This window comes from Artibeus jamaicensis, unplaced genomic scaffold (assembly GCF_021234435.1).
Source record: "Artibeus jamaicensis isolate MK-2021 breed Jamaican fruit bat unplaced genomic scaffold, CSHL_Jam_final scaffold_369, whole genome shotgun sequence".
Lineage (NCBI taxonomy): Eukaryota > Metazoa > Chordata > Mammalia > Chiroptera > Phyllostomidae > Artibeus > Artibeus jamaicensis.
This window is the reverse complement of record NW_026522042.1, coordinates 16,362,057-16,434,145: the sequence shown is the minus strand read 5'-3', so window position 1 is coordinate 16,434,145 and position 72,089 is coordinate 16,362,057.

The window sequence follows — 72,089 nt, the reverse complement described above, 5'->3', positions numbered from 1 at the left end:
AAAGACCAGTTAAGTAATTACCTAAGAGGACACAGTATGGTTAGTCATGGAGAGAACAATACAATCAAGAATACAATATTATTAGTAAATTAGAGTCTTCAGAAGACAAACCTGGGAAAGACAGATAGTAAGATCAAACAGCTATGGACAACAGTTGGCAGAATCAATGCAATGTGTTCTAGAAAAAAATTATGGATTTTAACATCTTAGTATTTACTAATACTCTTCTTAAAGTAAATAATACTCATTTATATACAATGATGCAAACATAGAGGCAGATACTCAGCAATGTCAGGAATTCAATTGTTTGGGAACAATTTAGTTCATGTATTTGGTGGTACTCATATTAGTTACATATCATATAATCATTAACACCTAAGATGAGTGTGTGAAATATTTTAAATATATTAGCATTTATAAATATACACAGATTTTGTTTACAAAACACAAATTTCTTCCAATGCAATTTTAATCAGTAAATATAGCACACGTTAGATACTTTTGCCCATGGTGGGAAGAAATTATTTTGGAAAAATTTAAAAATACTTAGTAAAAATATTTTCTATTTAGTTTCTTAGAGAATTCTCTATTTAAAACATTATAAATATCTTCTTGGGAGAAGTGTCTGCTCAGGTTCTCTGCCCATTTTTTAAATTGGATTGCTGGTTTGGTGTTGAGTTATATGAGTTCTTTATGTATTTTGGATATTAACCCCCTTGTCATGGCTCTTGGTTGCCAATATTTCCTTCCATTTGATTGTTGTTGGTTTTTGTTTGATTTTTTAATGGTTTCTTTCATTATGCAGAAACTTTTTAGTTTGGTATAGTCATATTCATACATTTTTGCCTTTACTTCCTTTTCCTTGAGGTCAAATTCATAAAATCTTGAGAATATCATGCTAAGTGAACTAAATCAAGCAGAAAAACTTGGAAACATAAAATCTCACTCTTATGTTGGATATAAAAACAAAAGCAGCAAGTGAACAAACAAGAAAAACAAACAAGCAAAAAGTCACAGACACAGGCAACAGTCTGGTAGTTATCAGAGGGAAAGGGGTAGGGGCGTAATAAAGGATAAAGGGGGTCAAGTACATGGTGACTGTGGGTGGTGGGCACACAGCGCAATGTACAGATTATGTATTACAGGAAAGTACACTTGACGCCTATATAATCCTATTAACCAATGTCACCCTAATAAACACAATAAAAAATACTACTAATGATTTGAAGATTAGCCTAAAAGGGGCACCCCAATAGGTCATTTTCCACTGTCAGTAGCTTTCTGGTCAGTGAATGGCTTAACTTCTTTTGTGTATGTTCATTTACTAATCACCACTTATAAAAATCTAAAATTATTTTATTTTCATATTGTTTATAACTGCCTTCAAGTTGTAGCTTCACAGGTATATACTTGGATTACTTTTATATAGAGTCTTAGATGTTTGGGCAAAATGGTGTGTGGAATGACCAAGTCAAAGGTGGTCAAAGCTGACGAGCTCAGGGGTAGAAGCTGACACTCAGAGAGTCCATCTGCAGGGAATAGTGATCACCTGAGGCAACCAGTTTGGGGAAATTCGCCTATAATCCAGAAAGAAAGTGAGTCAGTCATAGGAGTGGACCCACAGAAAAATGCTTGTAAAGAGAACAGCAGACCACACTAAGGTAAAAGACACAGGAACACTACTTTGGAGCCTCCTGAGGCCTAAAAGAACTTAAGAACCCCATCCTGAGGGTCTCCCCCTGAGGGTCACCATGAGGCTTGGCTGAGCAATTTTGCCTGAGTGAGACTGACAACAGGATAGAGATTTTCGTTTTTGCTAAATTCCTCAAATATCCTCACCTTGAGTTATGAGTAAGGCTATTCTTCAAAATGAGAAGTGCCCCCCACACACATCTGGAAAACACAGACAAAAAAGAAGAGAGTGACTGTACTTTCTTTTGGCTGTAGCCTTAATAAAACCCATGTACCCGATTGTACAGGAAGGGGAGGTGGTGTTCCCTGATATCCACCTCTCTCAGCTGGTAGGAGCTCAGGCATTAGCTTAAGGGTTGCAGTAGGTGATGGACTTCAGCATAGCTAAGGATCTTCAGATAGTGTAGGTAAGGATTTTTTTGCCTGTGTTATTTTTCTAGGGTGAGATATTATTTATAACTTTCTTTAGACCTTCAAAGATGTCTGTAACTAAAAAATAGTTATATATAGGAAAGAAAATCTAGGCCTCTTTGTTTGGATCAATGAGCGTTTTCTATAGATCTAGTATCTTGACTTTGCGTTAAATTTTTAGGATTTCTCTGAATTTCTCTTAGTCTATTCTGTAAATTAGCTTTGTGTTGCTCAGATCCCTCCCAGCTTAACATCACTACTTTCATCTTAAAGGAAAAGTAGGATTGTCTCTGTCTGATGCAATAAATATATAGTGTTGAAAAAATGTGGAAAATAAAAACAAAACTTTCAAATTCTTATTGTACCTATGCTGTTCCTTGGAAGATTATGAATGATCTTTTTGGTTAGTTTTCTTTATTTACAAAATACTGGCAATTCAGCATAGGTGTGAAGTGTTGCAGGACTCACAGAGAAGGGCATGTGTGTCATCTTTCAATAAATGTGCATTGTTCAGACTAGTGAGACATATTTCTGCAGGAGAAAAAATATACTTGCTCTTTGTAGCTAAGAGTTCATTCACACTACAACTTAGATATACAAAAGAAAAAACATAAGTTCTTTGTTTTCATAAGTGATATAATAAAATAATTTTTCAAGACCTCAATCCTTCTGATGGCACAGAAAATAAATGCTTACACACACAAACAAAAATGAACATCAATTACCAATAATAACAGCTTGGTCATCTTTGGTTAAATTCAAATCATCCGTGGCACACTGATTAGTCACTGCAACTGCAAAGCCACTCGGAAGTGCCAGTTTTTGCCTGCCACACATGTGCGTGTGTCTCATGGACTACTTTGGCAGTGTGGATAATCTTGTGAATCCCTTCTCAGAATAGCACTTTGTGAAATAAATAAAACAAAGTATAAGGGATTATGGAATAAAATTGTTATGCTGAAAATGGTTAACAAAACATTAATACTTGGTATAGTAATAGTTGGTTTTATTAATGAAGTAAATAACAGAAACTTGCAGAAAATATAATTACTCTACCTTTGAAGTATTAACAACCATAAAAGAGAATTTTAGATATTTGCAAAAATTGATAGGAAAATATCTGTGATTTCTATTGCAGAGAGTGACAAATGCAAATATACTACTGTATTTTATTGCTTAACATTACAAATGGGTGAAAAGGCTACATTTCAGATAAAAGTGATTGAAAATTCTTATTTATTTTTTTATATTCAAGTTAATGGATCTCCTAACATGCTCACATTAAGATCCCCTATGTAAGGTCTGTTTGCCATGCTTTTAGTTTTATTCCAATGATAGTTTTCTAGAAGGCAATATTTAATATCCTAAAATGAAGATGTTAAACTTGTCTTCTTGTCCATCTTTGCTCCAAAGTAGCAATCTTGAAGCTAGGTAGGAGCTGTTGTAAATTTCTGCATTGCAGTTGGTTTGCTCTTCTCTTACCATCTCCTGGTGAAGGCAGTGACCCCAGAAGTCAGGGTCTCCACTTTCGACAATTCCTGGACTTTCCATACTGCCCCTACCTTGGCTCTCTAGAGTTACCTGCGCTGGCTGCAGCTTTCACTTGTTTTGATCCAGGCAAAATGCCCAGAATTCCTTCTGTAACAGAACCATTTAACCCCCTACAATGGCCATGTATAGAGTTCTCCCAATGAAACACAGAGCTTGTTTGTCTGTGCCCTGGCCTCCGGGAATGTGGAAACTGGGTTTTTCCCACCTGGGAAGGCAACAGAAGTGCTAGTCAGAATTCCAACTCACTGTCCCATCCTCTGTCATGGCACAATGTCTCAGAGCCATCCTCTCCTTTGTGGCAGTGTTCTGGGGCTCCAAAGGAAATGTGGCAAAGCCCTTCTGCTTTTAGAGCCTCACTTAGCACTTTACCTTAATCATTACAACATTTTGATTCAGGATAAGGTGTCCAGGACACACGGCGTATCCTGCAGAAAGCCTTCTCAGCTTCTTCCAGCATATAATTCTTTGAACTGGAAGAAATAGGTTTTCCATTTTGTCTTCCTCTTTGACAAAAATATGACCTTCACATTCTATCCTATGTTCTCTCTGGCCTAAGGTCTAATAAAATATGATCATATTGTCAGTTCTCCAAGCCTGTCCTCCGTATGTTAACAAAAGTTACACTTATTTTAAAAATATTTTTGTTTTGTTACCAAATTGAATTCTCAAAAGAACAGTTTCATTATAGAGTTAACAGAATATTTTCTATTTGATCTTAAACAGTATATATTTTCTGTATAACATGAGAAATGGCATTAATTACATATCAGGAAGCCAAGATGACAGGATTTTGAGGAATGAAAACAAATACAGCAGAAAATATAAATGCTTATTTCATGGCATATTAGAGCATTCTAAAAGTTAAACTAAAACGAAGATTTAAGGAAGGCAATTAAGTTTTCAGAACTTTGATTTCCAGTTGCTTAGTTTATAATAAAAGTTAAACTTTTGGAATCGAAGCAGATGGAAGTATGTTTGATAGACTCTTCTCATTCTACCATTGCACAGTCATTTGCACAGATTTTGATGGGGTTGCAGAGCTGTATGAAGCAACATATATTATGATGTAAATGCCATCATTATGACATATGCTTAAACTTCTGCTGAGAAATAAATAAAATATCTCCAAATGCCTGCTGTTTATCCCAGCTGTTTATTTCTCACAGCCCATAAATGGAAAAGTCACACAGTTTAGCATTTACATGCTAGAGAGGCATTTGGAAATAATTAAAACTCTTCCAGAGAGTGCTTCCTTTTTGTTCTGAATTACAATTAACTCATATTTTTTTTTAAAAAAAAAAAGGAGGGCAAGGCCATTAAATGAGAATTAAAGTGTATATTTTTTTCCCAGAAAAGTGAAAACTATCAAGAGTTGCTTTTTTCCCCTTTCCAAATTTACAATAGTGGAGTAAATAAGGAGACAAATATGGAAACGAGGAAAGGCCGCCCTGTCTGCATGCCTGGCTGCAGTTCTAGTGGTGATGGAATGACCGGTGGCAAACCTGCTCCTGTTGTGGGTTGACCTCAGTGATTCTGACTTGTGAACGTTGGGGAGGATGGATAGCAAACCAAGGCAGGGAGGAGGAGGCAGATGTGTCCTGAGCCTGGTCCGACAATATTGCCAGGAGGTGTTCCAGCACCACAAGAAACACCGTGCCGGCTCGGTAGGAGGGCAGTCCTTGAAGTTCTGTGTACCGTCTCCACTACCTGGGATGGAAGGCCTTTGAAACTGTGCTTTCATCCCAAGGTCCGCAAGGCAGGAAAGGACCCATAGTGCCCTAAGGAAGAAGCCCATAAACACCTTTGGGTGTTCACATCCGTTTCTCCCCCTCAGAAAAGCTGGCACTACTTTTACCTGTCAATCCATAATTAACTTCTTCACCACCATCCCATCAACTCTGTAAATCCTCTGAACAAAGGAGTCACTCCCTTGGTCTCTGGCCACCTGGGTGCTGGCCACCCTTGCTCTAGCCATCCCTACGCTTGCCACTCCTGACCTTGTGAGCCCTGACCTTGCCATCCCTGCTCTTGCCTTTCCACCCCACCTCGGCAAGGCCATTCTCTTCCATGAGAACATATCACCACCAAACCCTGCTTGCACGCTCACAGACTTGCTAATCTGTAATTCTTTACTGCGTTGTCAGGAAGAGCTGAGTTTCTTCTGTAACATGCTGACCCTAATACGTACAGGGGAGAGCCAAAGGAGTTGCATTTCCTTTTAAAAATGGTTCAGAATCTTGTAAAATTTAAAAAAAGAAGCAAATAAGTTGAAATGTTATAAAATTATAAACTAAATATATATATATATTTATAAATATTTTAATAACCACTGTTTTTCATAAATGTGCTACCACCCTAAGTCCATTATGTAAATATTCAATTTTATTTCATAAAATATGTAAGTTGTTTATTTTTTTAAGAACAATGTGGCAGGCCCTGGCTGGTGTAGCTCAGTGGATTGAGCACGGGCCTGCGAACCAGACAATTGCGGTTCGATTCCCAGTCAGGGCACATTCCTGGGTTGCAGACTGGTTCCCTGCAGGCCAGTTCCCAGCAGGGGATGCGCAAAAAGCAACCATACATTGATGTTTCTCTCCCTCTCTCCTTCGCTTTCCCTCTAAAAGATAAATAAATAAAATCTAAAATTTCTGGAAAAAAAAAGAACAATGTGGCAGTGTGTTACAAATTTGTTGTAATGTCAGTGCTTAATGGGCCAATAGATTTTCTGTATTTTTTCACTCTAATTAAGTATTTATCACTAGATTAAATAAAATTATATCATAATGGCAGTACATGCTATTTTAGAGAAGGCTCACATTTTAAAACATGGTATGTAGCAGATCTGTCTTTTTTATATTTAACATTGCTAAAACAAAAATGATATGAAGAACTCAAATTTTGCATTCATAATTGACTGGTATCACCTAGCAATCAAAACCATCCTTATTACTATACAAAATAATTGCAGAAAAAAGGAACTTGAAATATTTGGCTGTTGAATCAATCCATTGATTACATTCCAAGATTTCTATTTAAAACAATTTTAATCAACCAAATGTTCAAATGTCATATATATATATTTCTTTAAGACATAATATGTTTTATAGATTCTGTGCTTCAATCAAAGTTACATATTTTCTTATAGGGTAACAGGTTAAATAAATCTGATCTTTTGATGTGAAAAGTAAACATTTTACTAAGAGTAGGTTTAGTGTATGTGTGTGTGTATGTATTTTGGTGATTTTTGTCTAAGTGCAAAAGTAAAATGATTAAGTTTTTAGCATAAACATGCACTGATTTTTACAATATTATTAAGGTAGTAAGTGAACCTTGGTTAAATTTTGGCCCCATTCTTCATATGAGAGAAATCAGCCCTATTCGTTTATTCATATGCTTTTCAAAGTGTTCAGAGAAAATATGCTGAGTGAAAGTCCTTTTTAAAGTTCAATAGTTATGTGGGCTCAGAGTTTGAAACTTTGAAAAAGAGTCTGGTCTACTGGTTTTTGTTAAGCTTCCCATTTTTAATGTTTAAAAAAGTTTAGTCTTGCAATATTTTATTCAATAATTTATTCTGTCCCTTCTATGTGGATGATCTAAAACAGCAATATTAGGATAAAACTTCACCTCTAGGGGAATATATTATATAATACAATTCCAAGTAGACATCACTCCATTCATTTTGATAGATTTCAAAATTTTTAATGTGTGGTATTTAAGTTTGCTCTCCTAACAATCAGGGATAAAGATCATTTATAAACAAAATACAAAGGCTTAAATTTATAAACACTGCCATGAAAATAGTGTCTCTGTGTTTCTCATTATTTTGTCCTTAGAAGACCTTGGTGAGTAAATTCATATCTTCACTAAAGCTAGAGAAAATTGAGACTGAATCACTTATTATCGTAAATATGCTAAAAATATCACTAGAATTTATAGTGTAATCATGAATGTATTCATTTTCAAGCACTTAAGATAGTCAGTAAAATTTTCCAAAAATTTAGTTATTTAATATTTATTCAGATCACTGGAGAAATAACATTATATTAATCTAATTCAAGAATAATTCAATTTAATAAGTTTATATTTTTCTCTTAGACTATATGTTTAATTTTAATGCTTATTTTTAAATCATTGGATTATTTCTGTTTTTCTAATATTAATGTATTTTAAGAAGTCTACATTTAAGAATTGACTAAGATAAAAGAAAAAATTAAGTAATAAATTGTGTTAATATAGTCTGGCTATTTCAATTTGAAACCAGAAGAGCTGGCACTGATGCTACCTGTCACCTACCAAACCTGATGAGCAGAGTCAGGAATTGCATCCTTATGGGCCCTTTATTCAGATGGTCTGGGATCTGAGAAGACAGCAGGTTTGTATTTTAACAGACCCTCTTAAATTCCACCTTAAACCAGAGCTTTTTATAAGAAGACAAGTGTAAGTAAGGGGACTGGAATTCAGAGGAAAGTTAATCAGCTGCAGCATTCTTTCATCTGTGTCCTGGGTGGTGGGGTCTCACCCTAAAGCACAATGGTTCAGATACCATCTGGGTTGCTTGAGTCCTCCGGAGATGCAAAAGCAGAACTGCTTATGGCCTCCTGCAGTCAAGGTGGGTCATACCTTCAGTTCCTGCCACAAAAGGTTTTTTTAATGCATTGTTCACTTACCTTTTTAACTGTTATCTGAAACTAAAAATTTTCCAACATTTGAGTCCTCCATCAAATTAAGCTGGATTGATTTTGTCAAGATATCAACTGTATCAATCAAAGGAATATTCTTGTTATCTAATTTTTTTCAAACTTTAGTGAAATTATATGAATATATATTGTCTCAACATTTCAATATTTCTAGAATCTTGACTTTTTTGTATCTAATATTTCAGTTTAAACTTCCATTAGCTTTCACCAGTCTAATATAAAGACATTTTTTAAACCTATAAGCTTTAGTTTGTTTTAAGCATTACTTTCACAAAATTTGTTTTTTTCGTAAAACTTATATGGTGCTTCACTTTTAATTTAAAACTCTTTTACACTTTCCCATTGCTCTTAGGCTTTACAAAGCTTTTTTAAATTTATTTTATTTATTTAATTATTGTTCAAGTACAGTTTTCTGTCTTTTACTCCCATCCCAGCCCACCCTCCCAGTGCTCCCCACCTCCCTCCCATTTCCACCTCCCTTAGCTGTTGTCCATGTGTCCTTTATACTAGTTCCTATGAATCCCTCCCCTTTTCCCCTTAAATTCCCTCCCCTCTCCCCTCTGGTCACTATCCCCTTGTTCTCTATTTCAGTGTCTTTGGTTATATTTTGCTTGCTTGTTTGTTTTGTTGTTTAGGTTCCTGTTAAAGGTGAAATCATATGGTATTTGTCTTTCAACACCTGGCTTACTTCACTCAGCATAATGCTTTCCAGTTACATCCATGTTGTTGCAAAGGGTAGGAGCTCCTTCTTTCTTTCTGCTGGATAGAATTCCATTGTGTATATGTACCAGAATTTTTGATCCATTCATTTACTGACGGGCACCTAGGTTGCTTCCAGCTCTTAGCTATTGTAAATTGTGCTGCTATGAACATTGGGGTGCATATGTTCTTTTGGATTGGTATTTTAGGGTTCTTAGGATACAATCCCAGCAGTGGAATTTAACACATCCCTGAATGTCATTGTGACTGGACTCCACACACCCTATCCCTTTCTATACCAGGTAATCCCTTATTTTTTTAGTTCTAGCCATAGGCGTCATCTTTCAGATTCCAGAATCCAGTTACCCCTTGGCCTTTTTACATGATGCATCCTTTTTTTTTTTTAATAATCCTTTCCTCTCCTTTCTACCAGGATCAGTTTAAACCATTAACCAAAGGGTTATATTCTTTAAAAACTACAACAAAAAACCTTCCTGATACCCATAATCAGGTTCAATCTCCTTATTATGTGGTTTTATAACACCAGAATTCATTATTTTATTTTTATTACTTTATCTTACACAATAGAGAAGTCGTTTAATTCTTAAACATCAGGAGGTTAAAAAGAATTCAGCCCTGTTAGAGGAGACCCACAATTCTCATGACAAGGTTATAGTGAAGAGAAATGGACTTCAGCTCCAGAGTGGGGTGGCAAAGAATCGGGGACCATCTTTAGTTCAGAATGTCATCTGGCTAGCGTTATTTACATAATTTCTATACACACATTATAACCTAGACCTCAAAACTTTTCTCATCCAGCCATGACACAAGTTCAGGCTCCAGGTACAAAATCGAATCATCTGAAGCAAGCCTTCAGACTGAATCTTTACATGCAGATCCTCCTCGGCAGACATCGTGACCTAAAAAAAAAAAGTTATCTGAAACCATTCATCCCCTGCAATATACAATGTGAGACAGCAAATCAGTTTCCTGTGGCTGCTGTAACAAACTGCACACTGAAAACAATAGAAATTTACATCCCTGTCACAGTGAGAGGGATGGGAGTCTGAATGGCAAGGCTATGATCCAGTCAATGTCTCCTAGGAAGAATGTATTCTTTGTCTCTTCCAGGCTTTGGTGGCTACTGACATTCCTTGATTTGGTCTGCATTTGTTTGTTTGTTGCCTGACTATTGCTTTCTCTCCTGTGTGTTTCTTCATCTCTTCATCTCTCTCTGATGGAAATACGTATGATGGCATTCACATCATATAACCCAGGAGAAACTTCCCTTCTCCAGATCCTTAACTTAGATGATTGATTTGCCATAGAAAGCAAATACTACCTTTTGCTGTATAAGATCATATTTACAGTTTTGGGTTAAGAAGTAGACTCCCCCTTCGGGGGGGGGGTCACCATTCAGTCTACTACAGATTTTTTAAAAAGGATAACTGCAATAGATGCTCTTATTTTGAAAATGCAAATCAGAAGGCCCACAACAGACATTGTTTCACAGTAATTTTGAAATTGAGCCAGGCAAACGTTACCAACCCTCCAGCTCTGAAGGAAAGTGATGAATATCGATTAAGGCATCATTCTAATTCTTGAAAGAGTTGTTTCATGTACTTTGCTCCAACTCTGCTCTGAGCTCTTCTTTCTTCTGTATTATTATTATTTCCTCACAAAGAAAAGGCTCATGCTTCAGACTGCGTAGTTTTCTCATCCTTCAGAGGCCCTAAGACTTTTTATTTTAAAATATCTTTATGCCTTTTAATTCAAACTGTTGGTACTTCTGTCTTATTGTTGTAAAAATTTTGTTAATTTCCTATATATCTTATTGTCAGTCTCCCCATTGGACAAAAGAGATTACTAACAAATCTTTTTGACACAGGTCACTGTCCACTTTGGGCTGTGTGTTGGATACTGTGTTACATGTTATTTATAATCTTCGAAGTCATTCTGAATAACTTAGTGCATTTCTAATGCAATCTTTTAATTTCATTTTTTCAGTACAATGCTTAATGAAAGCTCTGCAGTCTATACCTTTGAAGTTTACCTTGATATTTTGCTGGCTGTGTCCTGAATTTGACCTTTTATTTTCCTGAGGCTTTCCTTTACTTTGAGAAATGTTTTCCTGTACCTGCTAGAAAGAGTGAATATGAGAAAGAGTTTTATTTTCCAAAGTCACAAGTACTGGGTTAGATATATTTTTCCATCATCCACTTTAAACAGACAATATTGCAAACGTTCCTGTATAAATACTGGGTTGGTCAAATAGTTCATTTAGTTTATTTCTGTAAAATAAAAGACATATTTTTAGCCCTGGCTGGTGTAGCTCAGTGGATTGAGCACGGGCCTGTGAACCAGACAATCGCGGTTCAATTCCCAGTCAGGGCACATTCCTGGGTTGCAGGCCAGTTCCCTGCAGGCCAATTCCCAGCAGGGGACGCACGAAAAGCAATCATACATTGATGTTTCTCTGCCTTTCTCCTTCCCTTTCCCTCTAAAAGATAAATAAATAAAATCTTTTAAAAAAAGACATATATTTTTTTTAACTTTTACCAGTAACTTTATCGATTTGGATATTTTCCGTATGTCGGCTATCTCCCACATGGTAAAAAGCTTATTGTTCTCAATCAGTGTCTCGATTTGATCACTACCAACTTCTACTATCCTACATAATGGTAGAGAATCATCCAGTGAGAAATCCCCAGCATGAACATTTGCAAACCACTTTTGACTTGTTTGGTCAGTCATAACAACTTCTCCGAACACTGCACAAACTTTTTTTTGTATTGAAGTTGAGTTTTTACCTTTCTTGAAATAATAAAGCATAATACGTCAAAAATGTTGCCTAATTTCTTCCATCTGCACTATTAAAATGACTGCACAGAAATTCACCACTTTGGATAAATTTTTAAGTGCACGCTGATATTACAGCTGACAATTCTGTGACAGATCACAATCTAACAAAATTGTCTCAAATAAAGTTAAAGACAAGTAAATAATACTACAGCCATCTTTTGGGGAAAAAAACAAACTAACTTTTGGGCCAATTCAATAATAAGATTCACTTTATTGCAGCCTCCAAAAATAGTATATTTAATGTCTTTCCAACACCCTCTGATGGTTTATTCATAAACAAAACAATGTGAAATATCTGAGACTCTTGTACACCAAAACCACAATGATAGTAATAACTTTATCAGATAGGGTTCATACAAAGAATTAGAACCAGTATGAGTGTAATGAAATAAATAATTTAGTATATAAAAACTTATAGAACTGTGTCACAAGATGGAAAACCTACAGAGGAGTTCCCATAAGATACTCAGCTGACTTCCTGAAAATAATTTACAAGTTAGAAGGGATTGGCAAGAAATATGCAAAGTCATGAAGGCAAGGAACCACGGACAAGACTGCTCTACCCAGAAAAGCTATCATTTAGAATTGAAAGGCAGATAAAAAGACTTACCAGACAAAAGAAAACTAAAGGAGTTTATCATTCCCCAAACCATTATTATATGAAATATTAAAGAGACTTATTTAAGAAAACAAAGGAGAAGGAGATCAAAACTATGAACAATAAAATGGTAATACATACGTATCTATCAACTATTAAATGTAAAAAAATAAACTAAGCAAATAAGAACAGAGTCTGAATCATGGATGCAAAGAGCGTTTTGATGGTTGTCAGGTATGAGAAGGGTGTGAGGGAATGGGTGAAGAGGTGAGGGGATTAAAAAGTAGAAATAGGTAGTTAGAGAACAGCCGTGGGGATATTAAAGTACAGTGTAGGAAACAGAGCAGCCAAAGAACTTACAAGCATGACCTTAAAGACATGAACAATGGTGTGGGGGTTGCCTGAGGGAGTTTGGGTGCCGGGAGGAGGGGGATAAAGGGAGAAAATTGGGACAACTGTAATGGCATAATCAGTAAAATATAATTAAAAGAATAAACCTTATATCAACCCTGTTGAGTAGTAATAACACTGTGAGGGATGACTGAAAAATGCCAACACAAAGTTTGCCATGTTGACATAGGACTATTTTCAGCTGAAGTTAAGAGAGAGAGAGAGAGACAGAGACAGAGAGAGAGAGAATAGTAGCATTTAGAGGTAAATTTTAAATTCTTTTTATTAAAACAATTTATTAAAAGATTTATTTTCAGATAAACAGTCTGAAAAAAATGATTACCTAAAAATATTTCCAAGAAGAAATATAGTCAGAGGATTGAAAATATTTGATTGATTTTTTTTTAGTCTGAGTGGTACACTAGAAAGGGGAAGCAAGCCTGTAATTATTTGACGATGGAAAAGGGTTGACAATGAATATAGCCTGTGAGAGATATAATCAGAACCAAAATATGGAATCAAATTTCCCTAAATATAACGATAAAGGCAAATGTTACTCTGAGCTCAGCTAATTGACCAAGGCTGCGCTTTACAACTTAATTTTATAAGCTGCCTATGAATAATTTTTAGATAGCACGTTCTCTTGTAAGTAATGACTGATTTTTTTATTGTCCTTGAATCAACTGGATCATCATGACATATCTCTCTATTTAACTCAGCATAGAGTTTATTACAAGCCTGGAACTTCTTGCTCATTCTCCCCCACCCCAATAAATGACTTCCGCTGAAGACAGAGTTTAAGTCCATCATGTTTGTATCTTTGAAGATAACACAGCACTCAAAACAAAGCTCATGAACAATGATGCCGTCTAGTTTAAAGAATAATAGGCTTAAATTAATATGTCTAAAGGAAATTTCTAGAACTATCCATTCAGGCATAAGAGATTTTTCTCCTGGGGCTCAGGAGAAGGAGAGAAAGAATTAAGAATGCTAATGAAAAGGTCAAGTAAATTATTCACCACATACATAAAACACTTAGAGCAGGAAACAAAATCTGCTGTTGCTACTCTTGGACTCTCTGTCGGAGCCAGCTCAGAGACTAGTGAGGATACAATGCAACCGAAGGGCTTGCAGCTATAGTTATATTAATAAAAATTCTGGAAGAGATTCATGGTCATCAAGAGTTCTGCTGAAGTTTACAAAAGGTTATTGGAATAGATATAAAAGAAACCAAGAACTACAAGACTAGGGCAGCAATTTTCAACTGGTATTTCACAAATTTTTTTAAAACAGGCAATACCTGACCTCCTTTCCCTTAGATTGTCAAACAAAAAATAAATGACAACAGCCAACACAATAGCCACAGAGGTGTAAAAAAATCAAAGTTATACCTATTGTTTTTTTTTCAGATTGGCAATAAATATATATTTATTGCTGCAGAATTTTAGTAATCAGTTTATGTGTGCCATGAAATGACAAATGTTGAAAATCTCTGGTCTAGAGCGTAATTGTCATACACAGAGATATTAAATTCTCCAAAAGCCTAGAGGACTTTTAAAACCCAGTCTCCTAGTTTTCCAGAGCTGGATATGTAGATTTAAATAGTTTTTAGATGATGAGATTAAAATCACTGAAAATATTTATTGCATTTAGTATACCACTTATTTTACGCATATAATCCTTTGTCCAGTATTCATGAACTATTTTCTATTAATAGACTTTAGCTCTTTATTTATAAGGCAAAAAAAAATTTTTTTAAACTTTTTTGACCAAGGTCATGCGGTTCTGTGAGAGTTTATGTAAAATGTAAAGTTAGAAGAAATACAGTACTCAACAAAACACGACAGTCTTTCCTTCTGATGTTCACTGCAAGTCCAGGGTAGTGGCTAGAGGGATTCGGAACTCACTATAGGCTGGTTGTGGCTTATTACAGGGAATGGACACAAACTAAAATTAACCAAGGGAAGAAGCACATAGGTGGAGTCGGAGGAGCACTAAATTTAGCAGTTCCATTGCCCTTCCCCTGGGGAGTCAGGAGGTGTCACTTCCCTGATATCAAAGTGCAGCTATACCCTAAAGCTTCAAAATTGCCCAGTGGCTTAGTTTAGCCCAGTATTCAGCTTCACTATTCAATTGTTAATAGGATTCCACTTGCCTGCTCAGGTTCCTTTTCAAATGACACTGTGTAACTCAAAGCCCTGCACTCTATCCCATCCCTGGTCTTCCAGTCCTGGTCAGCTCCCTCCCTAATCCGATGTGGTTCTGGTTCAGCCCCTAAACAAAGCCGCTGTTGTCAGGAATAACATTCTGAAAGAGATTGTCTCTCTGGAACCAAAGGTAAAGCCAAGACCTCTTTCAGGGTCAAGTTAACTCCCTTATACCACAAGTACATACCACAGGTCACATCATGTTATCATTTTAAGGGTTTGCAGTCCCGATGCCTAAAGTTTCAGACAATATTGTTTGTAAAATTTCTTGCTCCTTTATTATGCTTCAATAGGAACAGAGGGTTAGTAGAAATATGGAAAAAGACACAGCCCCAAAGGGAAAGCTCTGCAATGGGTCTCACCTATTCACTGTCCTTGGCTTATTATAGAGCACGAAAAGCATAATTACATGTTATGCTTTTCTTATATAATCATTTATGCACCTTTCATGATTAACTATCTAGTCAATTTTCTGCAATAATTAAAGATTTTCATGTATTTAGCTGATTTTTTATTGTATGTATTTTGTGATATCAATGTAACTTAATTTGTAAAACTTAAATCTAAATATTTTCATTATCCATAAATCTTATATTTATTTAGGAGAGGCCTTGCTATCTTGGGATGTTTTTCCATTAGAAACTTTGACAAATGTGTTGTAACCATAGAAAAGATTTGTGAGACAGCAGGAGTAGCCAAAATAGATTAAATTAATGTGTTAGGTTGTGTGTTCACACAGCATGCCTTACTTTAATTGATTACTCTCTGGCCAAACTTAAATTACTAATATCAGTGCTGATAGAAGAAAATGAATATTTAATAAAACATCCTTTGTATCATAGTAGTAGATTAATGTAAGTGAAAAAGCTATCATTTGTAATAGGCTTTCAAGGCTACTTTGATATCTTGAATACATGCAAGGTTAAAGAGCTTATAAATACAAAGAGCAGGATGAGTTGAAATAATTTAAGAAAAAGTCTCTACAATTAACTTTGAATTACGGTGCATTTAGATTTTTAAATTAAGTAACACACTTAAACTGAGAAGAAGTGATAATAAATTGTTTCTAGCCTTGAAATTGCAAAAGACACATTTATCAATGGCTTACTTAGAATGAAATTATATCAACAAAAATAATAGAATGAGTAAATGAGTAAATGGAAACATAATTAATTTATGAACTCTTATAACTTTGAGTTTATTGATTCTTACATGTAGATAATCTTAATACAAATAATTCATGAATAATGTATATCTATGCCCTTAATCATCAATCATCATGGTTATCATCATCAACACGATTCAAATAAATAACATTAAGGAATTTCACAACATTCCTAAAATAAAAAAGACACTAATTCTATAGCTAACAAAAATGTAAGATGAATTGAAAGTAAAAATGAAATAATACTACAGATAAGAAAAGAAAGGTGAATTTTATGCATTCTTAAACAGTACTGTTTTTGACACCCAAACACAACAATTTTGCCATTCTTAATGTGATTAAATTCCATCATCTGGAGATATAACACAAAAAAGGAACCTGGAGTGCACTATAAAAGCAAACTGTGTAAAATCCCGGTGGCTTATTATGACCGTTGTCCTTTAGCTGTGTCTTTGGTTCCATGGACTTTATTCCAACGGTTGTTAAAATTAAAAAATGAATGATTGGGGAAAAAATTCCCCTTCTTTCTCCATGTTGTCCTGAAGGAACTTGGTTAGAAGATAGAAACATGACCACTGAGAACCAGAAGGTACCAGCAGAGCCGGCATCATGGGTGGCCACGTCTGCAGCCACCCGGGGCCCTAGATGCAGGACTAGACACTTGGTTTAATGCTCTGCTGTTGCCACATTAAGATTCTGAAGAATTTTTAAACAGAGGCACTGCATTTTTCTTATGTACTGTGCCTCGTAAATTCTAGAACCAGGCCTGAGTACACGCAGTCATCGGTAGCGGCAAATGTGCTTGTGACACTGGCGTGGGAAACTGTCGTGTTGAGTCAAGGAGAGACTGGCAGCATAACTGCTGGCCATGTGACTTCAGTGACCCTTTCACTCCAGGAATCCGGGCAGAGATCAGGACTGCTCCCTGAAACACGGAGTAAGCCTGTGACCTCAGTGTCTATTCCTTTCCAAAATATCCTTGGTTCTGCTGAGCATATTCTCATGGCCAAGTGCAAAGAGATCCTTATAGATTTTATGAAAGCAAATATATGAATAATGACAATAACCAAAAAAGGAGGAGTGATATCCATATTAAATTAGATAAAGTCAAGGGTATATTACATTGGGTACATAGAAAATTGTTTTTGAATGGCACATACCTTATTCACAAAGAATACATAATAGTGTGATTATCAAACACTTTCAGAATAATGAGAACATGATGAACACAGATCTTATGATGTAAGTGGGTATCTTGAACTACTCCCTCAAATGGCACCAAGTAAATCCCTAGAAAAGTCAGATATGATGCATAGTTTGAAAATCATTATTAACAGGTCTGAATGATTAGGTTTATGTGAAAATCTAAAGTTAAACCATATAGACATGCCTGGGGAATATTCAAAATTTATGTTCTCAAGTGAATAAATACACTGTAATCAATTATTAAAAGTAAAAGAAGATCACAGTTTCTGACCTCAGTGCAATAACTTGAGAAATTAATCAGCTTAATACCACAATAACCAGTAAATTATAATATAGAACTGATCCAAAAAACTCTAAGTTCTCCTAAAATAAAATCAAAATTCAAAAAACTATTTGGAAATTAAGGACTGGGAGAACCCAACATAACAAAGTATATAAAGTACATTTAAAGGTGTATTGAAAGACAACAGAAAAAGCTATAAAATCTTTCCTTACTAATGAAAGAGTGAATATACACCATGTTAATTATTCAATTTTAATTCATTTCTTGGAAATACAGACAGAAAAGTATATAAAGCTGGAAATAAATAACATTTTAAAGAGACCTTATTATATACCACTGCCGCTCTACAAATATTGTATGAATTATCAATTACGGACTTGAATAATACTAGTGTTGGCCCTATTTTAGGTCCAAAGAAACTCAGACACAGAATAGTAAGTAACTTGCCCAAATCACACAGCTGTGTCAATGAAAGAGCTAGTTTATGAATGAAGTCAGTGTAGGTCCACGACCTAGGCTCTTAATCCCTATGCTTCCTGCTGAAACATAATAAAATAGCTCATACTGACAGCATGATTATTACTCATCATGCCCTCCTCTGAGTAGTTTGCAGGTTTTAATGCATAGAAAGCCACTTGAAATTCAAGCACAAAAGGACCGTTATGTCCACATGGAAGGGAATTGCATTCTTTTGCTTTTTTTTTTTTTTAGATTCTATTTATTTATCTTTAGAGAGGAAGGAAGGGAGAGAAATATCAATGTATGGTTGCGTCTTGTGTGTCCCCAGCTGGGAACCGGCCTGCAACTCAAGCATGTGCCGTGACTGGGAATCGAACCCTCATCCTTTGTTTCGCAGGCCCACGTTCAATCCACTGAGCTATGCCAGCCAGGGCAGGAATTGCATTCTTTTAATCATAATTTCACACTTTTGGGACAAAAACTATTGACTAATAAATTTACTTTAGGCTTTGATTGTTCTAGCTGATCTTTCTGACCCTAACTTCCTCCACCTTTCCCCTGCCTTGAGGGAGGTGGATATTGGAAGTAGACATAAAAAAAATCTTTATAGTATTAATGGGAGAAAGCAATCCTGGAATTATAACAAGGTACATGTCAGTGGACACCAGAAAGCAAAAAGTAGGGATAAGGACACACAAGATCTCAGGATGGCCCCAGCAGTGCCTCTGCCAGGGCCACCATCATAGCTACTGTTACAGAACAGAGGTTGGGGGGGGGAGGCAATATTCGGCCCATCCAGGGATGCCAAAAACTGTTACAGAAAACAGGGGCCCCTCCCAAGGACAGTGTACTACTACCTACTGGGCTCGTCTGTCCGCTGCCAGAGGAAAGACATCCCTCAATGCCAGAGACTTGTGAAAAGGAAATGAAAGGTTTATTTAAAGCTATACAGACTTAAAGCAGTGACCCAATGCCCCCATTAATATATCAGAGTCCTTTAGGATGACCACAGATACCCACAGCACTCCCTTCTCCCCCTGACCTAATTCGGGGTACAGTATCTCAGGAAAAGAAGTACACGTCTGTGTTGCAGGCCGCTGGCACCGTCAGTTGTGTCGCTGTCCAGGCAGGATCTCTAATTACTCCAGAGCCATGTGGCACCTTCTCACAGTCTACCAGCAAAGAGTTCTTTCACTCTTCTTCCAGGCAAAGTCTCTCCTGCTTCCTAGGCCACGCAACCAAAGGGAACACCCCAAAGCTGAGTGGCCCTCTTCTGCTAGAGCTGCAGGGGTCTGCACTCTGGCCAAAACTGCGTGGTACTCCTCTCCACCAGAGCTGTGGAGAGGGTAGGTCGCCACTCTGGCAAAGCTGAGTGGTTCTCCTTCTCACATGGCTGCAGAGGTCCTCACTCTGCCAGAATTGCATGGCTCCCTCCTTCACCTGGGCAAGAAGGGATTTGCACTCCACCAAAACCGCATGGCTCTCTCCCCATTGACTGCCAGGTCTGGGTTTAAATCCCCAAGACAGTCCTCCTTTGCAGCCCCACTTCCGACTCCTCCCACAATCGGTTACACCTGCCAGGACTCCCATATCCTCCCAGCTTTACTGGGCTGCCATAGTGAATCTGGGCAGGTGTGGGCCCCAAGGCATGGAGCCAATTGTCTCCAAGCTGTCATGCAGGCGCTGTAACTCGGGGGGACCAGCCCCCAGTTACATCATGGGTGAAAGTCACTTTCATCCCCCTGGCTCAGAGCATGGCCACAACTATTTAACATATCTATGCAACCAGTTAAAGGTTACAGATATGTTAAATGACCATTCCAGAGGTTAGCTGCCAAACTGTTGCTATGCAAAACAGCTCTTAATGGCCCTGCTCCATTTGTCCCTTCCCCCAACTGACACCTGTGAGGGGAGGTGAGGACATCTTAATATTTCCTGGACACCTTGCATTCTGGACCCTATTCCAAATCCCTTTTTGGGGCCCCCCTCCTGGCTGTGCCCTGTTACAGTACCACTGCTGGAGCTATCACGGCAATTATGAGTGTCATCACCGCCAAGACCCAACAACCCCAAATTCTCTCAATTCTTCAGCCAAATATCTCACTTTAAATGTGCTCTTGATTACGCTTGAGTGGTGTCTGGCCATAACCCCTGATGGAGAACCTGCCCTCTCTACCTCTGTTACAGGTAAAGGTGAGAAATATACAATGGGCGTGGGAGTCCTCCTCTGTCGCTGCTCCATGCACAGCCATGCTTGCTTGCTATACACTCTTGCTGAACAGAAGAGTATTTAGCTAGCAAGCACCTAGGTAGCACAGGCATGAACAAACAACAAAAACCCACAATTAAAAACACATGGTTGCTTGTTTGTTTTTCTTGAATTTCCAGGATATTTCACAAGAGCAGAAACTATTCAGCAGTTTCTATAGTTTGTTACCAAACTGACTTTTTTCTTGAAGTTATTAGGCTTCAAGCATGTGGCAGAAGCAGAGCATGGTGGTGAAAGCATGTTGGCAGCATCGGTGAGTATTTAAATGAACGGATGAATGGTTAAAAAGTATGTTTCTTTCTAGAAGTGTATAGATTTCATTTCCATCAAACAAGCAAGGTACATCAATTAGAGATATCACAGGGTGACAGCATCACATCCAGCTGAATGCATATGTCCTTTTTATGCAGTTCTTCACTTACCAGAACATTATATAGCTTGCCTTCACTGTCATAGATATTAAAAGGAAAAATTGATTTATATTGAAGCACAGCAAAAATGTCGTATGTTGTTATGTGTTGTTGACATCATGTATAATTTCCTGCAAAATAAAGGGTGAAAAATTGCAAATTGCATGACCTATGAAATACACTATCACTTACGGTAAGCCTTCATTGGAGAATTTTATATAGTAGAATAAATAGGCTATCAAAAATATAAAAAAGAAGAAATTACTTATAAAACTGTCACCTACTTGACTGGCAACTTTTTCCATGAACACTTTTTAAAAAATAAGAATGTTGAAAAAATACACACACACACGCACAAATGTGGGGGATTCCCCCCAAAACAAACTTATCTTCTGAAGGCTAGACCCCATGTAGTACAGGTTTCCCCCACTAGGTGAGTGTTCTAGGAACACACCTGTATCAGTGTATCAGCTGGCATCGTCGTGAGAGGCTGCAATTGGCTTCTGTGAATTTTTCTGAAGACTCTTTCAATGTCTGCTCATTTCATGATGGGTGATGTATGAACACACCTGCCCATGTAACACGGATTGTGTATCAGTTTTTGACTGAAAAATGGCATGACACCTGTGCTCCCGCCCTCCCCACTCACCTGCTCTCTTCCTAAGAGATATTTTTGTTTGCTTGTTTCCCTGGATGAAAAACAGCAGAAGCATGAAAAGGCATCAAAACCCAACAGGCTCAAAAACGATTCCTCGATAGACATGTTGCATCAAATGGAAAGTTCCTTGAAGGTGACTGAAATTTAAACATGTAAGAATAAATTCACAGTTTTTATAAATAAATTCTCATTTTCAACCTTGCAGAGAAAATGAATGGAGAAAGGAATATCTGTTCTGAAAATGTGAACTTAGTTCATATCTTAGTTTTTGTTGGAAATACGGGCTTAAATTTGCACAGGGAGTAGATTTGAAAGGAAAATTTCAAAATTATTATTCTGCTTCATACGTCAAATAAAGGGAAAAATAAACTTTCTTTGCACAATTGGAAGTAGGAGATGCATGAATGCATTCATTCTAAATTTTTGAAAAAATAATTCAACATAATTTATGTAACATTCAAAATTTCACATTCTATTCAGTAAGAAAAAAATGAAGCTGCATGAAAAGACAAAATAACAAAAAATAAATATGGAAGCCAGAATTTCAAATTTCTTTTGTGAGGTTGTATAAAAAAATGCATACAACCAAAACACGTATAATGCATTGCACTAGCATGTAGGTCTAAAAGTGTTTTAACTGAAAAGACTTCTTTGTTTCATAAACATCCATAAAATTTTTACATCTGAGTTCTTCTTTAAGGAATTTACAATGGAAACATTTGAAATTCTCTAAAGAAATTGCTTTAAAGGAATTAAATTAGTCATGTCAATATTCTGAGGAAGCAATTTCACAAGTGAAAGGTTAAATTTGTTTATTTTACTGACTCAGAAGGGCACACAAGAATTTTAAAAAGTTGAATTATAGATAAAATTGCTTCTTTGAACACTCGCTTGCCTTCTTCTTTTTTGAATCCTTTTAGACCTCAAAATATATCAGACATTTTTGACCATAAATTCCACCTTTTGATAGATTAGTGACAGTGGCTTCCAAATCAGATAACTAATTTGTATTATTAAAATTTTGCATGTGATGAAGTGATTTTGACTCCCTGCAGGACAGTAGATTGGTTGTCTCTTTGACTCAAGGATAAGTGGAGGCAAGGCGTGGGGCACTGCCTGGTGAGGACCTCGGGGAGATTGTCCATCAAAGCTCTTGGGTTCTGTGGGTTGTCGAGAAAATGCACACTTGGTCTTGGTACCAGAACATCAAGCATGTTGGTGATTCATGTTTCCTGGAATCGGAGCTGGAGTTTTAAGCATTTTATTCTAAGCTCATATTAATTTATTTTTGCTTCTGTTAGTTTCATTCCTGTGGCATTCTTTTTTTTTTTAATGTAGGGCCAATTTGTCAAGTATGGAATATAGTTCACAAAACTGCCTTTATGTGTACTGTTGCAATGATTTCTAAAATAAATTTGGTAAAATAATTTTGTTCCTTCCTTTTCAGAAGATTAATCTTTAGATCTGCAGTTACATTTGCCCCTGCTTTTTTCTTAAGTGAGAAAGGTTTTATTTGTAAACAATATTTCTTTGTGTCTTATATTTGACCTAAATATTGCCCTTGCATTTTGTCAGTTGGTTTCTTTCAAACTGTCTTTGTCTCTAAATAATGTGGATTTTTCTGGCAGGGTCCAGTCAGGAGATAAACCATGAAGTAATTTTAATGGGGAAGTTGCTTAAAAGAATGAATACCGAGTAGCATGTGAGTGGAGTAAAGAATGGAGTAATGACAAATATAGAAAACAGCCACTACTCCTAGGGTTGATTTATGGCACAGAATATCCTTTCCACTCCTACCCACTCAGCAACCTCTTCACCTTTAGCTGAGGCTCAGACCCACCCAGGGTGGGTGTGGCTGTGGCCCACGGGGAGTAATACAAGTTCACTGAGGCTCCACAGGAGGCACTGGCGAGCAGGAAACCATTGCCTTGTGTGGAAAGGAAACACGTAAGAAAGCTACATTTCGGGTGGGGGGTGGGTGTTGAAGTGACAGGGAAGCTGGCTGGGGATAAACTGAGGTCCCACAGCGCTTGCTAGGAAACTGCAGGCGGGATGCACTGAGGCTCACTTGGTCTCAATGCCCTGAACATGGACTGAGCATCTCAGCTGCAAGGGGAGAATTGAGGAGGAAATCAAGAAGTCCCTTTCTCCAGCAACGTTCCTCCAGTGCCCTTTATTGGCAAGCCTTAATATCTTGCCTGCTGCAAAGGAGGAACTATTTGTAAAATGTTTTCAAGTTGGGATTCATATAAAATGAGCATTTAGGATTTAGTACTCCATCCTAAGTGCAGTAGCCCTTCCTTAACCCAGGCTCTGTTTTCCGCTCTTTCACTTGCCTGTAGTCAGTGGCAGGTCCAAAAGTATTAAGTGGGACATTCCTGAAATAAACAATTCACAAGTTTTCAATTGCATTCCATTCTGAACCATGATGGAATCTCAAAAATTCAGCTTCATCCCTCCCAGGAATATGGGTCATCCTTTTGTCCAGCATTTCTACACTATATACATTACCTGTCTGTTAGTTAGTGATCATCACAGTTATCAGATAGACAACCACGCTGTCTCAGTGCTGCCGTTCAACTAAGCTGTATTTTACTTGACTTTCATTAGAGTATATTGTTCTATTTCATTATTAGTTATTGTTAATCTCTGACTATGCCTAATTTATAAATTAAACTTTATCATAGGTATGAAAGTAGGAGGAAATCATATTATATGTGCAATATGGTATTACCCATGGTTCAGGCATCCGCTGGGGTCTTAGAATGTATCTCCTGTGAAGTATGTATACTCCTTGGGGACTACTGTAGTTTGAAATTTTGTATATTATCATGAAGATGATGGAGAGAAATTAATGATCTCAAACACATAAACAGGTTAAAACCTTTAGCCAAAATATTAGTTTCAAAATATGAAAATATCAAAAAATTGAAGTCAAAGTGAATAACTGGTAGCAGTAAGGCCAACATTAATAACAAGAAAATAAAGATGCTGGTGAGAAAATTAACAAAGCCATTTTTTAAATGCGAAACTGCAGAGCAAAGAGGAAAGAAATATGTTTAAAATGTCTATCATTGGGCAAATTAATTTTCTGACCTTATTTTAAACAATGTTTTATTCAATGGGACACTTAAAGCATAAGGCAAAAAATATTGGTAAATTAGTCTATATTTCAATTAAGAAATTTTGTTATTCAAAATATACTACTAAGAGATTTAATAGGCAAGCCACAGAATGGAAGAAGATATTTAGATAGGTGCTCTCTGGTCACTTAATATTACGACATATTTGATGGCCTTTGTTTTTTACACATTACATATACATATGTATATATAATTTTAATAGTATTAAATTATTAATACAGTCTGTGATATAAGAAACAATTCCAATAGAGTTTGTGATATAAGAAAATTGATGATTTCCCAGCTGGAAATTCTCTTTCCTAGTTCTCGTTTTGTGGAACCACGGTGAACAGCTCTGTGCAGGAAGGCGATGTGAATCCCTTTTCGAATTTTTCAGTGCCCTGTCTGTAAAGTGAACAGGCATGCCAAAGCACACGCATTACTAAAGCTCTAGGAAAGTCGCTGTCTTGTTCATCATTTAAAAATATTTTCCATTTTAACCACATGTGCATACAGCATAGACTATTATTAGGAGAGTATGTCATAGGATAGAATTTCTTGTTTCAAAACATCATTTAAGTAAATATTATCTTTCTGACTTCAGAACGCTGCTGTGCGTGTACGTGCACTGTGCTTGTGAGCAAGGGAGAGCAAGAGACTGGGGAGACACCACAGACGGTGAGGTCGGCGCTGGGAGAGGCTGCTGGCAGGAAGCCAGGCCTTGCTGAACCGCCCCTAGTGCCTTCCCCCCTCCTCCTTAGTCCAAACAGCCAATCAACAACCAGCCTGCAGTAACACTGTTGACTTTGAGATGTATTTCAGGGGACTTAGGTTCTTCCCTTTGGACCAAGCATGTGCGCTAGCGAGAGAGACTGCTCTTTTGATGAGCTCTTCTCTTTTAAATGATAAAAAAAAAGCCATCTCCTAGTTGGAGACTTAACATGCTAATCAGACATGTGACCCATGAAGAAGCATGTAGTCACACTGTGCAGGTACTAAAAAACCTCTGCTTCTACATGCCTAGACATAACTTTCTCCCCACTTAACTCCCTGTATAAATCCTGCCTTAACTTCCCTCCATGGGGGGGCCACGTGTTTTTTTTTTTTTCTTTTGATGGTGTTGGTTTCTTAGTGAAAGATAGTTATCTCTGTTCGTGAAGTTGGCAACAGTCATCTGGCAATGTCTCCTGATTTTCATCCTTGGAGAGCACAAGAGTCCAAGGCACCAGTGACAGCAAGACTGTATTGGGGGTAGGTTGGACCAGACATTCCTGAAAAACAGGGGAGACCCCAAGAAAGCAAGAGAGTCCCCCAATCCAGCAAAAAGGCAGGGGGTGAGAAGGGTGCCAGTGGAACAGAAGGCACGGTACTTAGAGCGCATGCATAAAAAGGCAGATTAACATGGCCGTGCCTTTGGGAAGGAAAAGGCTGGGGAAGGAGGACGCTGCCCGGGGCGATCTGTAAACAAAGACAGAGTGGCTACGGGAACGTGAGCTGGCAGAGTCACCCCGGACAAAGCCCGGCCAAGGATGGGGAGCTCATACAGGCCTGCACGGACTTCAGGGGCTGTATGCCCAGGACAAACAGATGCGAGTGTGCCTGTGCATGGTTGGGAAAATTTTGCCCTGATTAAAGATGACTGCCAAAAGAGGGTCAAGTTCAATGGGGAACAGGCAAAAATAGTGGACACTGAAACATCATAGGGAAAGCCGGACACTCCCATTGGCTTCCCGGGCACATGGGATTTCAGGAGGGTCTTTTCAAAGTAAAGGTTGGAAAGGCTCTTTCTCTCATGCGTGTGCTCTTGGTACAGGTGCTTGGTATGGAAGTCACTCTATTGCTTTAAAGCTGGGGGTATGCTCTCTCTCTCTGGGCCTTGGCATTTGGATGTTCTGGGCCCCTGGCCTGGATGGAAGAGTTTGGGGGACCAGGCAGATACTGGACCCACCAGGGGCTTAGATCCCTCAAGAATGGGAGCCCACTCCTGGAGGCAGGGTCCCATGCTGGGACATGTGGCTCCTGGGCTCCAGCCTCTGGGACAGTGTGATCCAGTGGAACATGGCACATGGCCCCTGGACTGATATGGGAGACCCAGAGCAGTGCACCCCAGATGCTGAAGGAGAGAGCTGCTGCGAGAAGGTGGTGACTCTGAAACCCACAAATGCACATTCCAGGGAGAATGGAGATCTGTTTGTGTGACCAGCTTAAGGACAAATACGGACATGGGGAACTTCTGGGCATGGTAGTCTTTTAGGAAGCAAGAGGAGTTCTGGGTCTCCTTGGACAGAAAGTCTCAGAGCTGGACTGCTCTAGATACCCCCCAGGGTTGGAGCCCTGTTAATAAAAATGTGTTTGCTTCAACACAGTGCTTAGTCATACAAATGGATGACTAGTGGCCAAAGCACAGTTTCACAGTTACAAGACTACTATATCTAATTTTTATATTTTAGCTATGCGAAACATCAAAATACTAGTTATTTTCTGGAAAATCTAAATGATGTCCTAAATGATACATATTATAATTGTATAAATTTATTAAAATGTATTGTTTAATTATCATCAATTACCTTGGATTAATCCACAATTATAGAGTTAACATACAAGGTTCTTTTCAGAACTGCGTGGACCAGGTTACGATATAGGAACTAATTGTAACGCAATAGTTCAGGAAGTTTTTCTGAAAGCCTGAATTTGAGTATATTAAAATAGTTTCCAATTTTCTTTTTTCTTGGATGAAAGCTTCTTTTATAGTGCAAATGTACTTTAATTAGATATCTACATTTAAAAACCATATTAAAGGGAAGCTTTTTACTGGTAGATGCCAGGGGGTAAATGATATTCATGCTAAATACATATCTGTTATGGAAAGAATACAATGAACTGTGATATGTCTGTGTTTAAGCACAAAGTTCCAGTACTCAGCAATTGTTCTTTGATTGAAAGTTGAATCCCTTTTTCTTTATTCAAACATCAAATCTGTGCATTTCAAGAGGTAAACAGTGATCCTTTGATAATTGACTTGAAAGCATATGAGGAACTTAATCAAATTAATCCATCCTTCTCCCTACTGGCAAGAAAACTTACTCACTGATTTGGATACAGGGCATTTCACAGGACTCTAATGAGTTTTGGGAAGGGGACAAAGTACTAAACTGTAGTGTTAAAGAGAATATGGCAAACTACTCCATTTTTTTATTTTTATGCCAGATTGAAAATGTAAATGAGTGACTCAGACCCCCCAGGTGGCTTGGAAACAGTGCAAAGCCTGTGGTCTGCGGAAAGGCGGCAGCTGCTACCCAGCAACCATGGATCCTCGCCACCTTGGAACCAGACCCAGATTTGGCAGATAATCAAATGTTTGTGGAAAAGACAGAAATTCATAATTTAACGTGAACTCTTTCAGTTTTTGAATGTTGATGTTAAAAATAAAGTCCTCGTGAGCTGAACAAAATGAGCTGAGAAGCTTCTCCTTATTAAGGAAACAGTAATAGCGTTACTTGACCTTGGACCTGCTCCATCCCTAGCCATTTTACTCAAAGCCCTTAAAAGTATTTTAAAAATATGCATGCCAGTGTTTCCTTGGGAAGCTTCAAGGAAAAAAATTATTTTATGCCAAAAATGATTCATTAAAGTTGAAGCAAGTTTATCATACAGTTAATATAAGTAAGGTTGTTTATATATTTCTTAACAATCAAGTTATCATATCTTATTTAAAAAGAAGAAAGAATTGAAAGGATTAGTTACAAAAGTCATTGTAGTGCATCCCTGAGAGGTATGGCTCAGTAGGTTGGGTGTTGTCCCACAAACTGAAAGGTCTCCAGCTCAATTCCTGGTCGGGGCACATGCCAAAGATGCAGGCCTGGTCTCCAGGTTAGCCAATTAATGTTTCTCTTTCACATAGTTGTTTCTCTCCCTCTCTTTCTCCCTCCTTTCCCCTCTCCCTAAAAATAACTAAATAAAGTCTTCAAAAGTTATTGTAGTACATTTGTTTTCTGAAAAATTGCCCTCAGTGCACTATTCGCTCTATATATGTTTTCTTTTCATATCTTCCAAATCTCTAAAGAAATCCTCATACTTTTCCCCCCAAATTGTAGCTGTAGGCATGACACAATTATATCAGCTCCAAAGTCAGACTCTCAGCTTCTGAATCCATCCTAGTGCTTACTAGATATTTCTCCTTATCTTTGTTACCAAAATCCCCAAATTCCAAGTTTCTCATCTGAAAAATCATAGTCATTATGGAACTTGGTTCGTAGGCTTGTTATGAGACTTTTGTAAGGAAATCTTTAAAGCCATCAACTTAACATCAGGAAAAGAGAAAGTATTCCATATATTTTAGTTATTATTATGTCCTTTGAAGTCACTCTATGTTTTATGTATATGTTAATACTGCTGTGTCTTGTGATATGTATATGTTAATATGTATATGTATATGTTAATATGTATTATGTATACATATACATAATATCTTTGGCATGTGCCCCGACCAGGAATTGAGCTGGAGACCTTTCAGTTTGTGGGACAACACCCAACCTACTGAGCCATACCTCTCAGGGATGCACTACAATGACTTTTGTAACTAATCCTTTCAATTCTTTCTTCTTTTTAAATAAGATATGATAACTTGATTGTTAAGAAATATATAAACAACCTTATTTATATTAACTGTATGATAAACTTGCTTCAACTTTAATGAATCAACTTATATGTTAACTTATATGTTAATACATATCACAAGACACGTTTTCCTCCCAATTGAAACTTCACACATTTATGGTAGTCACCTTTTTTGGAGAAAACAATAGTATTTTTATTTACTGTGGCACATATCTAGTGCATGTTTGAGATTACCCTGCTCCCTCTCTGATCTTTTTAAAATTACCATAAAAGTAAAAATGGCTTTGACAATTATGTATTTATTAGACACGAAGGGATATATAAGAACTCTGGGAGATTAAGTAATCTAGGACAAAAAATATGAGGGGCAGAGCTGAGATTAAAACAAGTTTGTTTTGTTTTGCTTTAAATACATATTTCTATTTGAATGCATTTCAGCAGATAACATAGATGTGAAAAAATTGAATAGCTTAATTAATAGGTTTTATCCATCAAGTTTCAAGAAATTACTCCAATAGCAAAAGACAGCCATTATTTTTATAGAGAAACACATTTTGTTAGTTCAGTTATAAATAGCAAACATCTGGGTACCTGTCAACCAATTCTGTGTGATTGACATAGCTTGCATTCATATCCAGATGTTTCTACACTTTGAGATCTAGTTTCACACATTGGCAGTTGATGTAAATAATCAATAGAAAACCACATTTCATCGGTATTATGAAAAAAGACTCCCTACATTTATTTTGGTGTCCTCTAAATAAATAATTCTTAAATGTCACATTTGCACAGCATTAAAAGTTTGCAGCAAACACTCATGAAGGGTGCCCCTGTGACGATGATAATAAAATATTTCTTTGTCTCTTTCTAATGTAGAAAGCAGTATGGTGGCCCACTTTATTTGACCTAAGGACAGCTCTCGGCCACTTGGGAAATCCAAAATAGATTTCATTTTGAAGGATGATATTAGGCTAAAGTAATATGAGATTTATCTTTATTATCCACTAAAAACGAGGAAAATGCAATGCAGTGGAAATGGTTATTTTAATGCTGGGTTTAAAAGAATACATTTCATATATAGAACTTTGAATTGCTTTCCTCTTTTCTCTTCAGCTAGTAGTATGTATTAGTATTCTGGAGATTGGGAAATTCAACTTCACACAATACAGCCAACTAATGAGATTGCAGAAACATTGTGCTCTCCATCACTCCCTTATCAGTGACAGTCCATTAAAGAAAGCTCTAACCCCAAGAAGTGAATTTCAGTTTAAACTTTTGTATTCAGAAAACAGTCTCCCCCGGACTGTTCACAGATAAGATAGATACCACATTTGGTGTCAGCTCAAGACACCCTCTGAGAACTGTTTTGAAATCAACAACAAACCTATTATCTTCTTTTACAAAGACATTTGAGAGCACTATTTAGTGAGTTGTGAAATTGTGAAGGAGGTTTTATTTACCTGTGTTTTGTTTTCTTAGACAACGCACCATAAATATATACAATACCTGTTTGTGGTTTATATTTTAATAGCATGTTTTCAGAAAAAGCAAGATCTCCAATAACCAATCTTTTTGATAGGGGCACTATTTCTTTTCTTAGAACAGAAAGGTGATGATCTATTTCTGAATCTTTAAAACTTTTGGCCACAGCAAGTTAAACATACTCACACTCGAGCGTCACAATTGTAGAATAATCAAAACAGCCTTTCCAAACGTATGCCTCTTAAGAGGAGAGATTTAAGAAACTCAAGCAGAAAGGTATGACCTCACCTCTTGACAAGGAAAGAGGAGGAGAATTCTGTCCAGGCCGAGTCCCAAGGTAAAAAACCATAACTGTAGGTTGTGGCTGGCATACAGGGGGAGTTCATATCTTACTATTTCAGATGAGTTTATACATCTGAAGGTTTCTAAGTTCCCTTCTATATAGTCATAGCAAATCACAATAAGAACTGAATTCAATGACAAGATTCAGTCTCAGAGGTTTCAAACAGCAGTGGGAGACATCTGAGGGACAGAGCTTTTAGGAGGAATCCATACAGGCCACTGCTCTACATGTTCCCCAGTGGGGGTGGGTGATACGGACCCCAATCTAGTTTCCGGAGCTGGTTCATTAATAATGAATATCTTCGACAGGCAAAATAATCAAAGAAATAATAAGTTTAAAATTAAGATGATTTGGTAATACTTATGGTGTAGGAGTAAATATCTCTAGAAATCGTGATACAGAAATTGATGAACAGCAGACAGAAAATGGGTCACACTGAGCACTGTTGTGAGTTGAGTGACCAGAGCCTGGTGTGCTGGAGAGATCAACCACGTTGTCCTATCGGATACTGAGTTTGAGATCTGTTCACACAATGTGGCACAAAGAGGTTTGTTCCTCTTACAGAACTCCATGTACATCAAAAGATGGAAAACAGAAACCAAGATCAAAGACATATTTGAATAAAGTATTCTATATTTGACATTACTTCCTACCTTTAGTGAGAATATTTCTCATACTAGCCCAGAAGCTAGGGGGGCTATAGAGAGACCAGTAGGGTAGAAATCAAATAAATTTCCTTCCATGAAAATTAGTATCACCAGTAGTCAACACATTGTAATCATTTATTCTATGTACAGAAGGATGCTGTGTGTGAAGTGTTTTATATCATCTTTGCAATTTATCTATGAGGAAAAACTGTATCTACGCCCACTTCAAAAATGTGTAGAGACTAATGGAAGCTAGGTAACTTTCACAGGACTATAAAGCTAAGTGATTGAATGAGAGTTTACAGCACGACAATATAATTCATAACCCATGTGACTAAGAAATACATTATCCCCTTTAAGAATAGAGGTAATAATAAATACATTTTTACAGACAAAGTCTTGTGAAAAATAAGTTTTAAAGTAATCTACTCTGAATACAGTTTTACTTTTTACCTTCACACTATACAAGTAAGAGTTTCAAATTATTTTTTATAATTCAAAATAATTTGCATGCATTTATATAGCATGTGTTCATTAAAACAGCAGGGATACATGGATGAAAAATTAGGGTCAATTGGTAATTTAAATTTCCTGTGTCTAATGCAGATTGTAAATCCTGGTGAATGAGACAAATATATTGCCACACCCATTTGAACACTAGCAGTTTGCTATTAAAAACACCATGTCACATGTAACTATCCATAGACCTAAATGTAAAACATTTGCTTATTACAGCTGCCCTTTTATTCCTCTTTTGAATACCAAATGAGGAAATAGTCAAATTCAGACTCATGGACTATGGCAAAGCTTTTTCTGTGTGTTATTAGAATAAGAGGCATCTAAGTATTTGTCAACTCTGTTCTGTATTTTTACAATGAAGTATAATGATTAAACTAATCATTATACTTCATCGTATAATGAAATATACAATGGAATCTCACAAGAACATTTGTCCATTTTTTTTATTCCAGGGGGTCAGATTAGAAATCCTTCATGAGTCATGATTTGTTTCAATCACAGTTAAAATGAAGGCTATATTAAAAAACCTGTTTCTGATTATTTTCAACTCTTACATGAATGTGGCTTTCCAAACCCTGTAGCTTTCTGTGAGTTGTTCTTACTCATTCCTCTGCTTATCTCTCAGGCTAGACATTTTCAGAAAGTGTCCTTGTTTCAAAGGGTTCTATCTGAATTTTGGTACTATGGTCGTGTCACTTCATTTCCCACTTAAACTTTAATAAACTGCTATTCCTCACACTTGTGCCTTGTTACAGAGCCCCCTTTGAGAATTGCAGCTATGTTTTATGTGATCTGACCCTGATGAGGCTAAGTATGACTTCAAATATAGTATGTACATGATTAATTCAATTACCCCAAGTACCCATGGGCAGAGAAAAATCTTTTTAAGTAAAACAGACGCTTGTGAGAAAAACTAGAACAACATTCAGTGCTTAGCATATATCTTTTCACATACTCTGAATAATATGGATATTAGAGTCTATATTGTCACTTCCATATTACCAAACATAAAACAGTTAATAACATAGTAGATTAAAATTGATAAGTTCTGAAAAAAAGTCTCACAGCTCAAGGAACATTTAGTAGAATTGAAAGAGTAAGTCACATTAGTATAAAACTACATCTGCTTATCTTTGGAAAAATGTTGCTTTTACATACATCTGTACCTTAGTACTGTTAAAATATCATTCTTTAGTCTAATACAGTCATTGTTCCACTAATCACAAATGAGTGTAGAAATGTATTATCTCCTCTTTGGAAAAATGTAATCTCACAATCCATCAGAAAATGTTAAATTATACTGTGAACTAAAATTTGTTAATTTAAGACTTAAAGAGCTAGTTAAAATAATTTAGTTGGTTTTTATCATTAATTTAGAATCACCCTGTATGCCCCCAGTTAATTTAAATATTGCCAGTCAAAAGAATGGGCATTTAAGAAGCATTTGATCTTCAGAAAATCTTTGCCAGGTCATTAAAAGCTTTAATTTAAAGAAAATATTTATTGATGAGAGAGAGAGAACCATAGATTTGCTATTCCATTATTTATCGGTGCCTTCCTGTAGGTGCCCTGACTGGGATGGAACCTGCAAACTTGGTGTGTACGGAGAAGACACTCTAACTGAGCTACGCAACCAGGGCCCATTATAAGCTTTAAAATCACTCTCTTTTGAAAAGAAAAGCATGGGTTTCTTTGTGTAATCTAACAAAGTTTTTCATTCATTCTGTGCAAAAAGCATTTGCTCATTTTTTAGAAAGTAAATATTCCCAAATGCAGTCATTTAACAGAAGACTAGAATTTGAAAGTATTAGGCAGAAAACTAAAAACTTGCTACAGCATTTAATTTTCCTAAAGAGTCATTGGATGCAATGTATTATTATTATTATTATTATTTTAAGTATATTTTATTGATTATGCTATTACAGTTGTCCTATTTTTTCTCCCCTTTTCCCCCTCTGGTTTGCACTCACCTCATTCCAACATTGTCCTCCCTGGCTTAGTTCATGTCCATGGGTTGTACATGTAAGTTCTTTGGCTTCTCCATTTCCTATACTATTTTTAACCTCCCCCTATTTTGCACCTACCATTTATGATTCTTATCCCCTGTAACTTTTCCTCCATTCTCCCTCTCCCCATGGTTAATCCCCCATGTGATCTCCATTTTGGTGGTTCTGTCCCTGTTCTAGTTGTCTGCTCAGTTTGTTTTTGTTTTTTTTATTGTTGTTTTAGGTTCAGTTGTTTATAGTTGTGAGTTTGTTGTCAATTTACTATTTATAGTTTTGGACTTTTCCTTCTAAGCATCTATGCAAGTCTTTAGGCCATTTTTAATAGGGTCAATTTTTATAATAAAATATGAGTTTCTTATGCTTTTGACAGTATCCCTTCATCAAATATACAGTCTGCACATATTTTCTCCTAATTCATAGGTTGGCTTTTACTCTGCTGATTGCTGTCTTTGCCCAGTAGAATCTTTATTTTGAGGTAATCCCACTTGTCTATTTTCACTTTGATCCCTGTCCTTTTGCTGTTATATCCCGCCACCCCCCAAAAAAATTATTACCAAAACTAGCATCAAAATTTTTTTGCCATTTTCTTTAAGGCATTTTAGTTTCAGGTCTTATGTTTAAGTCTTTAGTCCACTGAGTTGATTTTTGTATATGGTATGATATAAAAGTGTCAGTTTCATTCTTTTGCATGTGGATATTCAGTTTTTCCCATATTGTCTGTTCAAAAGTCGCTTTTTCACTATTGTAAATTATTGGCACCCTATTGAAGATCAGTTGACCGTGTATGCATGAATTTATTTCTGGGTTCTCTATCATTTAATTGGTTTATATGTCTGTCTTTATGCCAGACCATAATCCTGTGATTGCTGTAACTGCACTATATTGAGAAATCAGGGAGTGCAGTACTCCAACATTATTCTTCTTCTGAAGACTGTTTAATTTTCACATATTTAAATTTTTTTTCCATTTTCTATATACCATTGATTTCTACTTTCATTCTCTTGTGGTCAGAGAACATACTCAATTTGATTTCAGTTGTCTTAAATTTGTTAAAACTTGTTTTGTAACATGAGATCTATCCTGGAGGATAATGTGTGCAGTTGAGGGGTGTGTATTCTGGTGACATTGGGTACCGTGTTCTACATGTATGTGCTAGGTGTCATTGATCTGTAGTGTCGTTCACGTTGTATTTCCACATGGTGCTTCTCTCTGTATTTCTATTACTAGTGGGGTATTGAACTGGCCTAGCACAACTGCACTGCTCTCTATTTTTTCCTGTCAGTTCTGTCAGTGTTTGCTTTGTATACATTGCTTTATTATAACTGTAATGTTGATGCATATAGATTTATATTTGTTATATATTCCTGATGAATGGGCCCATTTATTGCTATATAATGTTCTTCTTGTTTCTTGTGATCATTTCTAATTCAAAATGCCAGTAAATGATAAGTATAATTATTATTAATAGACATGAAATATAGCTACTCCTCTATTTTTCTCATTTTTGAAAACTTTTATTTATAATTATAATTACAGAATTAAATCCAAATCTTTATAAAAATTTGGCATTAGTAAATAAATGGAAATGTAACATTCAATTTTTGTTTCTTGGCAATGGAGAATTTAAGTGAAGCTAATCTGATTTTAAATTCATAAATATGATACTGAAGTTGAATATAATATTTAATTATTGAATAAGTATAATCAAAGAATAAAAGAAATATCATATGAATACTTCATTATTATATAATAAGTTATCCTGATCCCTGATTTTAATCAAACATATTTAAAATACATTATACATATATTTGCATTATAAATTTATAGCTAAGACTTGTGAATAGTAATAGAACTGATTATCCTATGGAAAATTAAACATATCCTCTCATTCAGTTAGTGAATTTTCATGATCCTTGTGGGATAAGAAAGTTAATTAACTATTTGAAAAAAATTGTTTGTTTATATTTTTATAAAAACAAAAAAGGTATATTCTGTTATAGCTTGAAGTTCTAAATTCATAAGAAAAAATACTTCAAGTCTTTTATCATATTGATCATTTTTATTTTTTATTTTAAAAATATGTTTTAAGAAAATATTCTTATGAAGAAATAGTAATTTCTGCAAATTAAAACAAATGATCAATGATTATTTTTAATTATATTTATTATTAGAAAAAAGTAATGGTAGATAAATAGTAAAACAGAGGAAGGAAATGATAACTTTTAAATTGCAATAAATTTAATTGTAATGCGTGTGATATGATGTCAAGCTATACAAATGAGTAATATCACAAGTAAATATTAAACCTGTGGGGTGAACTAAAATAAAAAAAAAAACCTGGATAATTGTATCAGACTTTATAATTGTGGGTTTCTGGGGCAGGAGTGGTTGTACCAGCCACTCTCTATTGGGAAGACAGCTAGAGTGACTTATTCTCTACTGCCAGAAGAAAGGGGGATTTAAGTATAGAAGTTAAATAACTGGATAATTGATTCTACCAGCATACATTTTTAAATATTGATAAATTTTCCTAGAAGTAAAGCCAAAAAAGATTAAGATGCTTTAGTTAGAATTCAACATCGTCACACTTTGCAAGCTAAATTTATTTAAACCTTACTCTTAATTGTATATTCCTAATGAAAGGTAATTCTTATTTTTTACAGTAGCTATTTTAATGATATATTTTATGTAATGCAACATTTTTCTTACTGAAAGGTATAAATAATTAAGTCAAGGGCACATTTGGGTTGTGAGGGTGACTACCTAGTCTGTAAAGGCATGATCAAAGCATGCCAGTCCACTTGGTAAAAACTGGGGCTAATTGAAGGCCAGCTATATAGTTTACTAATAATTCGCATAATATATACCTGCAAGTAGAAAAAACTGTTAAGCAAGTAAGAAGAAACAAATGAACTTAGGTGAGTGATATTTCAAACTTAGCAGTATAAAGCAAGAAAAAAAACATAATTTCATACAGAAAATATCCTGGAAAAATGTTTATATACATGATTCCAGTTTGTTTAATTATTTCTATTCATATTATTTCAATAATGAGCATTCTCATATAACAAATCACTATACCTCATAAGTAAATAGAGTTATAGTTTTAAAATATTTTATCAAGTAATATATGCACATTAAAAATGATATTATTGCCCTGGCTGGTGTAGCTCAGTGGACTGAGCATGGGCCTGCGAGGCAGACAATCGAGGTTCAATTCCCAGTCAGGGCACATGCCTGGGTTGCAGGCCAGTTCCCAGCAGGGGACGCACGAAAGGCAACCATACATTGATGTTTCTCTCCCTCTCTCCTTCCCTTCCCCTCTAAAGACAAATAAATAAAATCTTTTTAAAAATCATATTATTAGTTTTTTGAGGAAATTCCATACTATTTTCTGCAATGGCTATACCAGTCTGCATTCCTACCAACAATGCACTAGGGTTCTCTCTTCTCCACAATCTTGTCAGCACTTATTGTTTGCTGATTTGGTTATGATGGCCATTCTGACCAGTGTGAAGTGATATCTCATCGCGGTTTTAATTTGCATCTCTCTGATGGCTAGTGATGTTGAACATCCCTTCATATGTCTCTGGGCTCTCCATATGTCCTCCTTGGAGAAGTGTCTGTTTAGGTCTTTTGCCCATTTTTTAATTGGATTGTTTGTCTTTCTGGTGTGGAGTCATTTGAGTTCTTTATATATTTTTGGAGATCAAACTGTTGTCAGAGGTATTATCGGCAAATATATTTTCCCATACAGTTGGTTCCATTTCATTTTGCTAATGTTTTCTTTAGCCATGCAGAAGCTTTTAAAAACATGGAACTACGGACACTGAAATAGAGAACAGGCTGACAGTGACCAGAGGAAGGAGGGGAGGGAATTTCAGGGGAAAAGAGGAAGGGTTTACAGGAACAAGTATAAAGGACACGTTGACAAAAGCTTGTGGGTAGAAATGGGAGGGAGGTGGGGAGGGCTCAGTGTGTGGGCTGGGATAAGAGTAAAAGACAGAAAACTGTACTTAAAAACCAATCAAAATAAAATAAAATAAAACAAAACAAAATATGACCATGGAACTACCTTTTGACTTGGGAATTCCACTGCTCAGATTATACCCCAAGAGTCCTGAAATACCAGTTCAAAAAAACTATGCACCCCAATGTTCATAGCAGTGCTATTTATAATAGCTAAGTGTTGAAAACAGCCTCAGTGCTCATCAGTAAATGAGTGGATCAAAAAACTGTGCTACATTTACCCAATGGAATACTACATAGCAGAAAGAAAGAAGGAATTCCTACCCTTTGTGACAGCATGGATGGAACTGGTAAGCATTATGCTAAGTGAAATAAGCCAGGCAGTGAAAGACAAATATCATATGGTCTCACTGGTAAGTGGAACATAATCAACAAGATAAACAAACTAGCAAAATAGAACCAGAGACATGGAAATAAAGGACAAACTGGCAGTAACCAGATAGTGGGGGTTAATGGGGGAAAGAAGGGGTGAGATCAAGTCGAGGAATAGCATTAAGGATCCAAGGACAAAGACCAAAGGGGTGGAGGGAGGATTGAATGTGGGAGAGGGGGGATGGGTAGGGCAGGAGAGAGATGGGGGAAAATGGGGACAATTGTAATTGAACAATAGCAAATTACACAAAAACAAAATTATATTTTTTATTTTTGTTGATATAAAGAAGAATATATTAATATTATGCATTAAAGCTTTTATTTTAGCTAAAAAATCTCATTAAGGAATGTCTTACAAAAAAATTAATAGGCCCATGCTATACCTTCACTTCTAGATCTATTTTCCAGAGGACTTCTTAAAAAATTGTTTATACTTTGGTTATTATCCTTTCAAAATAACATAATATATGTTATTTTCTATATTTATTAATATTAGGTAACATTATTTTCCCAGTATCAACTATAAATATTTATTTGTTCAAGTCCTCTCTTCCATCTTTGTGCTTGACAATTGTTTTTTTCTCTCAATTTTCATTCACATAAGTATAATTAACCTCTATTTATTTTTTTATTATTTCTTATTCAGTTTTCATTGCTTATATGGCAATACTTTCTTCTCTATCACATTTTCTCCAGAATTTGCTGCGCATTAGTTACACCATCATATCTTTACAGCTTAGATTGTCATGCCAACCTTTAAAAATAATATCTTTTCTTTGCCTAAAGATCGTTTTATTTTAATTGTTGTTAAAGTACAGTTTGCTGTCTTTTACTCCCATCCTAGCCCACCCACCCAGCCCTCCCCCTAAAGATCAGTTCTTGAAGTTTAAAGCTAATATACAATATTTGAATTATTATGGTTGTAAACATTTTAAGTAATGAAATACCAGCTAGCTTTCCATTTCTAAGCGTTCACAGTCACAATCTAATCACCACTTAAGGGAAAATGTTAGGCTAAATGGATTTCCTGGGTTGGTGAAAAATCATTTTAAATCATGTATGGACAATCATTTTTTATCTTCACTTCCTGTCATTTCTAGAGTTCATAGTGGCCATTTAAAATTGCATGGACTGCTTGTATCCTGACCACTTGTTAGTTTTAAATCATGTTTATTATTGTGTTCTAATACACCTTTTCCTAAAAATACCTGCAATGGTCTGCACTGAAATTTCATTACCTGCTCTAATGTTTTGTTCTATTTCCTTTTTATCTATCTCTTTTCTATTCTCTTGTCACAGTTAATTTACACATTAGCTTTCTTTCTTAACTTAAGCTCACAATGAAAGATCTTTGAAATTATGAAATTTACATTAACACTTCTAAATCCTAATTCTCATATATGTAATATATGTTACATATGTATGTTTACATATAGTTAGGTGCAAGCATGTAATATTGCCTGATGGGGGAAGCACGGAATCACCTTTTTCTGTTACCTGGTCTCAGCAGTCTGCCCACCTGCTCCCTCGTAAACACTACACTTACAAAGGCTTCCAGGGTGTCCAGCCTGCAACCCATGGGCCTCATGTGGCCCAGGACAGCTATGAATGCCACACAACACAAATCATAAATTTACTCAAAGCCTTTTATTTTTTTCTTGCTCATCAGTTTGCATTAGTGTTTGTGTATTTAATGTGTGGCCCAAGACATTTCTTCTTCTTCTAGTGGGGCCCAGAGACCACAAAAGGTTGGGCATCCCTGTATGACCTCAACATTCAGACTACTATTCTCTTTAGGATTTAAATATAATTATTTAATTTTCCATCAAATATTTATTGGGAAGTCATTGTAAATTCACTAGCAGCTGTAAGAAAAAAATAAGAAGGGATTTCAGATACTCATTACTCAGTTTCTCTCAGTGGTGACATGTTAAAGACTACCACACAGTATCAGAGCCAGGATGTTGGCATCGTTACTGTCAGGGCCGAGAAGAACTGCATTGCTCCAAGGATCCCTTATGCTGTTCTTTTATAAACATACATACCTCTCCGTTAATCTTTGGCAAACATGAATCTGTTCTCCATTTGTGTAATTTTGTCATTTCAAAATGTCGTAAAAAGGAATCCCATAGTGTAGGATTTACTGTATTTTTTGGACTATAAGATGCACATTTCCTCCCCAAATCTGGGAGGAATAATGGTTGTTAATGCTATGTTTGAGTTCTGTTTACATTTACATTGGTGGAATATTATGTTAGCTATATGTTATTAAATATTTTACTACATTTTTTGCTTCAATTTTTTTTGTTTTCCTCCTCTAAAACTTAGGTGTGTCTTATGGTCCGAAATATAAGGTACATATAGTAGGATTTTTTCACTTAGTTTTGTCACATTGCTTTTGTTCCCCTCAGCATGATTCCCTGGAGATCCGTCTCAGTTGTTGTGTTTATCAATAGTCCCTTCAAAAAGGTGAAGGGATTAAGAAGTATAAATTGGTAGTTACAGAATAGTCACAGGGATGTAAAGTCCAGCATAAGGAATGTGGTCAACAATACTGTAATAACTACATATGGTGCCAGGTCAGTGTTAAATACATCAGGGGGGCCACTTTGTAACGTATATAATTGTCTAACCACTATGGTGTACACTGAAACTAACATGAAATAATATTGAATGTAAACTATAATTGAACAATACAATTAAAAAATAACTCTAATAAAGTGTCTAAAACTAAAAAAACAAAATAGTCTCTTCTGTCTTTCGCTGAGTGATATTCCATGAATCAACCATTCAGTCCTTAAAGAACACCTACATCATTTTGAATTACAAGTAAAACATACAAAAATTTTATATGGGTTTTTGTGTGAATAAAAAATTTAATTTCTTTGGGATAAATGCTTAGAAATACAGTTGCTGAATCATATTATAATTTCTTATCTTTTTTCTTAAGTTACTTTTAAACTAATTTCCATAGTGGCTGTACCAATTTGAACTTCAATTAGCAATATATTGAGATTCAGTTGCTCCAAATTTTTGCAAGCATCTGGTGTTGTCACTATAGTAACATTATTTTGCCCGTATCTTATTTTAGTTTTAATTAGCATTGTGTTAATGTCTCATGTTGTTGAACATTGTTTCATGTGCTGATTGGCCATCTGTATATCTTCTTAAATGAAACTTTTTTCTTTTGTATCACTAAGAAATGGTCTGTCATTACTTAAATAGTTTTGGTTTTAATATACAGAATTAGCAATGAAGATGATAAAGAGGAATTAATCTAGTTTCTTTTTGCGCTTTTGGTATAATTTCTAACTGTGCTTTTAATTAATTAATTAATTCTTATTGAGTTTTTTCTTTTTTTGTTTTTTTTTATTTAATTACTTTTCAAGTACAGTTTTCTGTCTATTACTCCCATCCTAGCCCACCACGCCCTGTGCTCCCCACCTCCCTCTCATTTCCACCCCCTTAGTTCTTGTCCTTGTGTCCTTCATACTTGTTCCTCCAAATCCCTCCCCTACATCTCCTTAAATTGTCTCCCCTCTCCCCTCTGGTCACTGTCCCCCTGTTCTCTACTTCACTGTCTGTTTTTATTTTGCTTGCTTGTTTGTTTTATTGTTTAGCTTCCTGTTAAAGGTGAGATCATATCTTATTGAGTTTTGAGAGTTTTTATATAATGTACATACTTGTTCTTTGTTGCAGATGTAGTTTACAAATATTGATCCCACACTGCAGCTTGTCTTACACTATTAACAAAAGATCTTCTATAGAGCAAAGATTTTACTTACTATGAAGGTGTATTTAATTATTTTTCTTTGTATGAAGTGTGCCTTGATGTCAACATTTAAAGAGACTTAGGAGTCCAAAGACCTCCAAAATTTTGGCTAGAAGTTTTATATTTTACATTTTATATCTATCTAACTCTATTAACCATTTTGAGTTAATTTTTGTATGAATCTTGTGGCCGAAATCAAAGATCAATTTTCTATGCTGTTAAATTTCTCTAAATCCAGTGGCTGAAGAGGTTATCTTTCCTCCACTGAATTATTTTTACTCACTTTTGCAAAAAGTTATATGGGAATATTTATAGATTGGTTTCTGAATTTTCTATTCTTTTCCATTGACCCATGTGCTTATTCCTCCCCCAATATAACATAGTCTTGATTGCTATATGTAGCAAGTCTTATAACTAGTAGGCTGGTTTTTCCAACTGTGTTCTTTATTTTCAACATTCTTTTGGCTCTTCTACTTCCTTTATTGTTTTCCATATATATTTTTAAATAATTCTGTCTGCAAAAGATTCTTGCTGGTGTTTTAATGTAAACAGTTTTAAACTCACATACAACTTCTGGCAAAACTGACATTTGTACTGTTATGAGCAAATATTATGACTCCCCAAATTCATGTGTTGAAATCTTTCTTAATCCCAAGACTTAACATTTTGGGAATGTGACTATATTTGGAGATAGGTCTTTACAAAAGTAATTAAGTTAAAATGAGGTAATTAGTGTGGGCTCTAATCCAATATGACTGGCAATTAGGACACAGAAACACACAGAGACCTTGGGGAAGGCATAGAGATAAGCCAGTCCTCTACAAATCAAGGAGAAAGGCCCTAGCAAAAAATACAGCCCTGCTGACGTTTTATTCTTGGGCTTAGCCTCCAGAATTGTGAGAAAATATATTTCTGTTATTTAAACTACCTAGTCTATGATACTTCATACAGCAAACTAAACAAACACTAAGCAACTTTAATCTTTACATCTAAAACACTGTGTCTTTCTTTCCATTTGTTTAGATCTACTTTGAATAAAATTGTTAGATCTACTGATTAAAATTCATTCATCATTATTTTATAATTTTCTAATGAAACTCTTGTAAATATTTGGTTATTTTACATGTATTTCATTTAATAAGTGATTATAAGTGGCATTAATTTTTAAATTTTAGTGTACATTTGTTAATTTCTAGAATATTCAAATACACAATATTTTATGTTTATCTTATAAGTTTTAGTTTTGTTTTAAAGATTTTATTTATTTATTTTTAGATACAAAAGAAAGGAGGGAAGGAGAGGGAGAGAAACATCCATGCGTGGTTGCCTCTTATACGCCCTGCACACAGGATTTGGTCCACAACTCAGGCATGTGCCCCTGCGGGGAATTAAAAAGACAACCCTTTGGTTCGCAGGCCAGCACTCAGTCCACTGAGCCACGACAACCAGGGCAAAAGAATAGCTCTTTAGATATTATTAAAGAATTCAAACTTAAGAATCCAACATTCCCAATCATCTCTTCCCAATGTTAACAGGAATAAAGTAAGATACTTGAAGGATTTAAATAATCTATTTACTTGGGTATACCTGGATAGAGGTTTAGTCTCGCAGAAGTCAGTGGGCCTTGCAGATAGAACTGTCCACATCACTGGGGAAGAGCAAAGGCCAAAGACAAGAGGATGATAGAAAAAACAGCAACAACTTACGAGCAAAACCAGTCTATGATGAGACCGAGATCAGTACCTTGTGAGTAAAAGGCACAGACTCCTGCCAGATCATCGCAGAGGATCAGGGTACAAAATCTCTCCATAAAGTATAAGAATGAGGATGATGCTTTGCTTTTTGTTGATCGTTGCCAAGGAAAAGCAATCAAGATGTTTTAAGAAAAGACTACAGAATGCACTGTCGTTGAGTGCCAAGGAGGCCCCGGGGTTAGCCCTGGTAGTCCCAGGAACAGGGACTAGTGTTTCAGCTTATGCCTAACCTACAAGTTGCTTGGCTTTCTTTCAAAGGCTTTAAATTCTGCCACTGTGTCGAGTGATTCCTAGATACCCAATTGTCTGGAAGATCACTGATGCCTCAGGAACATGGAACATTTCCCCTCATCAGCGACCTCGCCCCTGCCCCCCACGTCTAGCCTGGCACCAGCTTCTCACCCAGCCCACCTGAGAGTTCCTTTCACATCCAAGACTACAAATGAGCGTTAGACTGAAAAATAGTGGCTTCCTGGAGTGGAGCATGTATTGAACAATTTTCTATCTTGCTAGGCTGCTCTTTCTCCGTTTTTTGGCTCAAGAGAGGAGGAGTTTTTTTGGCATGGTTCATATTGTCTGGGCCAGTTGGCATTTTCAGGTTTCCAGCTTCTTCAGCTCTAATTCTGAGATATATTAAGCAAAAATCAAATGCAAGGAACTCAACACTGTGTCATTCCTCGGCACTGAATTCCTGACATGGATTCTTTGCCTCATCTTCCACAGTCTATTTTGTGTTTGTTTTTGTATACACCCAGAAATTTTAGGTATACTTAGTGAGAGGAATCAGAAAAAGTACATGCACACCATCTTCCTAAAAGCTCTAATTTTAAATGTAAGTTAATTAAAATTGATTAAAATTAAATGGTGTTAGATATACATTTAAGTACACTAAAAAAATCAAATGCATAGCCACATTAGCTCTACTTAAAGCAAAGAATGCAACCAGCGGCTTACCTATTAGAACAGGCAACAAAACTTTTACATCAGCTCTAAAAAAACCGACAGCACTGCTTTCTAATAAGCATTCTCATGTTTTGCTTTGGGAAAAATGCCTGATGCTTCCATAAAAAGTCTTTAATACAGTCTTCTGTGTTCATCCATCCTTCCTCCCTCCCCTCTCTTCTTCCCAACACACAGCACAGGGTCCCGGAGGTGCGCTCCCACTCACTCTACCTTTGAGGATTAGGCTGGCACTTTTCTTCCTTGTCTATTAATCACTGTAAAAAAAGTACAACTTTTGGATGACTTATTCTTATCTGTAATTTATATAAAACACTTATATTTTAAAATGCTTTTTAGAAACAGAGGAGAAAAACGTATACACAGTGAGACTTCTTCAGTTAGAAGCATAAAGATTTTATTTCTCTTCTAAACCCTAGGCAGTAGATTCAACTTTCTTTAATGCTACCTAAAATAAATATACATTGTAAATACAATTATATTCACTTTATAAGAACATAATATTTTATTCCATTAAAAGGGAAAAGAAAAAGCAACCTAAAATCCACAAAATAGAAATTCATTATTGAATAAGTATGTCCCATACATAATTTCCATGCATTTTTACTTTTATTTGTTGTAACATACTACTTCAATAGAACTAAAATGAGATGGATGATTTAAGAGCATTTATTCAGAAAATATATAATTTTACTAATCTGATATTTTATGCTTTTACCATAGTTATTTATCTTACTTTAATAACTCCATTTATGACAGTAAAAATAGGATAAAAATGTAAGAACACTATTTAGCATTAGACTGAAAAAAAGAATTATAATGAAAATAAATTACCATAGATGTGAAGTATAAATTTAAATATGGAAAGATTTGTTTTCTATAACAACAATTTCCATGGATGTAATATGTTAAATGCTACATTTAGATTCTTGAATAAAATTACCATTACTAACAAGCTCATGAATATATTTTCCAGTTTCCTTCACATTGTTCTTGCTGTTTTTTTTATTCTCCATACCTTTCCACTCTCTTACAAATGAAATTATAAGACCTTCTGAATTGAATAACATAGTTGTGTATATGTTAGGAATTTTAGTATGTATTTGGAAGTTATTAGTTATCTAAATAACTACAATTATATATACCTAATATGACACAATAAGAAGCTAATCCCAGATAATCTCATGTATGGAGGATTCATTCCTTTTCTACTATACATATATTAAGTGTTCACTATGATTGGGTTCTATATTCGTGATGGCACATATCTATCATGTAGACTCTTTTTTGAAATGTTTATTTCTTCCATGACTACCCAAGTCACCCCAGTAACTCAACGACAAAGGGGTAGATATGCTCCTCCCACTTCTTTCTGTAAGGAGCACTGTGCACCTCGACCTCGCTATCACATGCGATGCCATCATTATTTCAGCCAGGGAGCCTCAGAGTATGAATGTGGGCACACTAAACAATGAAACATCTCTGGAACTGCAAGCTTTTTGAGAAATGAATGTCCTTTTCATAGTGTTTTACAGTGAAATCAAGTACAAATTGGTAGACTGTCATTTTACAAATACCAAGACTTTCTTGTGGAGCCTAGTAATCAGGTTTATTTCCATGGTAGACGTTTTGAGAGTATTGACATGAAGTTTTGGCTCCTCCACAAATTTCCTTTTACTCCACACACACATGTAAATATACATATATGTATATACACATACATGCACATATACATGCATATGCACACACAGCCTTTACAGAAGGGACGTTTTTATTTTCATGTCACTGATATCTGGAGTTTATTATATTACTTAATGATTTTTTATAGTTATTTTATGGATTACTATTGCTTATCTCACTTATAACTACTCGATTAGTCTATAGTATGTAGTTATGAAATATCATACTTGCACTATAATTTTCTACAAGTCTTAAAAATATATTATTTCTCAAAATTCATTCAATAATAATAACTCAAATAAATAGTTAAATCAGTTTTTCAATTTTAATAATGAATGTATTTATAGTAAATATAGGAGAACAAATCAACTTCCCAAAACACAATTATCTATATTTTAACTCTTTATTATTATAATGTCATTATTTTTCCCTGGCAATTATGAATAAGTCACATGTGAGCTCTGCGTACCCTTACCTTAGTGAGCATTAGCAAAGTTTGTGAACCCCTGGACTACATAAGTGAATATTTATTAGAGATCATGGAATTATTTTATCATTTCCCTTTACTGCTGAGGCATATAATTTTCTGAAAAGTAGTTTTTCCAAGTTATCATACTATATATGAGATTGGGCCAAGGAACACTGATGTTTTTATGAGTTATTTTTATGTAGGGCACCATGTAAATACAGCAATAGACATAAAAACCTCCAAAAGGCTAGTTTTTTTACTTATTAAATTGTGATTTCTGTCATTAAAGATATGGAGGTAAGAACCTATGGAAACCACATTTAAATGTTAACACATGGAGCTTATTCTCTAAAATCCTACCATCATTACCATATTGTCAATAAGCACATTTGCAACTATCTACAGTAAATAGTGATGGGGAAGCATAGGGAGATTTCATTCTAATATCATCTACAATTCTAAATTTCTGCACAACTTAAAACAAATGTGCCCTGGCTGGTGAGCTGGAGAATCCAGGATGTGTTTCTCTCCCTCTCTCCTTCCCTTCCCCTCTAAAGATAAATAAATACAATCTTAAAAAACAAAAAAACAAATGTGCTTAACATCATAGAGCCAAGGTTTCTATGTCTGTACAATGGGAATCATGGTACAATATTGATAGCATTTGGAAAATCAAATAAAATAACATGAGTAACACATCTTACAAAAAATAGATTTATTAGCTGGATGTGGGCTGTGGTTAAATAGGATTCCCATCCAGCAATGTGCCCTTAGAAGGGAATATTGATGTGTTCAACTGGATAACCAGAATGCAAGTTGTTATAAATAGTTTATAGGAAAGATGTAGTTACTTCTTAAGTTCATGGATTCCTAACACATTGTATCTTTATTGAAAAATATCTGTGTGTAAGTGGACCCATAGTTCAAAACCTTGTTGTTCAGGGTCAACTGCATTCATCTGCTTATTTCATTTTATAATGAAAATAAACACACAAAGGATGATTTGTATGTGTGTGTGTATGCTATATGTATCTACATAGATTTTATGTTCAGAACTTTTCAAAACACTGTTATATAACTGCATCCTGGAATTTAGACTGGAAAGAGAGCAAGGCTCAATGTTGAGCAAGTAAAATAACACTCATCCATTTTCATAATTAACTTAGCTCAATCAGTGACTTTTTAAAAAGTGAAATATAGGTGCCACATGACACTGTGTAAGTCTCAGGTGTACAATGTGCTGATATGTTGCATTTATGTAGTGCAACATGATTACCTCCCTGTGCCAGCTAACAGCTCCAAGACATCACATAATTATTTCCCCACAGTTAAGGTCTGGTTGCTTAGCAGCGTTGGAGTTTATAATGCCCACTTTGTACGATGAGAGCTAGAACTACTGGAGAAGTACAGGGTCCGGTGGAAGGAAGGCCTGTTTGAATGTGGTTGGAAGGGTACGTGGGCATCTCACACTAGATGGACAACGATTTGAACATGTCACCTAAAACATCACATGGCGTGCTTGAGTGTGGTATTGTTATGTCACTGCATTACTTGCTTTTGATTTTGTAATAAAGAGGGGGCATCACTTGTGCCAGACTCTGTACTGTATATCACTATTTCTGTTTACCACTTCAGATGTTCTCTATTTTACTCCCTTATACCACTGCCACTGAAGTGACCTTCAATGTAGAAGATTCTCATCTCAAGTTCATCACATCAATGCCTCTTGCCTCCACTCTGTCTCTTCTCTGTTGACACTAAGGCACAAGCTGGAATATAAATAAGGAGACCAGACCAACTCATTCTGCTTTGTTAGGGTATCTTATTTTTAACACCAAACGTCTCTCCAGAACATCCCTTCAGTCCCAGAAATACCAGGGCAGATAATCACTGTGAATATAATCTGTCTGCCTCTCACATGTAACCCTAAGTGAAGGAGAATCAGTGTGTTATGGAATAAACCTTTGAAAAATATGGCATTGGGGTTGATGGATCAATGCATTTTCCTTTAGCTCCCCAGTCCTAAGATACACTTTCCACTGCTTTTCAGATAGGCCCTTGGAATCATGTCACTGATAACCCGCAGTGGTGGAAATATATTACTCATACCTCTTCATTTTGCCCCTCCCTCTAGTTCTGTTTCTCTCCTCCTATTCTTCACCATCATCCCCTGAGATAACCTCTCCAGTGAAATATTCACATACACCTTTATTTAAATTGGTATCAAATGCATACTGTATTAAGAAGATACACTTTTACTTGGATTTGAAATACTAAAACAGGTGGAAATAAGACCAAAAGACATGGTAAATTTCAGGTACAAATCTATATTAATTGCATACAAGAGTCTTCTTAAACATTCCACTAAAGTTAGAAGTAAAATAGGAAGAAAATTAAGCATTTGAAGCATTATCTTTTTTAATACAAAAAGGTACATAATTTGAATTGGGATTGAATCCTTCTTTGAAAGATCAGGGAATTAGCTCGCTTAAACTTCCTCCCACATCTCCACCTATTATCTCCCAATTTTCATAATTTCTGTTACTTAAATGTTCCTGCTATAGCCTTAAATTCTACAGCTGTTTAATATTAATTATATTTTTAAATAGATGAAAGTAATTTCACCATATAAGACCAGATTGAGACTGCCTCAAGCTCCCCATTAGAATTTTATTCAGACCTGGTTTGAAGATTATTCCAACATTTATGTAATGACATATATTAAAAAGGAAAATTTTTTCTATGTTTAACTACTACATTAATAGCCATTTAAATGTATAAAAGTCTTCATGTTTCTTAGTCTTTCTTAGTAATGCCCATGCCTGGACTTTTATAGTAATTTACCGTGGCTGCAGTCTCTTTGCTAAACCTTCTCTAATCACAAATTAGTTTGCCACATCCATCTTTAATTTGTTTAATTTAATTACGTAGTGTATTTGCTGTTTTTCCGTGTTTGGTTTTAATGTCTGTGGCATGGGTTGGCCGGTGCCCTACTTTCTGCGTGTTTGTGAATGCCTATTTCCGTTCCTTTGTTCAGTTAAACAATGGCTGGGTACAAAATTTTAACTTCGCACCTTTTCTCAGAACTTTTCAGACATAACCCCCTTGTCTTCTGTGAAGAAATACCACAGTAGTTGTCTGTTTGCTTCTTTGTGAGTCTTTTTATCTATTTTTTTTACTGGTTTTCGTCTTCAGGAAAGACCACTGGGTGTTTGATTTCTTTAACATTTCTGGTTTGACAATGTGTCTAAGCGTGTGGTTTTTTTTTTTAATAGTTGAACAACACCTGAGTTCGGTGTAAGTATAGGGTCTTTTATTTACCCAAGAGATGCAGCGACTGCTCCTTCATCTCCTGGCGCTGCCTGCCACTCACAAGAGATCTGGGCTCAGCTTGAATTTCAGCCCATGAAAGTCAATTGATTCTTTCTGCCTGGTTGCTTAAGTTCATTTTTTTTATTCTTGAATTTCTGCAACTTAACACGGATATGTCTCAGTGTCAATTATCTGTATCACTTCCCAGTTTGCCTGTGGCTTCAAATTCTGTTATTCCTTTTATAAATTTCCCTTCAGAAAGACATGTTATTTTAAAATCTTTTTTCCTCTTACTTGTTAAGGTGTCTAGAAATACCAGTTACATTTAAATTGGATGATTTCTACCATCCTCATTATGTGTTACCCTTTTCCAAATTTCTTTAAATCTTATTATTTGGTAAGTTTTCACTTTTCTTGTCTCAGGGATTTTATTTCCAGTTTTATCTGTTCCCTTCCTCCCCATGTCTCATTATTAATTAGTTCTGTGTGAGGTTTTCTTTGTGCTCAATGAGCTTCTGTAATTATCCATTTCAATTTTGAGTTTTTGTTTGTTGAATTTATTTTATCATTAAATCTCAATGGAAAATTTCTTCCACACCCCGAATTAGTTTTTCTCTAATATTTGGCTCTTGTCTGTGTTTTCCATGCTAGTTTTCTCAAAAAGAAAAACATGCCCTGGCTGGTGTAGCTCAGTGGATTGAGTGTGGGCCTGCAAACCAGAGGATAGCGGTTCGATTCCTAGTCAGGGCACATGCCTGGGTTGCAGGCCAGTTCCCAGCAGGGCATGCATGAGAAGCAACCATACATTGATATTTCTCTTCCTCTTTCCTTCCCTTCTCTTCTAAAGATAAATAAATAAAATTTAAAAATAAATAAAATAAAAAAAGAAAAACACATGACTTTTTCTTACTGCTTTCCGGCAATTTACTTTTTTCTTGGCTCAGCTCATAGAGCATTTGGTCCACACGTTCTAGTTGGTGTCATATTACCATTGGTTTTCCTTGATCCTTCTTTCCATCTTGGTTGAGACCTGTTACGTGTTCCATTTTGCTTCATTCTGAAACGTAGGCATGCTTTAGCACTGGAAGTGAATCTATTTTGTTTTGGTAAATCTGTTTTGTGAGTGCATGGAGCCCCAATGCTCACACCTTTGAGACAGTTCCTTTCAGTTGCTCAGTGAAACTCTCCTTCTCCCTGTTCACTGCATCCTCTTCCTCTGCCTTCCTCCTCACCCACCGTGGGTGACGCAACTGTTAAGTAACTAAGAGTCTGGAAAACCTTCCTAATCACAGAAAAAAAAGCACATTTCAGAGCTCTCATCAATGCCTCTATTCCCGCACAATGTTTTTTTCCCTTTTTGTGCTTTGAGGCACCCTTTAGATTAGAAATTGTCTGTGTGCCTCCACCATTTTTTCCCAGTAAAGAAATATCACCCATACTACTGGGGTTCAAGAAAGGCTGCCCCAAATACCTCACAATGGCATATTGATTTCTTTCAAGTTACTTGACGAGCAGCTGGTCTAAGAAGGGCACATTGATCCTTTCTTGTCTCCTTGAATGCAGAATATAAATCTCTCCAGTGAAAGATGCCCTCTCTCTGCTTTACAGAAGGGTCAATAACTGAGATACACCCTTTATTGATAGAGTTAAGATATCCAGTCCTGAAAATCTTACATAAACGAATATTACTCCTTTACTGATTTGCCGCACAAACCCAAACTTGGTTTCATTTCCTCACTGGTGAGGACCCAACCTGAGTGTCTTTTTCCTATTATTCTTAAAGTTATTTATTATTTAGTTATTCATTTATTTATTTGTCTGGCATCTGTAAAAAGCTGGCTGGTTCAACAGTTCTCAAAGCATCCTGATGGTCTCCCAAGCACAGATATTAAACTGGTTTTCTACTGTTAATCGAGTGTGTGCCAAATTTTCTTATGAGTCCAATTGTAAGAACTCAAGTAGGGTAGATAGGAATTTTCCTCCTTCCCTGACAATAGTGTACCCTGGGGACTTTTTAATGGTAGAGGCTAACATTTGTTAGTATTCCCAAATTGCTTATACTTTTCTTAACCTTGAGAAATAATTAATGCTAAGCCTAGCTTTATAATGAGTTTAATCTTGGAATATTTGAGTAACACTAAACACAAAATGACTAACATGAAAATTTGAAATATGCAATGTGGCATGTCTGTAAATGTTGAAACAAAGTTCAGTGGAATCAAATGAACTTCAGAATTGGAAACTCTTAATAGGACGTTTAATTTATCATGATACAGAAAGGTAAGCATTGATAATAACAAGGGGCAGAAATGGTCACTTGAGTTCTTGCCAAAGGGCACTTGTTTTAAATATTAATTGAAGCACAGCTTGAGCAAGTATCCATTATTTGAATAATAAAAGTACCTATGAATAATTGATGCAATGAAATAATAACAGACTATATTTTTTGACCCAGAGAGGGGACAAGTACTGGCATTTCTCATGTCATTTGTGCCTGTATCACATCTCAGGCACATTTTACAAATAAAGAAACTTAGAGAGAGAAGTAAGCCATTTGGTCAAGGGCACCCAGGGAATTTAGTGAAGTTGAGTTTCCCAGCAGACAGGTTAACTCCACCTGGTCCCACACCCCCACCTTTGGAGTGGATGGGATTAAGCCGCAGCCACAGCTCCATGTCTTACTTATTATTCTTTTTCTCACACATCAATATAATTCTGTGGAATCATCACCATATGCATTGTCCTTTATAAACCAGTGGGCCAGTGCTTCATATTTTGACTTTCAGAATGTATTTATCCTATTAATTTGTACTCACATTCTTTATGCAGTTTAAGTATACACTCCTTGAAACTCAAGGGGAGACAAATACATTCATTTGAAATTCCCTAGCATAGCTTAGTAAAAATTTGTATCTTAGCATTTATCTTTTCTAACACAAAACCATTTGTTTATGTGTAAGTAGCCATCACTTAACTCTCATTTTTTTGAAGATACGGGTTTCTTAATCCTTGCTGTATTCCAAACTCAGCATGTCACTTGTCACTTAGAAAGAACTTAGTTTATCTTCACTGGATTTAATTGAATAATGATGAGAAGGTTCTACACAACAAATAAATAACATTATGTGACAGATGAACACTTTAATACGAAGGACACTAGCATGAAATGGGCCTAACAGTTGCAATTGAAGAGGAAAGTCAACTCATTTCTTCAGCAGCTGCTTGAAGCTTTATATTCTTTCTATACACTGACTGCCCCCCTTTCTAGTTGGCTACACACCAGGGACTTTAAGTTACTTTTCCCAAAGTTACTGGGTTGTGGTAGTGACTCCTAATAACAGATTTGCTTTTCCTAAGCAAAGGCTAAAACCAACCTCACAAATAATGCCATTACCTCTAGCTATTCAATGAAGTAGATAAAATAAGAGATCAAAATACAAAGTTCACCAGAACTCACTATAAAATTGAGAAATTGGTCCCACATTCACCCTGAATTTGAGTTACTTTTGATAACGTGATAAAATATATTATTATTTTCTAAAAATAGCAATATACATAGAAGTAGGATATGCCCTAAATCTATATTCATCTTAAAATATAGAGAGCAAAGGGTACTAAAGTACCTGATAAGAGTGCCTTGAATTTGACTATCTTCTAATTGCCGTTTTTTCATTCTGATGGCAGTCATGCAAATTAGTGGATAATGTATATGGACAAATATCTTATTTTTAATCCAGTTAGATGGTATTGATTGCACATTTACATAGTAAACTCTTTTAGAGTTAACTATATCCTTTTATTTTTTATTTTACATCACAAACTAGGCTTTGAAATATTCAAACAGTTGAAAAGTATCCTGAAGGAAATAGTCTGCAATTAATATTTCTCATGGTATCTACACCATGATTACATGCAAAGTAAAATGACTAATTTTAAGTGCTTGGAAAGAAAATAGAAATGAGCCTAGTTTATAGGTAAACTTCATTAAGAAATGTTCAGGTTAATTCTGAAAATCTAAGTGTAAATAAATTTTCTTTCATCTTAATTCATAGTTACTACAAGTAAGTGTGATGAGTTGTTTCAACAGTAAATTGGGGGGTGGTTCTCGCGTCTCCTTTTGACTGTTCCTTCCCGTCCATTTCAAATCTATCAGAAAGTCTTAAGTCTTTGTCATATATCGTTCTCAAAGCCCTCTCCACCACCCTATTTTCTCTGGCTCAGTGAGAAAACGTTCGTTCTCACCATCTCCTCACTTGGGTTCCCATTTTCTGAACTCCCTTGTGACTGTCCCCACGTAGCTGCCCGTGTGGGATTGTTGGGAAGGGAAATATGGTCGTGCCTGTGACTATCACAACTTACATCTGCCACAGTCTTCCTATAGCTCCTTTAGAAGTATAGTGCTTTCAGACCTCTTGTGATCTTGAGCCTGTCTGTTTGTCACTACTGTCTACAGACACTTTCTGCTCTGGCTTTACTGAGCCACCCATGGTTGTTGCCTGGATTTTCAGAGCCTTGTGAGCTTCGTCTACTGGTGCCACTGCCACCAACATCTCCCCCTTAACTCAATGCCAAAAAATCCACTCCTTCCTCTTTTTCCACTTGAATTTTTCCACAGTTTATACTTCACATGGATATATTTTCATTAAAAAAGGCTCAATGCAAAAACACTTAGTTTGTTCACCAGAAATGAATGTATCCATATTAAAGCTTCTTTTCCTTCCCGTTTCAGAACAATTAAAACACTAATATCAGGTGACACTTGCTCTTATCCAGAGTCACTGATTGTCTCCCAGAAAACAGATAAAAAATGAAGGACTTGAACTTGAATTAAGCACTTTCTCTCTGCTGTTTTCTAGATGCTGAATAAAGGGCTAACGGGAGTCTGCAGGTATTGTGTTTGGGAATCACTGTGTCCAGGAGATTCTTAAAGTTGAAGGTACTGTTTGTTCATTTCCATGCCCTAAATGTCTTGAACTGCACTGGTTAGGTGCTGGTGCTCATATAATATGTGATTACAGAATGAAATGTGCCAAATAATTAAGAATAAAACTTAATTTTTCTCAAAATGACAAAATGTAATTATTCAGTTTAACAATCACCCCTAGTCATATTCCTGCTTAAATTTTATAAGTATTAATATACAATTCACTCTAACAGCAATTTTATGTGCCCGTGTGTGAGGTACTTTGTCAGTTGTTGGGGGAACGTAGATGAATGAAACACTGACTTTATTTAATGTGTTTTCATAAAATGAGTGGGTGACAAAGCAATAGGTGGTACTATTAACTGTACTCTGTGTTAACTACTATTTAATCATCCAATAAAATATTTATAGGTAAAATTTAATAATTGTGCCTTCATCTTATTTAATGTGTGAAATAATTTAATATACTCAAATATGCCTGTGTTGGGGCAATACAGACAAGTTTTTGTATAAAAATCAGTGGACATAGTGGTTGTTTAGTTAATACTTTCAGTTTGATTATTAGTAATATTGATCATATTACTAATATGAATGGTTTATAACACTATAATCCTTTCTGTCAGTTGCATTTTAGATTTTTTAAGAGGACAACACCACATCAGCCAAACAGATAAATAAATCAGATTACATAGTTATTTTCAACCTACTTGTTATATGCAAAAAACAGAAATACATAATTATAAATTTCTTATATTGTCATTCTAATAAAACTCTGAGTTGCAACAAAACAAAATGTTAATAAAATGAATGATTTGTCAAAATTATACTACGTTATATGAGGTTTTTCAAGAAATTTACATTATTGAAAATCTCGAGATGTTGTAGATTTACAGATTTATTTTTCATACTTCAGAGGAGGCATGGAGCTTCAGGTGAGCTCCGGAGGAGGGTACGCTTCCAATGGTGTGCAAGTTGTGGCTAAAGTTCACTTTTTGTGGTGGTAGGGTTAAGGAAGGTCCCAGTTTCCTTGCTGGCTGTTAGCCAAAGGTCTGGATCCTTCTTAGCTTCTAGATTCTGCTAGCCTTTCTTGACTCTGCTAGCCTTTCTGGACTTATTTCTCCCTCCCGAAACCAGCAAGATATCCAGCCCCTTTCATCTCTCAAATCTCCCTGGCCTCCTATCTCTAACTAACTACTCGCAGTCTTCCTCTTTGTTTTGTAAGGGCTCGTTTAACTACATGAGGCCCACTCAGACTGAATCACTAGGGAACAGAAAAACTTGGGCAGACTTTTTGACGATTGTCAGCCACATTGCACAATGGTTTCTTCTTCTTCTTCTTATAGAAAACATACTGAATAAATTACCTGTAAATATTGAGCATTTTAATTTCATTATTATATGATGGTGTCTCTCTCAAAGAAAGAATGCAAACACAGGAAGAAAACAAAAACAACTTCCTTACAGTCTCCTTCTTTCATCCTCCCTACTCTCTCAGGCATTTTGTTATTGCTTTCAGTTGCTGTTGAACATATAGGTTCTGACTAATGCCATGATAACAAAAAAAAATAAAATAGTATATCTTTCTTAAAAATTACAATTAAGCTAAATTTGAGCAAACACAGTTGAACATGTATAATATTTATATACCTAAATTTAGTAGCATTTTGTATCTCCCATTCAAAAACAATAATTCCATAGCAGAGACTATCTAACAACAAAGTTAAGGCATGCTATTTTCTATTTTTAGTGATCTTAGTTCATGAACTTAAAAAATTCCACCTATGTTGATGACTTTGGGAAGTCATCTTGTAATGTAACCAGAAAATCAAAAATGCTTTTTTTATGTCTCTGTTCTCTGGTCTGGATGGCATAGTGTAGATGATGAGTAATAAAAATAAATGAGATTCAAAGCAATTATTGTCCAAACTGCTTGGCATTGGAAGTCATTTGGGAACATTTAGGACTCTGAATCAAATAAACTTACTATTATATAAAATATGACAGTCCAATGCATAACAGTAATCCCTGAATTTCAAGGGTAAATCACTTGGCTATAATAATTTAAAATCCATGAGCATTTATTATAGAGTATACTGCACAATGTAAATGTAAAACTGGCTATATATCCCCCAATAACACATTGATTTTCATCTATTTCAGTACTGGAATAGAGGTAATCATTCTTAGTGAGGTACGAGTTTAAGGATATGTCAAGTTGTGAAGAACTTACTGAGTACCTCTATTTAAGTACACTTCCATGTTTAAAATATTCAAACTGTGTTTACAGTATTCCAGGGGCATTTTATTATAAAATATTTTCAATGTAACATTTATTATGATGTGAGAATTCTAGCAGTTAATACATACTTATGAATTTCAATTTGTCAGAGTCAGATGCAAAGTTGTCTGTATTTGCAAGTGCGATCTAAGAGACAGAGTAATGTTTCAAATAATACAATAGTACTGGTATATACTGATAACACATATTCTTAAAGCAGCACAAGACAAAAACTAAATGAAATTGATAGACACAGAAGGACACTGGTAAAAAGAGTTTAGCTCTACCAGCCAACAAATTGAAGAAACACTACTGCTAGCTGGAAATACCATATAAAATGTCTAGGTACTAAAGAAATTGTGAAAATCTGCATGATCTGGAAGGTTCTGCAACAACCTCCATGGCCCCTCACATTGAAGGTCTCAAATGTCACTAAGCGTTCACTGTGATGCAGGTGGTGAAGGGAGCACCACCAGATGAGAGGGTCTCGTATCTCCGCCCAGATTCTGCCTGATATCTTCACCAAAACCCAAAAGACTTAGTCTGCAGTAAGTCTGTCCTTAGAGCATTTTAAGGCCAGTTTTAAGGTCCTTATTAAATGACAAGTGAAAAAATAATTTCATTTGAAGATAGAACTTGATTAAACGTAGGTGTCTATTGTAAATCCTAAGGTTATCACTAAAATTATAAAAAAAATGTAAAAGTAATGTCATTAGAGAAGATAAGTGGTATACTGGATAATGGCTATTTAACATAAAATACAGCAGTGCAAGAGTACACAAAGGAGAGATGAAATGAATAGAGAAGAGCTAGCAATCTTGTATATTATTTATTATTTATTTATTTATTTTTATTTTAAGCATGTATTTATTTATTTATTGTTTTTTTGTTTTTTAATTTTATTTAGTTATTTTTCAAGTACAGTTTCTTGTCTATTTCTCCTATCCCAGCCCCCCGCCCCATCTCCCCACCTCCCTCCCATTTCCTCCCCCCCAGTCCTCATCCCTGTGTCTTTCATACTTGTTCCTCAAAATCCCTCCCCTTTTTCCCCCTTAAATTCCCTTCCCTCTCCCGACTAGCTAAACAACAAAACAAACAAGCAAACAGAATAAAAACAAAGACACAAATAGAGAACAATCTTGTATATTTTTAATTCAGATCTATCCATAATCACATTCAAATGAACCGCTTTAATATAACCTTTTAAAGACTGCAATTGTTACCTGGATCAAATAGCAAAATCAAATTGTATACTGTCTATAAGAAATAAAATTTGCATATAATAAAAATAGGTTAAGATTAAAAAAAATAAAGCCATACCACACAATAACTGCCTCTCAAAAAGAGCTGGAACAGCCCTGGCTGGTGTAGCTCAGTGGATTGAGCGTGGGACTGCAAGTCAGAAGATCATCTGTTTGATTCTCAATGGAGGGCACATGCCTGGATTGCAGGCCAGGTCCCCAGTAAGGGGAAACATGAGAGGCAACCACACATTGATGTTTCTATCCCTCTCTTTCTCCTTCCTTCCTGCCTCTTGTATAATGCCTCTTGTATATGTTAATTGAATAAGTATATAGTAATCAAGAATTGTGTCAGGTTACAATATGTTGAAAGCTAGAACAACAAAAAATAATAAACTTGCCTTGTGAAGCTTTTGCAATTAAAATGGAAATCTCAGGTATTTGTAAAATAATCATACAAAAATTTAATTCCAAACTAGGTTTCATTGATATGCTGAACTGAGAGATATAAACTCTTTTCTTGAATATTGTTACATATATCCAGTGCATAGGTTCAAAGTCATGATCAGGTTGAATGTTATGGCTTAACATTTGTCACATACAAATGCGTATGTGCCCAATATACATAACAATATTTAAGAAAAGCGTTTGTATCTCTCAGATCAGCTGCAACCTCCATCAGCTTAAGAAAATACATTAGGAGTTTTAACAACTTATTGCAAGAGACGTGATTAACAGTTTGATTTTAGAAAAGTATAGTTAACTAGAAGTATCAGAAAACAGCATTTTACACAAGCTGGCATTATTTGAAAGCTCCAGACATAAAGAAAACAATGCATACAGGAGAACCTAGGGCTCTGTGCCTGTCGCACAGCCCAGGAAGGGGAATGATGTGTGAGTGTATTATGTAATGGTGTGTAAAAACCACCCCCAGTATTGATGGCCTCTAATGATACCTATGTATTTTCTAATAGTTTCTAGGAGTCAAGAATCAGAGTGTGACTTAGTTGAGTGCCTCTGTCTTAAGGTTGATCCTGATATTTTGTCATCAAGCCATTGGCCAGTTAGGGCTATGGTCACACTAAGGACTCAAGGGGAGGAGAGGCCATAAATGCACTAACAAGCCCATCATATAGTTGCTGGCAGGCTTAGTCCCTTGACACAGGAGCACCTCATAGGATTGCCACACCACAAGGCACAACATTTAGTGAACAAATCCAAGAGAGTGTTAGCATCCAAGATGGAAGCCAGTCTCTTTACAGCCTAATCTTGGAAGTGGCAACTGTAAGAAAAGCAATTCATTTGTGTTTGGTTTTGTTCTTGTTATTGCTATTATTGTTATTAAATTTATGCTGCTGCAGCTTTATCAAATCTGATCACCTATTTCCACTGAACCTTTACACTGAGTGGTAAAATGAGGACATGCTGTCTTTGAATAGTAATCTCTCATTGGAATCCCTTGGGGACTCTTGTTAAGAATTTAGGTGTTTGTGCATTACATTAGCACAAAATGGGGACCTGGAATGCGCATTTATAAAGAAACCCAAGTGATTTTTCACTCACACTCATGTTACATACTGCAAAAATCACAGCTTGTGAATTAAAGTTACATCCCCAATGGTATTGCTATTCTGCACTTAATTTAAATTCTAGGAAATATCTAGTTCTAATTTACTTGAAGCCAATTGACTTTCCTTATTTATTAATAAAATTTACATTTACTTGTTAGTATATTTGTTCTTGCTTAATTTCTTAAGAGGACTTTTAATGTGGATACATTAATCATCCCTTTCATTTTAATTAATGATAAACTAGATTCTAAAAACTGGTATGTAATTTTATTAAAATTAAGCATAATACGGTTAAAATAATCACATTTAGGGATGTGCAATTCCTTCTACTGTGGATGAAATTTCAATTGCTATTTACATAATTCAAAATATAATTCAGAGAATTATAATTATATACCAAACCCTGGCTGCTGTTAACTGTTTCTTCTGCTCCAACACTGTGGTAATATTACATTTTACATCTACATATAAGGAATATGAGATTCGAGGGTTCAAAATAACTGACAATGGACACATATAAACCACTTCTTTCTAAAATCACATGGAAATTACAGAATAATCACTGAGTAAAGTAAATAAATCAATAAAGACACAGACATACTGAAAACTCAGGAAGATTCTTTTGTAAGGATAAATTTTTGAGGTATTCCTGCAGAATATAGACTCAACAAGATCAGGTTATAGAGAACAAACTTAATCTGAGACTGCCACCACCCAATGTAGGCAAAAACCAAAAAATAAAAAACACAACCACTTCGAAATAGTGACATTTCAATTCTCCCCAAATGCGTCACCAATCAAGAAAGACAATCTAGGGAACTAAATGAGCTTGTCGCATAGTCAAGTATGAAATTCGTGAATGATGTGTTAGTCATCTCTTATCCTTTTCTGTGTCTGTAGTACTTGTTGCAGAATCATTTTGCAAGGATACCTCTCAAAATATACAGAGTAAGTCGGTTCTTAGAAAGGGTATTGTAGCTGAAGAGACGCTGGAAGGTGCTCAGGACAACTACTGGTCATTATAATAGGAAGGTCCTTTCAGTCCTAGTTTACAGAGAAGCTGGACCAGACTCAAATTTATAATTACAACCAAAGCTGGAAATCATGTAAATTAGAACTGCATCCACTATTTGGGAAAGAAAAATACTTATTGTGCTCAGTGATTGAAAAGAAGCCCTTTAAATTGTTAATCTTTATCAATGTTAACTAGTATTATAAATTAATACTTTCATTATGAGAAGGTAGATATGAATGAACTTTATCACTGTGGAAATAATGGATGTTTCTAAGGATATGTTTCTAACAGATTTGAAACTTTTACATGTATGGTTATTGTAAAATTATGATAAATTAACAGAGTTGGAAGATAAATATTGAGTGCATATTAATAGTAAAGAAAGAATAATAACTTCTTGTTTCTCAGAATTAACTATTGTATTAAGATAAATAAAACCCAGTATTGTTAGAGCTGAATGTTGGGAAAACTAGAAAAAATAAAATTTTACTGGTCATAGTTTGAACTCTACAGGTCACCCTGTGTCTAGACTGAGGGTAGATTTCACTGGTTAGAACATAGGTCCCCATGGATAGAGGCAAACACATACACGCACACGTAGTTATTATCTTTTTTCAAATTATAAACTAAGCCTTCAGGCTATCCATTAATCTTACTAAACCAGCACCTGATCCTCAGAAAAATAGTCTCACTCTCATTAAGTTGAAGCAGATGTCCTTCCAAAGAAAATAAGCAGAGAGGAAGACAGTGTTCTATTTCCAGGAGGTTTAGAAAGAATGTCCATCAGGAGCTCTGTGGTTGAACACATCCAAACTGTATATCTATTCCCTTTAACTGGAATGTTGCAGAGTGAATCAGTTTTCCTGATCTGAAATGTGAAGGGGCAGGTATTTTATTTCATTTCTTCCTGGTTCTTCTACATGAAAAAATGGCTCTATTTTTGACAGGCTGCCAATATAGACGGCCTTATCACAGTGCATGGCTGCTCTGGCAAATGACTTTGATTACTCTATGTCCTGATGCTGTGAAAATCAAGTAAAAAAAATATATATATACATATTTATGAGCAGTCTTTTTACCAGAAGAGAGAAATGCCAGAAACTTTTCTCTCCAAAGAACAAAATCCCTTCCTCTGGAAGTGAGATAAAAAAGCCCGGGCATCCTTATTTTATTGTGGTAAAGGATTTAGCAAGTAACTAATAATCTTGTGTCTGAGATTTAAAGCTACCTTCTGTCTCTGTTTTCCTTAATTTAACCTAAATTTCACATAAAATACATCATTTATTTTCAGTTTTTGAAACTGACTCTTTTAAAAACAATAATGACCAATAAAAAGATTTTACAAAAAGCTTTTTAAAAGGATTAAGTTTTATAAGACTTTGCATTTCATGAGTTTAAGATTGCTTTTTTAAATAAATTTATATAAATTCCAAAGCCCAGAAGAGAACCAGCCCCTAAGGCAGTGCTTAATAAACCATTGTGAATGAATGCATGGTAACTCATGTTTAGTTAGACTGGGTGTATATGACCCTTACATAAAAGAAAATTACTAAAATGATTTGTTTTGTCTTACAGTGATTATTAAACAACATATTCTGCAACTCTGTCGATCCATTTCTAGGTGGTATTCTATTTCCCAATAAAGGATGTCCTCTGGTTAGTGGTTCTCACTGCTTAAAACAACTAAACCCTAGAATAGTCACTGTGAAAATGATTGCTATTGAATTACTCAGTTCATGGTATACTCATAAAAAGCATTCAAAAATATGCTAAATTTCATACACTAAAAACCTAGTATGGAAAAAAATAAGGTTAGATTGTTTTGGGAAATGTACCAGGACTAATATTTGTTTGATGAAGGGAAATTCTTTTTCAAGGTTGCATTCCTGGCAGCACTCTGAACTTTCAGGTACTCATTTAATAAAAGGCACCATATGTGTTGTATTTTGTTTATTAACAAAATCCACACTAAAACATTTCCCAAAAAACCTAATTACTTATTAGCAATATTTTATTGTGATCGTATCTAAAGTATTAATTTTTAATTATGATATTTGAATATGTGTGTAACCCAGTAACTTTCAAGTCTTAACAATTTATGTAAAAATAGGCTCCATTTCACAGTTATACAACAATATGCCCTAAAACACTTAAAGTAATCTCAATGACCTTAATTCTTGTATTGAGTTTGAAGTTTACAAGACTCCAAAGAATGAGGCCCCAAATAATCTCTAATATGGATATCTCAACACAAAAGATTTCTCCATATAAAAGCTAATCTCAACATAAAGATTTCTTTAAACAAAGGCCAAAATTTTAAAAAAAGACTTGAATACACAAATAAGGGTAAGGTGGAATGAAATAATCTCTTAAAGCAACAAATTATGAGTCTATAATTATTTTATTACAATTTTCTTTTAAGTAAAGAAAATTCACTTTGGACTTGTAGCCTTCACATTTGCACATAAAGCATTGCCAAATTTTGGAAAAGAGACTCATACACAGAGACAACAGTGTGGTGATTGTGGGGGACAAATGGTAATGGAAAATACAATGAAAACAAATTTAAAAGACATGATTCTGGGTATGCTGGAAAAGGTGTAATAAATATAGGGGACTGTTCCATAGTTATTGATTTTAATTTTTTTTAGATTTTATTAATTTATTTTTAGAGATAGGAGAAAGCAGGGAGAAAGGGAGAGAAACTTCAGTGTGTGGTTGCCTGTCACGTGGCCCCTACTGGGGACCTGGCCTGCAACAGAGGCATGTGCCCTGACTGGGAATCGAACTGGCAACTCCCTGGTTCGCAGACTGTGCTCAATCCACTGAGCCACACCAGCCATCAAGAATTTCTTTTTGATTTTCTCTTTTCTTGAACATATTCTTATTTCTGACTTCTTATATTTCATAATTGTAGTTATATTAATTTTCTTCTTAAAACATTGTTAGAAATAAATATGTATATTTTAAGTGAAAAATTTATATAAGTAAACAAGGAAGTTTTTATGATAGGAGAAAGCAATGAACTGTAAAAAAAGTGCTAGGGAATAGAAAGACCTAGATTATTTCTCTTTTTATTCTAACTATGAGTTTTGATATTTAACAGTAACTTTCCATGAACGATCTTTACACTCAAAATAACTCCATGATTATAAGATAAATCATTGAAGATAAAGACATTGGAAACATCTGCGGGCCAGAGACTCCTCTCCTGAACATTAGAACACATGACAAGCTCATTGTGGAGCATTTATTTTGAAAAACCAGAAGGAAAGCAACGTCTTAAAAACAAAACAAAGAGCATAAAAACACATTTTCATACCAAAAGTAATATTTGTTGACAAAAACATCAAACAGAAGGAAAAGAACAAGGAAATATTCACATGTTGTAACACTAGAAATGGCCAGTGTTAAACTATTTTTAAAATTTTATTTAGTGATATATATACATATATGAAAAAAAACACATAGATTTGTTGTTCCACATACTTATACATTTATTGATTGATTCTTCTATGTCTTGACAGGGGATTGAACCTGAAACTTTGGTGTATTGGGACAACGTGCTAATCAGCTGAGCTATCTGGCCAAGGTAGTCAGTGTTAAATGTTTTCATTTTAAAGATTTCACTTATTTATTTTTAGAGAGCGGGGAAGGGTGGGAGAAAGAGAGGGAGAGAAACATCAATGTGTGGTTGCCTCTGGTGCACCCCCTACTGGGGACCTGGCCTTCAACCCAGGCATGTGCCCTGACTGGAATTCGAACCAGTGTCCCTTTGGTTCTCAGGCCTGTGCTCAATCTGCTGAGCCTCACCAGCTCGGGTGGTGTTAAACTTTTCATGTATAATATATATTTCATATATATGTATATACACATATATATTTATATGTATATATACGTGTGTATGTATATATAAAATAAATACATATAAATTTATTGTAGTGTGTGAAAAATAGTAAGAACTATATGAATGTTTCTACTTGTTATTGTTTTTGCTATTACACATTTTATTTAAACCATAAACATTTTAGATTTATCTTATGCTTAAAGTTCCTAGGATAAAGAATATATCATATAATTACTAATTCACATAATATTTTTGTTATTCACTATTAGACATTAAAGAAAGTATAAAGTAAAATTTCTATAAATTAGTCACATGGAAACTAATTGACAGTATCCTTCTTAAAATAATTTTTGTTAATAAACAAAATAAGTTATAGCAACTTAGTAATACTTATACAATGTAATATTGTAGCTGGATACTATATGGGAAAATAAATTTTAAAATATTATAAAATCGTTTGTAAATAGAGAAAAATTAATACCTTTTCTTAAAGTTAAAATTAGAAAATAAAGTAAGAGCATATGTGTATTTAAATATTCACAAATAAAAATATTTGGAAGACAATTAAATCTGAATTCTAATAATACATTATATAAGTAAATGCTCCTATTTATAAAGTGTTATTAAGGTACATTAAATGTTTCAAAACCATTTTTAAAAGATTTTATTTATTTATCTTAAGAGGGGAAGGGAAGGAGAGAGGGAGAGAGATATCAATGTGTGGTTGCCTCTCATGTGTCCCCTGCTGGAAACTGGCCTGCAACCCAGGCATGTGCCCTGACTGGGAACCAAACCGCGATCCTCTGTATTGCAGGCCCGCACTCAGTCCACTGAGCTACACCAGCCAGGGATCAAAACCATTATTTTTATAATTTAGAAATTACCTGTGAAGTAACAGAAAACTCTCACGTGTGAGGGAGAGGGAGCTAACTCAAAGCTCAAGAATAGAAAATGAGTAATTTAAAATCTACATGAGGATGAAGAAATGTCAAGCAGAATGTAATCTTTGCTACAACAGAGGTGATAATTATTATGGGACTAAAGGCAAAAAATAATTTATGTTGGGGGATTTAGTAAGGCTTTAGAATGAAGGTGGGGCCATTGGAAATGACATTGGAGAAGATGACAGGAGAGGCAGATATTTGAGTGAAGTAGGTTAACCAGCCGTAAAATGCAGAACACTGAAGGAAGAAATGCGTACACCCAGAAAGGATGTTGGGGAAGTGACAGTAATTGTGTTTAGAACTTTTTGGTGCTTTTTATTATGGTTTCTAGTTGTTATAAAATGCCCTTAATTGCTGAAATAATTTTTCACACTGAATAGGAGCACAGACTAATTATAATCATTAGTACAGAATGCATTAATGTGGATCTGGCCACATTTTAAGTGTTCTTTATGCATTAATTTATTTAACCCTAACAGCAGATGTGAAAGTATAATCATTTTACAGATGAGGAACAAAGACCAGAGAGGGCAAACAACTTGCTCAAGGAAACACAGCCAGTGTTAGGCAGTACTATTAATTTAACCTAAATACACTGGCCCCAAGTCTGTGTTCTTAACAATTACACTATATATACTGCTTCTCCAAATTTTAAGGGTGAAGTCCTAGAAAAAATATAACAGCACTTGAAATTCTCATGATTTTTCTACAGAAGAGTAAGAATTCAAGGTATGTCATCCTTATAAAAATTTATTTTCCAAGGATATCAAGCTTAATAGAAATTTTATAAATATTCGTACATATTTGTTCTCAATATGTTTTCTCTGTTATGTTCTTGAAATTGAATATGTAATGTGAGTTGAAAACGACAAACTGCTTTTCCGAAGAGTAGGTGTTACCTGGCTGCAGTTGCCCTGCTCTCCTGAAGAGGGCGCCATTGGTGCTGCGTGAAAGGTTGTGTGGGTTTTCCAGCCTCTCTGCTTCGGCCTTGGTTCTGTCGCTCTTTGCCAGTGGGCCCCAAGTGTAGGCAGCCCGCTACATGCAGGGATTAGGGCATGGGAGAGCACGGAGTTGATGAAGCACCCAGGGAGTTACCCACATCAGCCAGGAATGTGGCAGGGGTAGGTTCTTATGCTGCGTCCACACAAAGATAGCAAGATGATCGGATGGGGGAAAAGCCCCCCTCCCCTCTTCTGGTACCAGATTGGGGGTGGGACCAGGGGAAGGCAGGCCTGTGCCACATCAATCAAAAGAGCAGTGGAGGAGGTAAGGGACGAAGGAGGAACATCAGTCTGGCCTGGGGAAAGAAGGGACACAAGTTAGGAACAAACTAAGCTACCTGGATGACTGCTTAGTAGCTGCCTGTGATTTCAAAGTGCTGTTCTTTACATTGGGGCAGGAACACTGGACACTGCCATTTCGTCCTGGTCTTGCTGAGGAGATGGGCTTTGAGATGAGAGTCTGCCATTCTCCCAGATCACACAACCACTGAATAATCCCTCTTTCCCTTCCCACCAGCTTTTGCCTCAGTAGTTCGTTTTTTGTGGTGACTGGCAGCCAAACCCCCCTTTTTATTTGGTAACATATACACAAGTAAGATTGGTTCAAATAATTCCTCTTTCCTTCCCCAGCTACATGGAAAGTATTTATTGATAAAGAAGGTAGTTTCTTCCAGAATTTTCTTTGATTTACTCTCTACTGTATTTTTTCCATTGCCATTTATTCACCTTATACTCCACTCCCCACAGCTACCAATGCACTGGTGTCCATGTCCATGGGTCCTTTTTCCTCAAGCCATCCCCATAACCTCTGCCCATTAGCTGTCATTCTGCTCTCTATCTATGAGTCTGTCCCTATTTTCCTTGTCGATTCAGTTTGTTAATTAGATTCCTAATATGAGTGAAATCATATGGTATTTTTCTTTCTCTGACTGGCTTATTTCACTTAACACAACGTTCTCCAGGTCCATCCATGGTGTTACAAATGATTGTTCATTGCAGTGCGATTTACAATTGTGAAGGTATGGAAGCTGCCCAAGTGCTCATCAGTAGACAAGTGGATAAAACAGCTATGCTATCCCTTTGTACAATGGAATACTCCTTGGCCGTGAAAAATAAGAACATCTTCCAGAATTCAATGAAATAAAATCAAACAAAAACTATGAATAAGCAATCTGAAATATATATAGTATGCATGCCATATACTAAATAATATATAAACTTGGTTCAAATCATACTTTCTTTTTTCTTTTTTTTGATCTTGGATTAAAATATTTTTGTTCATTTATATTCACATTTACTTTAGAAACATATATCATTGCATGAAAAAACTGCATAAGTCTATTCTGCTGTCAAATTCAAAAAAACTTGGCAAAACCTGTCAACACTGATTTTAAAAGTATCACCCAAGAGTTTTTCCAAATGAGTCGCAATAAATGTTAGGGTTTTGAGCCAGTCTTTGAGACCACTAACTTTATCTTCTGAGATCTAGAGACCGAATATTTCTCAGCTGCCCAATTTGTTCTGAACCCTTTAGCTCTCAGGTGAAATCTTTGTCTTTCAGATGTGCCCCTTTCTCGCATCAGAGTCTGGCTGTCTGCCACCGTGTGTGTGCTCCTACCAGAGGACGCAACGATGACAAAGTGCACCTCCTAAAAGGTGAGTACGTAGGAGACAGACAGTTAGTCTCCTAATTAGATAGAAGGGAATATCAGAGATAGTCTTATTTTCTCAGTCACACACAAAAGACACACGTGTGTGCCTGCGTCCACTGATACGGAGTTTCTAGTTAGTAAAATGTGGATCTGTGTACTATTTGCAACATTGTTTATCTGGTTTATTCCTAAACTGGGAAAAGAATCATTCCCAGGCAAACTTGTGAAGTAACAGCGCTGTGCCCTCAGTGTCTGTGATCCGACAGAGTACTCTTCCTTTCTGAAATGCAGCTTGTCCCCACTCTCCAGTCACCCATGTCCTGGGGTTGCTCCCTCTGGCAGCAGCGTGGTCACCTGCAGAAGAATCTGCAAAGCTCACTCACACCAGTTATCTGCTGACACCACATGACTTTTACAGTAGGGGCTATTTTATGTGTGTTTTTTCATCTAAGCAGAGAAAAAAATTTAAAAACATTGATAAGATTTTCATTTTAAGAATAAAATTATGCTATACATATATGAGCATACTCCTCAAATCTATGGCGATTAAATTAATTATTAAGTAATGCTAAGCTAAAGTTGTTATATCTTTCAAAGTGCTTTGATATAAATTAATACATGTTAGTCTACTAGTCTTTAAGTTGGTTCTTATTATTCGACAAAGAGAATGTTCAGCTCATTTTTGAAGGTGAATTGTTCAAAGTTACTTCAAATATTAGTGATATAAATGTATTTTATATTAAATGTTTTTCTTCTATATAGCAATGAGGTAACTAAATGCTAGGACACCTTAAACTATCTTTGTCACTTTTTTAAAAAATATTTTTATTTATTTATTTATTTATTTGGAGAGAGAAGGGAAGGAGAAAGAGAGGGAGAGAAACGTCAATGTGTGGTTGCCTCCATTCTGGGGACCCGGCCCGCAACCCAGGCATGCGCCCCATCTGGGAATTGAACCAGCAATGCCTTGGCTGACAGGCCCACGCTCAATCCACTGAGTTACAACAGCTAGGGCTCTTTGTCACTTTTGGGTGATTTTTTTCTTAAAATGCTCTGTTTTAATATATTGAACATTTGATATTTAAGTATTTGTGTTTTTATGTCAATCAGTTGGTATTTTATAATAGAAGGGTTTTTCCTCTTAATTTGTACAAAATTGTTAAGTGTTTTAACTGAGAGTTTACATTTTAGGGAACTACTTTTTAAAAGTATTGTTAGGTTTTTATTATTTCCTTGGAAAATGTTAGTTAATATTTGCTTTCTATATTTGGCTTTATATTCATGTTTTTTCCAATTTACTTAAGAATCTCTTTTTTAAAAATATCAAAGTACACAACCATTTACAATCTTTTGTTAATTTTATCTTAAGTAATTACAGCAGCCTACAGAGTTGTTCTAAACATTTAATAAATTACAGTAAGACTATTTTTTGAAATAGTCCATATTTTAATTTTTTCAATTACTATTGACATTCACTACTATTTTATATTAGTTTCAGGTATACAGAATAGTGGTTAGATGTTTTTATAATTTACAAAGTTATATTTCTAGTATGTCTAGTACCCACCCAGCACCATGAGTAGTTATTCCAATGTTATCGGCTGTATTCCCTATGCTTTGTTTTATGTCCCTGTGACTGTTCTCTGACTGTCAATTTGTATTTATTAACTCCCCTTTCTCTTTTCTCCTTTCCCTCAACTCCCTTTCCATCTGGCAATCATCAGTTTGCTCTTTGTATGTATGAGTCAGCTTCTGTTTGGATTATTCATTTCTTTCTTTCTTTAGATTCCACATACAAGTGAAATATATGGAATTTGTCTTTCCCTGTCTGACTTACTTAATTTAACATAATGGCCTTTAAGTTCATTCATGTTGTCACAAATAGTAAAGTCTTCATTTTTAATGGCCAAGTAATATTCCACGTGTACCACTTCTTCTTTATCCACTCATCTACTGACAGACACTTAGTTTGCTTCCATTTATCGACTTTTTAATGTAAGCGTATAATTCATTATGAAGAGTCTTACTGGTCTGTTGTTTCCCACCAGCATAGTGCTGTTCAGTATTGACGGAGGAAATGGCACACCCTCCAATAGAATCAGTGTCTGTGATGCTGAAGTTATGTCTGTTGTAAGGGTAGAAATGTTTTCCCTCTTCCCTTCTATGCTCTTTGGCAGGTCTAATAATTAAATTGACGTAAAACAGATGGACAGGACAGAAACTTTAATTACTTACATACAGAAGCCCCATAAAATGAGACTCAAAGAAATGACCTAAAGAGAAAGCTTTTATACGTTTATGCCTTTTATACAAAGAAACAATAAGGCTGTGAAGCAGTGACAGGACACAGACGTTTGGGTTTGGGGTAGTAAATTAGGGATGAAGTAACATGGCTTGTTTATGTAGCCTTCCTGGCTTTAAATTCCCTAGCTCTGGTGATAAGGATGTATCTCCACCGTCTTGTACAGGGAGGAATTCTTTCACGTGGGAGATTTATGTCCTGCTTTCAGGGGAAATAGAAGGTCGCGCTATTGTTCTTGCGCTGTTTCTCAAATAACTTTAATTCAACAACAAAAGGGAAGAAAGGAACCATGGACATGGACAACAGTGTTGCAATTGCTGGGGATAGGAGACTTTCAGGAGCCTAAATGGTAATAGAAAAAAATACAATAAAGATTAAATAAAAACATACAAAAAAACCCAAAAGATGCCAAGTTGGTATATTTTAGCATAGCATAGTCAGCATTCCCTTCACTGCCAAGAGGAACTAATAATTTGGAATTTGGGGCTGAAAAGGCAAGCAATACTGTAGTGTAATTGTTGCTTAATTCACTCGTTTCTGTCATATCCGAGATAATTGGAGATCCTGATGAACATTTTCCATAGACCTGTATTAGAAATCTATTTTCATGGATCATATGACTTTGTTTTTCATTTGTTCACATAGGAAAGACACAATTACTCACGTGCACTTT